General features: G+C 42.5%; 1 pseudogene; it reads left to right on the forward strand.

The window, feature by feature from the left end:
* Positions 1 to 14,338: 14,338 nt before the first annotated feature.
* On the forward strand, positions 14,339 to 60,084 carry LOC133365499 (coiled-coil domain-containing protein 85B-like; annotated as a pseudogene).
* The last annotated feature ends 12,005 nt before the right edge of the window (positions 60,085 to 72,089 follow it).

Raw genomic sequence — 72,089 nt, forward strand, 5'->3', positions numbered from 1 at the left:
TGTGTGCAAGTAAATCTCGTTTTATTAGAGTAATGGATACATCAAAGGCATTGCGCTTCATAGGAAACCCTACGCTAACTCACTAGAGTCCCTAACTATACTCTAGACATGCTCTGCAGCGTGTGAAGGAAGTTGACTCAACGACCCCCCACTGGGAGCGGCAGGCTTATATAGGAAATGTTTTCGAACGTAATCTCTGACTCCTTCGTAATTCCTGTCTTTGCCCTGTCCGTTTCTCACGGCGACGGGAACGAGGAGACAGGGGACGCGCATCCAACAGCTCATCTGAAGACACCTGCTCCCGAGCAACGGGCTCGAGGTCAGGGGGCGGTGCCACACTGGAATCCTCCTGGGAACTGCTTGATAAAGGAGGAGCTGGCACTGACTCTGAAGCTTCCCCCCACAAGTCCTCTGCATCAACTGGGGGTGGTACGCTCGGCTCCTCGGAAAGGGCATTACTCGTGGGAACTGGCTGGAGAGCAGGCTGCCCCCCTCCCGCACGATTCTGCTCAGACACAACAATCCCCAACTCTGCTTCTTCTGGCTGCGGAGGTGCCTGAAACTCATGCCTCCCCCCTTCCTGTCCCTTCTGAGTTGGCTGCAGCGCAACAGGAGCTAGGCCCTTCCAAAGATGCCAGCTTTTATCATTCCCACTTCTAGAATGTCACTCTATCCTTGCCAAGCTGGGGTCCTCTGGGGAGGAACAGCTAGATATAATTTTAATAAATAAATAAATAAATAAATAATGCCCAGATAAGAGAGATTTTGTCTTTCCTGATGAATCTTTTGTACTTCCTATTCCATCTGTTTTGGGATTAAATTAGAATTTCAGTGGCAATTCCATTTTTAAGCTTCATTGCTGCTAGGTCTATGTATATGTGAGTGAAGAACTGGGAGCCTGTCTTTGGCACATAAATGATTACTATTTCTGGCATTGCATCTGTCCATCAGAAAGGTATATTGCCTCTAAACATGAAGGTTCCTTTTAGCCATCATTGACCTGTTCTCTATAACCGTGACTGCCCAGTGCCCACTTTTAAAAGCCATTTACACTAGTGACCATCAGCACATTTTTTTGGCAACTAAATCCATGTATTAATTATATGTTGCATGATAAAACACTCTCTATTTACCCTGAAGTTTCATTTTTATCAGGTGACCAAAGAGAACTATTACAATAATTATTGTACAGAAATAGAAGAGGACAACAAAAAGGGTAGAACAAGAGCCGTGTTCCAAAAGATTAGAGAAATGAAAGGAAAATTTAAACCAAGAGTAGAGATATTGAATAATCAACAGGGAAACACACTGACTGACCGAGATGAAATAAAAGGAAGATGGAAGCAATACACTGAAGAACTTTATAAAAGAGATGCCAGGATGACAGATTCATTCATGGATGAACTGTATGATGAACAACCAGACATTTTAGAATGTGAGGTGAAAGCTGCTCTTAAAATACTTGGAAGAAACAAATCACCAGGAATAGATGGCATGCCAATAGAGTTGCTACAAGCTACTCAGACTGAATCTGTCCAAATTTTGACAAAAATCTGTCAAGAAATATGGAAAACTAAACAACGGCCCACAGACTGGAAGCGTTCTATATACATCCCAATTCCAAAGAAAGGGGATCCCAGGGAATGCAGTAATTATCGAACTATTGCCTTTATATCCCATGCAAGTAAAGTAATACTCAAGATTCTACAACATAGGCTCTTACCATATATGGAGCGAGAAATGCCAGATGTCCAAGCTGGATTTAGAAAGGGAAGAGGTACCAGAGATTATATCGCAAACATATGTTGGACAATGGAACAGAGCAAGGAATTTCAGAAGGAAATCACCCTGTGCTTTATAGATTACAGCAAAGCCTTTGACTGTGTAGATCATGAAAAACTATGGAATGCTTTAAAAGAAATGGGGGTGCCACAGCATCTGATTGTCCTGATGCACAACCTATACTCTAGACAAGAGGCTACTGTAAGAACAGAATATGGAGAAACTGATTGGTTCCCCATCGGAAAGGGTGTGAGCCGGGATGTATTTTATCACCCTGTTTATTTAATCTGTACACAGAACATATCATACGGAAAGCAGGATTGGACCAAGATGAAGGAGGTGTGAAAATTGGAGGGAGAAATATCAATAATTTAAGATATGCAGACGATACCATACTCTTAGCAGAAACCAGTAATGATTTGAAATGAATGCTGATGAAAGTTAAAGAGGAAAGCACAAAAGCAGGACTACAGCTGAACGTCAAAAAGACTAAAGTAATGACAACAAAAGATTTATGTAATTTTATAGTTGACAATGAGGACATTGAACCTGTCAAGGATTATCAATACCTTGGCACAGTCATTAACCAAAATGGAGACCATAGCTAGGACTGGGGAGGGCAGCTATGAGAGAACTAGAAAAGGTCCTTAAATCCAAAGTGCGGGTTGCTTTTTTCAGTGACGGGGAAAAAATGTGTAATTGTTAATGTAAATACTTATGTAAATGATCACTGTTCCACAAGAGTTTTTCGGTGATGGAAAAAGAAAGCATAATTTTTAGCGTGTTTATGTGAATGATCACAGTGTTCCACATGTTTTCTTTTTCCTATTTACATATCAGTGAGGCAGATAATCACCTTTGAGTCTGTCACTTGCCTCGGGCTAACTGATGTGCTGCTTAATGAATCCTCTCCCTTTTGCTGTTTGCTATTCTTGAATTACTTTGTCAACAACACTGCAGCAGCATTACCACCACCACTAGTACCACCTTGTTCTCTCTCTCTCTCTCTCTCTCTCTCTCTCTCTCTCTCTCTCTCTCTCTCACACACACACACACACACACACACACACACACACACACACACACAGAGGTGCCAGTCCAAAAAGATAGCAGACTGTCGAATTCAGTCAGAATCTGGTACTAAGTCTGATTTAGCAGATATTCTCCCCCATTCCTAGTGGCAAGAGAATAGAATGAAGGGGGGGAGGTATAGGAGAAGATAAATAGGATTTATTGGGCAAAGGGCTGTGGTGCCCAGAATTTGACTCAGAATTTGAATCTAACTTTTTGAACATCTTTTAAATTGAGAACTTGAAAATGAAAATCCCTCTCTAGTGTGAGAAAGTTAGTCCCTTTATCTTTGATTTTCAAACTATGAACAGCTTATTAGAAAACATTAAGACAGGACGAGGATACTTCTAAGAACTATCATTACATTTCTATCTCACCCTTTCTCCCAGAAGGAACCCAGGGTGGCAAACAAGGGAGAAAACATGAAAAACATCTTAAAACAAAACATTTTAAAAACATCTTAAAAATAAAACATCTTAAAAACATCTTTTTTAAAAAAAAAAAAACCTTTGAAAACATCTTAAAAAGCAATTCCAACACAGACACAGAGATAAGGTCTGTACTTAAACGGCTTGTTGAAAAAGAAGGGTCTGCAGTAGGTGCTGAAAAAATAACAGAGATGGCGCCTGTCTAATATTTAAGGGGAGGGAATTCAAAAGGGTAGGTGTCACAACACTAAAGGTCAGCTTCCGATGTTGTGCAGAATGGACCTCCTGATAAGATGGTATCTGCAGGAAGCCCTCACCTGAAGAATGCAGTGATTGACTGGGTATATAAGGGGTAAGACGGTCTTTCAGGAATCCTGGTCCCAAGCTGTATAGGGCTTTGTACACCAAAACCAGAACCTTGAACTTGGCTCAGAAGCTAATGGGCAGCCAGTGCAATTCTTTCAACGGTGGGGTAGCATGTAGGTGATATCCCGCCAAAGTGAGCAGTCTCGCAGCTGCATTTTGCACCAGCTGCAGCTTCTGGATCAACCTCAAAGACAGACCCACATAGAGCACAGTATAGTAATCCAGCCTGGAGGTTACCAGTGCATGGACAACAGTGGTCAGGCTATCCTGGTCCAGAAATGGACACAGCTGCAGGGGCGTCACTAGGGCGGTGCGGCAGGTGCGGGCCGCACCGGGTGACACCACCAGACGGGGGTGACACCCAGAGCCGCTGCCCCCCCAGGCACCGCCTAGGCACCAATGAGAGTCTTCGAGTGGTGCGCCGGCTGCCTTCCTCGGCTGTTAGAAGGTGGAAGTGGTGGCAGACAACGAGGCGGCAGCGTGCTCCTGGGCCTTGTCGTTCAGCCGCGCGCTCCTAGAGGCTGCGCTCGCACGATCGCTCAGAGTCTGAGAGAGAAGATGCTGCGGGCTGCACCGGGTGACACCAACCCTAGTGACGCCACTGCACAGCTGTCTTACCAGCCAAAGCTGGTAATAGACTCTTCTAGCCACTAAGGTCATCTGGGCCTCTAGTGACAAAAGTGGAGCTGGGAGTACCCCAGACTACAAACTTGCTCTTAGAGAAGGGAGTGTGACCTCATCCAATTGATGAATAATCTGGACCTGGGAAACACCTACCCCACAGTGCCTCCTTCTTGCTAGGATTCAGAGTCAGTTTATTGGCCTCAGGTAGGGGATTACTGAGTGCAAAAAATATATTACATAATGTAACCCCTTCATAATCATTAGAATAATAGAATCAGCGTTGGAAGGGGCCTATAAGGCCATCAAGTCCAATCCCCTGCTCAATGCAGGAATCCAAATCAAAGCATTCCCGACAAATGGCTGTCCAGCTGCCTCTTGAATGCCTCCAGTGTCGGACAGCCCACTACCTCTCTAGGTAATTGGTTCCATTGTCGTATGGCTCTAACAGTTAGGAAGTTTTTTCTGATGTCCAGTCGAAATGTGGCTTCCTGCAACTTGAGCCCATTATTCCGTGTCCTGCACTCTGGGACGATCGAGAAGAGATCCCGGCCCTCCTCTATGTGACAGCCTTTCATGTACTTGAAGAGTACTAACATATCTCCCCTCAGTCTTCTCAAGGCTAAACAGGCCCAATTCTTTCAGTCTCTCCTCATGAGGCTTTTTTTCCGGTCCCTTGATCATCCTGCTGCCCTTCTCTGAACCTGTTCCAGTTTGTCTGCATCCTTAAAGTGCAGTGTCCAGAACTGGATGCATTACATCATTTTCAATTCACCAGGTCATATACATAGCTGCTAAACAGAACAGTGCCCTGCAGGAGGTTAGCCCCCTGCTGGATTTTGAAAACTTAATACTTATAATGTGAGTAAAAGTTTAATATCATTATGATTAGTAATTGTGTACTCCCCGTGTGCACCCCCCCTTTTCATGACACACATGAAATTGCCTAAATCAAAAAACCCAGAATAAAACCTCCACAATGCATCCCTATTAAGTTCCGTTTGAAACCTTGTTGCAACTGAGGACTGTAAAATTAAATCAATATGATAAATCAGAACATAAAGTAGCACAAGTACTAGGGACAACAATTTACCAAGTATCTGAGTGGCAAATACTGGATGTGTGTGCTGGGAGAGAAACAGATTTTTTTTAAAAAAAATCAAAGGTAGATGTACACTGGATGGGTCACTTTACATATTATGTCTGGGATTCCATAGGGTTCATCAGGTCATGCAAGGGCTTTCTGCTAGCCCAGTGGGATTTCACTTTTTTCTTTCAACAGCTAATCTCCAGGCTACATTTGTTTTCAAAACTCCTCTCAATTTCATACATGGACATATATGAGGAAGGGTGTTGCTGTTTGAAGAGGGAGTGAGAGAGAAAGACTAAAGCCTTGTGGACTCACAGGTATTTGGATCCTGACCTTCATTTTTATGTCTACATTAAATATGTGTTAAATGCATACCTAAAAATGACAACTCTTACCATTCAGGTACACTCATTGGGGATCCTTATCAAAGTGTAGGCTTGGTGGCGCACCTGGACTTTCTGCTCTGTCGTGTGTAAAAGAGCTCCAAGTATGTGAACTTACCTGGTTTATACCATGAAGGAAAGATAGGAAAGCAAAGGGTACAAACATATAGCTAAAGAAGGCTGTAAGGGACTCAGTACTGGGAAGCATCATTGTTGAAGCAACTGGGTCAAAGTGAATGTCTAACTACCAGTAAAATAAAAGTGTATGGGAGACAGTAGAGAAGAATGCTGAAGTCCAAGTACACAATAAAATAATGTGCTGAATAAAAGATGAGTGGGAGGACTAGGCACCAAAAAACCAGCAGCTGTGGAAGAGATTTGAAGGGGCAATAAACTGGGTACTTCAAAGCTTCAGTAGATAGAAGAAAGCACTGAGAAGAAACAGAAAGGGGTGGCTTTTAAAGTTCTGAATATGCAAATGCCAAAAATAAGGAAGACATGTTAGACTGGAGAAAATTTTCTTCCTTTTTCAGTGGTTACTTGTTGGTAATTTGAAGCTCAATGTCACATTGCCTTGAAACTCCTGAACAGATGGTTTACATGCAGGACAGTTTTAAGGGGCAATAGTAGTAGCTTTTTGTAGCTGCTGCTGTTGTTTTTACATTGCTAGTTTTGTAAAGGCTGTCATTTGCTCAGTGATATGAGTAGTTCTGTCTCACAGTTCTTTCTTACTTCCCATTTTAGGAATTTTCCCCTCCCTCCAATTCATTCTAATGTGATGAGTGGTGTTTCCCCCTTTAATTTCATAAACTTGACAGCTTGTACTTTACTTTCCAAAGTGAACATGCACCTTGGCTTTCAGAAACTCTTAGTGTTGAATATGATGTTCACTGTATCCTCTCTTGTCTTCTCCAGCAGCAAAAACTCTTTAAAGAGTTCCACTGAGTTAGTGAGGTGTGATGACCTTCCCTTCCTGGAACCTTGTTGGCTATTTTCCTTCAACCTCTGCTTTTCCAAATGTTTTCCCATATGAGTCTGAAAATAATTTCAAAGGGCTTCACTCAACACTCGTGTGAAGCAGATCAAAATGGAGTTTCCTAGGATATCTCTATATACTCTTTAACATAATGACAGTATGTATTAGCCATCACATTTCTTTAGAGATTTCCCCTAAACTCAATGCATTTGTGAATGTTTCTGCTTCTATCTGCATAGCCTACTCTAGGCACTGTCTTGCTTGTGCTATAGGGGGACAGAATGAAAGGAGAGGATTCCATATACAAATTGACAGAACAGCAGTGTTTTCTTTAGGGTGCTTTCACACCGCACTTTATTCCGTTATTCTGACGATTTATTTCCAGTTAATTTGCGCATTAAATTTGAGCTTTCACATGACATAACGGGTAGCTCCGGAATTCTGGTGGAATGTAGTGGAAGTTTCGCGCTAATTTCCGCAATAAATGATACCAGAAAAATTCCGATAGCAGGCTGGGAACCCGGAAGATTGCGGGAGTTTTGCGCTAGCTGCCGCTGCTCACGTGACAGCCATCCCAGCATGCAGTGCATTGCCGCCCTTACCAACAGCTGTCCCAACATGCAGCCTTCACGCACTGCTGCCACCGCCACGCCTCCCAGCCGATCCCAGCTGTTCCTGAGAGCAGCCTGTGCTGCTCGTGCTCAACCAGAGCCTCTGCTGCTGCGCTACCGTGCCTCTCAGCTGATCACGATTGCGATCGCGCCTCTTTCAAGCCCCCCTCATGCAGAAGGAACAAGCAGAGCTTTTGAATAGAAAAGGAGGGAAAAGAAGCAGTCTTCTAACGGCTGCGGTAGGTGAGAGTGCTGTGTGAAAGACCATTGGGCGAAATGCCGCTAAATTGGTTCTGCAGTGTGAAAGGGATTTTTGAAATCCAGAATGAAGCGCTAGATTTTTAATCTGTTAAACTAGCGCTATTAGCCCCATGTGTGAAAGCACTGCAGAGCTTGGAAAAGTTACTTTTTTGAACTACAACTCCCATCAGCCCAATCCAGTGGCCATGCTATCTGGGGCTGATGGGAGTTGTAGTTCAAAAAAGTAACTTTTCCAAGCTCTGGAAGCAGCCCCTGTGCTGCTGCTGCTTGTGCTCAACCAGAGCCTCTGCTGCTGCGCTGCCGCACCTCTCAGCTGATCGCGATCACGATCGCACCTCTTTCAACCCCCCCCACGTACTGAAAGAACAGGCCTCAAACCAAAGGTAGATGAAGACCTGCTCATCCGGTGTTGCGTGAGGCCGAATGAAGGGAGGGGGGGGAACTCTGATCTGTGTGTGAAAGACTGTTGCACAAAATGCCGGTATAACAGGTACTGCAGTATGAAAGGGATTTTTGAAATCTGGAACAAAGCGCTAACTTTTTAATCCGTTAAACTAGCACTATTAGCTCCATGTGTGAAAGCAGCCTTAATCTGGTGTTTGAACTTCCAGATCTTAATGTAAGAGGCTGAAAGATCACATTTTATATTACATTTTATATTACTAACCGTTCCTACTTCATAATCTGGCTTTTCTCAAAAATGGAGGGTAAAGATTACAGTTGATGCTCATTTACTTCTTTTAAATTGAACTAGAATATCCTTTCTTTCCTGATTCATGAACATCCTGACATACACTTACTTAATTCTTATTCTTGCCCTAAATTTTGCCCAGGAGAACAGTTGGAAGGGAACTATGTATTTCAATCTTAGAAGGTAAGCAGGTTTGATGCTTCCCAGAACCTGGATGGGAGACTGTGGGAAGCCCATTAAGCTTTTTTGAACCGCTTTGTCCATCATTTCTTGGACAAGGGAAAAGATGACTACAGAGGAAAATAGTAAGGGTATATAAAACAGGGAAATATATGGAGAGTGTGTGTAAACAGAAATAACTTTCTTTTTCTCATAAAACATCCGGTGTAATTGATTGGCAAGAGATTCAGCTGAAACAAATGGATTTTTTTTCCAAAATAAAAAAATACATAATTCATTTAAGGAATTCTTTGCACTGGGTGTGGTGACAGGCATTTACTCATAAAGCTATAAAAGATTAGACCAGCTTTCTCTAACTTGGTGCCTTCCAGATGTTTTGGGCTACAAATCCCATCAGCCCCAGCTAGCACAGCCAAGACAAATGAATTAGACTAAAGAATTCAGGATACTATTGGATTAGACTATTGGATGGCTGGTGCCCTTTGTGACTGGTAGAGCAGAAGGCAGGGAGTCCAAACAGTAGGTAGAGTCAGAGCCAATGATAGGCAGAGCCAACTAATTATAGTTTTGTCCCTATCCTCCTCCCTGCTGAGCTCTACATGAAAACAGTTGAAACTAAGAATAAGGAAGTTGACAGGTAGGCACTGCCATCCCCTGGACTGGTGGGAAGTAAGAAGGTGGGTGGACTGAGAACAGATGGAAGTTGGTGAGGTAGTGCTCCATTCACCCTGATGGATCAGCCTCCACTGGGATTAAACAAATGAATGGAGGGTACTCAATAGATGGCTGTTAGCCATGATTGCTAAAATGGAACCTTCGTGTTAAAGGCAGTATGCCTCTGATTACCCGATGCTTGGGCCTTGCTAGACAAATCCTAGAAGCACTACATAAACAAGCAAAGCCTGTCTGAGGAGAGGCAAATATGGGGCAGCAAAAATGAGTGTGTGCCTCATAGGCAATTATGCCTGTCTTGTAACACCGTCACCTCTCTCCAAAAAGTATAGTCTCTCTCCTGTAGTTGTCCAAACTTCAGTCTTCATGCATATTCCACCTGGCAAACTATATCATTTTCAGATCAGAGTCTCTAATTAGTAGCAGAGGATTTTAAAACACACACCCCACAATAATCTTTTAAGGACCAAAGGCTGTAATTGTGCCATGGGAACAGTGAAGGATCAGCCTACAGAACGTTTGAAAATTCTTGTCTTTGGGATTTCCATGGTGATACAATCTAATACATTTTGGAGAAAGGAAGACTGTTTTGCTGAGATATCCACTTTATCTCTTGATTTTATAATATTCATGAATCTTAACCAGTTTCTCAAACAACCCTGAAAACTGAGGACTGTTCATACTTGGCTTCCTTTCATGAGAGAACTAAGGTTGCACTCAGCAAATGGCTTCTGCTGTTCTTGAACTAAAACAGGCTTGCAACCCAGTTCGAAAAACACGTTCCACATACTTTTTCAAACAAAAGTGTACATCTACACTGCAAATTTATATTGCTTTTAAAAACCAGTTTAGCTGTCATAGACTCCCCCAAAGAACAATAGCCTGGTTACTAGTTAGATGCCCAGTGCTTCCCTCACAATCCCTAGGAATGACTGTAAAACCTATGTAATCTATAGTGTACATATTTATGTATATTATGTACTTTTATTTTGTTATGTATAATGAAATAAATGAGTAGGGTTGATATTCTGGAAGTGTCTCTTTTTGTTTATTTATATGTCAGATACACATTTATCAGAAAGCTGATGAATACACCAGTTTCTCCAGTGTGCATCCCAAAAGCAAGAAGTTGCAACACTATCCATGTGTTACGTGGTCCATGTTTTTCCTGACTTGAAGGTTAATCCATATGGAGGGAAGCCCACTTTTGTCTTTCTGTGCAAGTAAATAAATATCTACAAGCTGGAATAATAATAAACGAGATGTTTTCCAGACTCAGAGGCAAATATTCAAATACAAATCCCATTGACTTCAATCGGATGAAGAAGGCTTACATTCAAATTAGCAGGTTTAAATGGTTTGGAGATTACCCTGTCTGTGCATCTAGCCCACCGCTGAAGTCATTGTTTCTGTGTTTTTTTTTCAGGATCCTCTGAATACCAGGTACCAGGGGACATAGAAATTGGGTAGGCTGTTGTACCTTCACGGCCTGCTTGTGGACTTCTTGGGGACATCTAGCCAGTAGCCACTATTGGAAAGAGAATTCTAGAGGAGATGGACCCTTGTGTGATTCAGCAAGGATCTTCTTGCATTCTTAAGTTGTTAACATGTGGTCTAAAATTTTTAATAATCAAAGGATAATGCCTATTAATGATATTTTGTCCACCCAGAATCTGCTGCTTATCACCCAAGGTAAAACCTTGATTCAGCTCTAAATCCGATCTGGCATTTGAGATTTTCACGTTGATTGTAGTCTCTGACACCTTCTTTCTACCAATATTCAAATTCAGTCCTATTCTGAAATCAATCCTAACTGCAGTTTTGTTTTTATGACTTCATTTCATCTACACTGGATTAGTGTGATTTTGTCCCAACAGGACTACTGGAATCTTCCATTACAGAGTTTCCAATTAGTGTAGAAAAAAGCTGCCAGACTTTGCGTCTTCACTCTATCCCATGTGATAAAATAGGGAGACTGAAAGAGAGCAAAGCAGTATATTTAACTGCAACAGACTAATCTGTCAGCACAATCTCATTTTAGTATTATGATTTTGAGTCATTAATTGCAGGCTAAAGCAGAGTTACTCGTGCTCCTTGTTGTTTTATCAGGCTTCTACTACCACGCTCTTCTTTTCCAGTATCTTACAGATTGCCACATAGTGATTCACATTTTTGAAGTCTAGTGATTATATCTGTCATTCAGCTGCTTAAAGGAATATGGTCTCTCATATTCCCTGCCTGGTTGATCTCAGATTGTCATTATAGATATAGAGAAAGTGCTGTGAGGAAGTAAGTGTTGGGATAAGCAAGCTTGCGTGCTTTTAACAGGGAGATGTCCCTTCTAGCCAGAATTTGGGAACACCTGTATGCTTGTTTACTGTGATGTAACTTCCTATTGATAGATGTTATTTTCCCTTTTTATCATCCTCTTCTTTGTTAAGAGATGTTGTTCTCTTATTAGCATAATTCTCCATTAAGCCACAGGAGAGAGAAGCTTCCACAGGTTCTCTCCCAGACGATCCCAATCATGGACTAAATCTACTACCTACTTCTATCTTTTCTCTCCAAGCTAGAGCCTATCGTTCCTGAACATATGAAAGGTTGTGAGTAAACATTCTTAATACTTTTTACCAAAGAAGACCATCTCTGTTGTTTTTATTCAGCTAGTCTGTATGAGGGGAAGGAGGGCTGGTTAATTCTCATTCCCCTTTGCAAAATATATATTCTGCTAAGAAATAGAACTACTAAGCTGTTTCTATTTCATTTTAAACCAAACAGGTTATGGGCCCAGATAAGCAGAGAATTAAATCAGATTTTTCAGGATTTTATTTTATTTTTTAAGCGTGTTTGCTCCCCCCAATATCAGACACTAGCTTAAATAAACTTTTTGCTGCTGTTTTTCTGAGTTGTTTTTGCAACCAAGCTCTTCTCAGACCAGCGATAAAGAATGTATTTGCAAGACAATAGAGTTTTTACCAGAAAAATGCAAAAGCTAAGTGGTCTTAATTTTCAGCAACGGAAAGTTAGAATAAAAATTGCACAAGAAGCAAATGAAGGTTATTCCTGTATTGAAAACCCAAAGCCAGAGGGAAATGGCCAAGGGATAAGAGATTGGGAAAAGAAAAATGCCATTGTAAAAGCTATTATTTTTGATTCCCTGGGAGATGAGCAGCTGATTCAACTAAGGGAATGTAGTACAGCTAAAGAAATGCTGGATGGCTTTCAAGCCTCATTTGGTTTTACAAGTTTCAAATCTCAAACAGTATGGATCAGAGAAATGGTGAAACTGAGAATGGAATGAAAGAAAGATTGTGAAAAGCATGTAACTTCTTTGGTTACCATACTTGACAAATTGATGTTAACTGGACATGAATTTAATGACCAACAGAAGTTGGGTTTCCTTATGGGCACATTGGGGCAGAAATTTGAACCATTTGTTTCTCTTTTAACATGAAATTAACTTTGAACAGGCAATTGCTAGAAAGGAATGTATTGAGTAGAAATGCCCTTCTAAGTCACCCACAGCAAGTGGCTCAAATTACCTGGCCAGTGGCAAGGATAGGGTGAAAGCCCTGCCCAAGAGCCAATCACAATGCTGTTTTACCTGTGGTGGGAGAGGCCACCATGCTAAGCAATGCCCCACACCCAAGAGCTCCTCAACCAATGGTAGTTCTCCAAGTTTCAAACAGAGAGAACAAAGACAGCATGTTTTACCTGATCATTTATTTATTTTATTTTATTTATTTATTAAATTTTTACCCTGCCTTATGGCCCAAAGGCCCTCAAGGCGGCTTACAAAAAAAACACGAACATAATACATCGATAAAACATAATGCATCAATAAAATAATACAGTTCTCAAAATTAAATAACAATTCTCAAAATTAGATAACAAATAACATTTGCAGTAACTAACTATAAGGTGATTCCAGCATCATAACGTAACAAAAGACCTCAGAAAGCAGGACCCAAAGGGAGCAATTTCCTTTTAATACATAAAGGTCTGATGGCAAATAACTATAAGCCAAAATCAAGCAACTGAATAATTGACAGTGGCTGCACAAACCATAGTACTTTTACTGATGCTTTCCTTGATGACATAGACAGAAATACTCAAGGAGAAATCAAAACTACAAATGGCCAACACATGGAAATTCATGGAGCTGGTACTGTTGTTCTAGAATGCAAATTACCTGATAAAACTATAGAAAACATAGCAGACAATGTTTTGTTTGTTCCTGAATTAAGTTGCAGTATGCTGAGTATATTTGCTTTACGCAAAAAAGGATTTGCAATACATTTCCAGAATGGAAAGTGTACAGTAACCAAAAATAATGTTTTGTTTGCACACACTTTTGAAAATAATGGTGTTTATGAACTTAGTACTTCAGCTGAACAAGCAAATGCAACCATTGTATTTAAGGATGAGACCAGCTTAGTTTTGTGGCAACGACATCATTTCCACCAAGGTGCTGGATCTTATACACAGTGACCTCTGTGGACCATTTAACATACCCTCACTTGGGAAGAACAGATATGTTATAATTTTTGTGGATGATTTTTCAAGATATTGTGTCACCTTCCTACTAAAGGAGAAGAGTGAAAGGCATGAGATGCTGAAGAAATACGTTTTGATGGTCAGTTTGAGAGAAAAGGCTATACAAACAGACAATGGTAGTGAGTTTATCTCACACCATACACAAAGCTTCCTCGATTATCAAGGCATTTTGCACAGGAGAACTGTCAGCCATACTCCTGAGCAGAATAGAATTTCTGAAAGGAAACTCAGATCTCTTCTGGAAATGACTAAATGTTTGTTGGCTGATGCTGATTTACCCAGCAGACTCTGGGGTGATGCGATTGTCACTGTGATGTAACTCCAGAACAAATTGCCAACCAAGGGCACCACGCATACACCATTACAGTTATGGCATGGTAGAATTCAAAACCTGGGACATATTTGAGTTTTTGGGAGTATCACTTTTGTTTACCTAGCAAAACAAAAGAGGCAGAAACTAGATGCCAGGACAGAACAGACTGTGTTGTTTGGCGATGCTCCTCACAGCAAAGGCTACAGAGTCATGAAAACTGGCAAAGTCAGCATAAGACACATTGTCTACTTTGATGAGCAATGCAGAGCTGACAAAAGAGGGACTGTGCTAGATTTCTCAGAAGAGCAAGGATACCATGTCCAGTCTCTCATAGATATGCCAGTGACCACATATGGGACACCAGTAACACTACAGACATTTGCACAACCTGACCCAAGCCTTGAGCAGAAGGAAGAGGCAGAGACTGCAGAAAATGAGTCAGAGGCTGAAAGTGGTACAGACGCAGATGACGATGTTGAGATGACTGGGCTGGAAGATACTGCAGAACCATACCAGATGCCAGAACAGGCTGCCAGGTGCTCATCGCGAACCAACAAAGGTGTACCATCTCTACGCCTGTCCTATCTCGCAAAGGTGGCACTACCCAGTGAACCGTCAACTTGGGAGGAGATTAAGCAGCTGCCAGCAGCTGAGGCCACTCAGTGGAGAAAAGCTGCTCAGGAGACAGATGCCCTGCACATGAATAAGATGTGGACCCGGACAGAGCTTCCACCAGGCAAGAAAGCCATAGGATGCAGATGGGTGTTCAAGGTGAAGCAAGATGCAAGAGGAGAAATTGAATGCTACAAAGCAAGACTACAGTACGGCCCCACTTTTCGTCACCCCACTTTTTGGTGTTCTGCTAATATGAGGCGATCAGCTGTAGTGCAGGGAGCTCCAGCTGACAGCAATCAGCTGTAGCGCGAGCTCCCCGCGCTACAGCTGATCACATGCTACAGCTGATGAGTGGCGGGTGGAGCTTCCCGTGCTACAGCTGATTGCTGTCAGCTGGAGCATGGCGTCTGGAGCTCCCCATGCTACAGCTGATTGCTGTCAGCTGGAGCTCAGCGGCTGGAATACAGTACGGCCCCACTTTTTGGCAGTTTTTGCTTCTCGGCAGGGGCCTGGAACGTAACCTGCCATATGAGTTGAGCCTTACTGTAGATGCTAAAGGTTTCCTTTACCCGACAGGAGCTGAGAAAGGTCCGGTTCGGAATAAACCTCCCCCCTGGGATAAAAACCAAAGAAATGATGAAATTTTAAAAGGGGTAGGCCTAGAAGTAGGCATTGTGAGAGCAGGGGCACAGGATATAAATTCAGAAGAGCAAAATTACCACAGGCCTAACCACAAGTGCCAAAGACACTTGAAGAGAGACACTGCTTACAAGTGCCTGTACGCTAATGCTAGGAGCCTCCGAACCAAGATGGGAGAACTGGAGTGCTTGGTCTTAGAGAAGAGCATTGATATAGTGAGCATAACCGAGACCTGGTGGAATGGAGAAAACCAGTGGGATACGGTTATCCCTGGATATAAACTATATCGGAAGGACAGGGAAGGATGTATTGGTGGCGGAGTCACTCTATACGTGAAAGAAGGCATTGAATCCAGCAAGCTCGAAACCCCAAAAGAGGCAGACTCCTCCACAGAATCGTTGTGGGTGGTGATACCGTGCCCCAGGAGGGACTTAATACTGGGAACGATCTATCGTCCCCCTGATCAAAATGCTCAGGGAGACCTTGAGATGAGATATGAAATTGAGGAAGCATCCAAACTAGGAAATGTGGTAGTAATGGGTGACTTCAACTACCCGGACATAGACTGGCTGCATATGTGTTCCAGTCATGACAAAGAAGCAAAGTTTCTAGATATTCTAAATGACTATTCCCTAGATCAGTTGGTCATGGAACCGACCAGAGGGACGGCAACCCTGGACTTAATCCTCAGTGGGGACCGGGACCTGGTGCGAGATGTAAGTGTTGTTGAACCTATTGGGAGCAGTGACCACAGTGCTATTAAATTAAACATACATGTAACTGGCCAATTGCCAAGAAAATCCAACACGGTCACATTTGACTTCAAAAGAGGAAACTTCACAAAAATGAGGGGATTGGTAAAAAGAAAGCTGAAAAACAAAGTCCAGAGGGTCACATCACTCAAAAATGCTTGGAAGTTGTTTAAAAACACTATATTAGAAGCTCAACTGGAGTGCATACCGCAGATCAGAAAAGGTACCGCCAGGGCCAAGAAGATGCCAGCATGGTTAACAAGCAAAGTCAAGGAAGCTCTTAGAGGCAAAAAGTCTTCCTTCAGAAAATGGAAGTCTTGTCCGAATGAAGAAAATAAAAAAGAACACAAACTCTGGCAAAAGAAATGCAAGAAGACAATAAGGGATGCTAAAAAAGAATTTGAGGAGCACATTGCTAAGAACATAAAAACCAAAAACAAAAAATTCTATAAATACATTCAAAGCAGGAGACCATCTAGGGAGACAATTGGACCCTTGGATGATAAGGGAGTCAAAGGTGTACTAAAGAACGATAAGGAGATTGCAGAGAAGCTAAATGAATTCTTTGCATCTGTCTTCACAGTGGAAGATATAGGGCAGATCCCTGAACCTGAACTAACATTTGCAGGAAGGGATTCTGAGGAACTAAGACAAATAGTGGTAACGAGAGAGGAAGTTCTAAGCTTAATGGACAATATAAAAACTGACAAATCACCGGGCCCGGATGGCATCCACCCGAGAGTTCTCAAAGAACTCAAAGGTGAAATTGCTGATCTGCTAACTAAAATATGTAACTTGTCCCTCGGGTCCTCCTCCGTGCCTGAGGACTGGAAAGTGGCAAATGTAACGCCAATCTTCAAAAAGGGATCCAGAGGGGATCCCGGAAATTACAGGCCAGTTAGCTTAACTTCTGTCCCTGGAAAACTGGTATAAAGTATTATTAAAGCTAGATTAACCAAGCACATAGAAGAACAAGCCTTGCTGAAGCAGAGCCAGCATGGCTTCTGCAAGGGAAAGTCCTGTCTCAGTAACCTATTAGAATTCTTTGAGAGTGTCAACAAGCATATAGATAGAGGTGATCCAGTGGACATAGTGTACTTAGACTTTCAAAAAGCGTTTGACAAGGTACCTCACCAAAGGCTTCTGAGGAAGCTTAGCAGTCATGGAATAAGAGGAGAGGTCCTCTTGTGGATAAGGAATTGGTTAAGAAGCAGAAAGCAGAGAGTAGGAATAAACGGACAGTTCTCCCAATGGAGGGCTGTAGAAAGTGGAGTCCCTCAAGGATCGGTATTGGGACCTGTACTTTTCAACTTGTTCATTAATGACCTAGAATTAGGAGTGAGCAGTGAAGTGGCCAAGTTTGCTGACGACACTAAATTGTTCAGGGTTGTTAAAACAAAAAGGGATTGCGAAGAGCTCCAAAAAGACCTCTCCAAACTGAGTGAATGGGCGGAAAAATGGCAAATGCAATTCAATATAAACAAGTGTAAAATTATGCATATTGGAGCAAAAAATCTTAATTTCACATATACGCTCATGGGGTCTGAACTGGCGGTGACCGACCAGAAGAGAGACCTCGGGGTTGTAGTGGACAGCACGATGAAAATGTCGACCCAGTGTGCGGCAGCTGTGAAAAAGGCAAATTCCATGCTAGCGATAATTAGGAAAGGTATTGAAAATAAAACAGCCGATACCATAATGCTGTTGTATAAATCTATGGTGCGGCCGCATTTGGAATACTGTGTACAGTTCTGGTCGCCTCATCTCAAAAAGGATATTCTAGAGTTGGAAAAGGTTCAGAAGAGGGCAACCAGAATGATCAAGGGGATGGAGCAACTCCCTTACGAGGAAAGGTTGCAGCATTTGGGGCTTTTTAGTTTAGAGAAAAGGCGGGTCAGAGGAGACATGATAGAAGTGTATAAAATTATGCATGGCATTGAGAAAGTGGATAGAGAAAAGTTCTTCTCCCTCTCTCATAATACTAGAACTCGTGGACATTCAAAGAAGCTGAATGTTGGAAGATTCAGGACAGACAAAAGGAAGTACTTCTTTACTCAGCGTATAGTTAAACTATGGAATTTGCTCCCACAAGATGCAGTAATGGCCACCAGCTTGGATGGCTTGAAAAGAAGATTAGACAAATTCATGGAGGACAGGGCTATCAATGGCTACTAGCCGTGATGGCTGTGCTCTGCCACCCTAGTCAGAGGCAGCATGCTTCTGAAAACCAGTTGCCAGAAGCCTCAGGAGGGGAGAGTGTTCTTGCACTCGGGTCCTGCTTGCGGGCTTCCCCCAGGCACCTGGTTGGCCACTGTGAGAACAGGATGCTGGACTAGATGGGCCACTGGCCTGATCCAGCAGGCTCTTCTTATGTTCTTATGTTCCTGCAGAAATACGGAGAAGATTATGGTGCAATGTTTGATCCTGTTGTTAAACATAGCACCATAAGAATGCTACTAAATGTGGCAGCCTCCAAACAGACGTACGTCAGACACCTCGATGTGAACACTGCTTTTCTGCATAGGGAAATAACAGAGGAGTTATATATGCAGCAACCCCAAGGCTTCATGGACCAGAAGCAAGCCCATCTTGTTTGTAAACTTAAAAAGGTCTTGTGTGGATCGAAACAAGCTGCAAGGGCCTGGAATGAGAAACTGGATAAAATGCTCAAGGAGCAAGGCTTCAAGCAAGGTGAGGTAGACCAATGCCTGTACACCAGAAGCAAAGATGGAAATTTGACTTTTTTCCTGACTTATGTTGATGATCTGATTCTAGCAATTCAGTGAGACCAGGACTACACAGAAATTGTACATCATTTAAACAAAGTTGTTGAAGTCAAATAATTGAGCACTGCAACATACTACCTAGGCATCAAAACTGAAAGGGTAGGAGATGGCTCCTATCTCCTCAACCAAAGGCAAAAGATTGTTGAATTTTTAGAGACTCTAGGACTCAATGATGCCTACCCTGTAGCAACACCCATGGTGACAGACTTTCTTAAAGACAATGATTTGGGTGAACCTTTACCAAATAACAACCAGTACAGAACAGCAATAGGGAAACTTCTGTACTTAGCAACCAACACCAGACCCGACACAGCAAGTGTCATAGGGATTTTAAGTAGGAAAACTGGCACACCCACACAAAAAGACTGGATTGCTGTCAAAAGAATGGCTAGGTGCTTGAAAGGGACAATGAACTTTAAGCTGAGATTGCCAGCTAAAAGCGATCCAAAACTTGTATGTTACACTGATGCAGACTCGGCTGGACACAGTTCAGACTCCAAATCCACTAGTGGTTTCTTGTTTACATAAGGAGATGGACCTATCTCCCGGGCCAGTCACAAGCAAGATATTTTCTTCCACAGAATCTGAATACATAGCTGCCAAGGAACCATGCAAAGAAGTCATTTGGCTTAACCGATTGCTAAAAGACTTTGGAATAAGAGCACAAAGGCCAATTCAGATGATGGAAGACAACCAGAGTTGTACTAGACTTTCTCAGACTGAGAGAATTACACCATGCACTAAGTACATACAAATTAAATACCACATAGTGCGTGAGCTGACAGAAAAAGGATAATTGAGATGGACTACTGTCCAAGTACAGAAATGCCAGCAGACATTTTGACAAAACCATTGCCAAGAGGCCGCTTCCACAACCGAGTCAAGATGGGGCTCTGGGGTTCTTACATGCCATCTTGAGGAAGACTGTTGGAATAAGCAAGCTTGCATGCTTTTAATAGGGAGATGTCCCTTCTAGCCAGAATTTGGGAACACCTCTGTGCTTGTTTACTATGATGTAACTTTCTATTGATAGGTGCTATTTTCCCTTTTTATCATCCTCTTCTTTGTTAAGAGATGTTGTTCTCTTATTAGCATAATTCTCCATTAAGCCACAGGAGAGAGAAGCTTCCACAGGTTCTCTCCCAGACGATCCCAATCATGGACTAAATCTACTACCTACTTCTATCTTTTCTCTCCAAGCTAGAGCCTATCGTTCCTGAACATATGAAAGGTTGTGAGTAAACATTCTTAATACTTATTACCAAAGAAGACCATCTCTGTTGTTTTTATTCAGCTAGTCTGCATCAGGGGAAGGAGGGCTGGTTAATTCTCATTCCCCTTTGCAAAATATATATTCTGCTAAGAAATAGAACTACTAAGCTGTTTCTCTTGCATTTTAAACCAAACATAACCAGAAGAGGGAGAATCCGGAAGAAAGGTTTAAGAGCAAGAGAGGGAAGAAATTGCTTGGGCTTTGATATATGCATATCGTCCAATAAGGATCCACATTCTAGGACAGAGGTTGTCAACCATTATGGGCTCATGGGTATATTTGCTAATCAGAGAAACTCATGCGAACCACACACACACTGCAGCCAAACACACCACAACCTATTTTATTGGCTTCAAATCAAGTGTAAGTTCAATGGAGGGAGGGACACATGATCCTGCAGACACCACGCTGGCAACCCCTGTTGTAGGGCAGACAGAGCTTGGAAAAGTTACTTTTTTGAACTACAACTCCCATCAGCCCAATCCAGTGGCCATGCTGGCAGGAGCTGATGGGAGTTGTAGTTCAAAAAAGTAACTTTTCCAAGCTCTGACTGGGGACAATGGAAATGTACTATTTTAATTTGTTTGTGTATAGGTTTGGTTTACTGTCACAAGTGACCAGGAAGTGGTTTACAGGTATGAATCAAAACAATAAGAACACAAATAATAAAATACAACTGAAAGATCAACAGTAAAACTGTTATACAGCACAAGGGAGATGAAGGCTGAGGAAAATAACTTGGGAAAATGTCTTTCCTCTCCAGTAAAATTCCGTCAGCGTCATGGCCATCCATGGTGGGGAACCTCAGGCCCAGGGGTCTAATGTGGCCCTATAGGCTTCTCTAGCCCGTCCTTGGGACTCTCCTAGGTCACCCCAGAGCTTGGAAAAGTTACTTTTTTGAACTACAACTCCCATCAGCCCCAGCCAGCATGGCGCTGGCTGGGGCTGATGGGAGTTGTAGTTCAAAAAAGTAACTTTTCCAAGCTCTGCCCCCACCCCCACTCCATCTGCAGCAGCCTGACTCTACATTCTCATGTGCTTTGCCTGGCTGGAATATGTCTTCGAATTGTGATATTGCAAGGATAGAGATGGAGAATGTGGGGGAGGCAGCAGGACCTGCACTTTAGAATTCCCTGCCTATTGACATCAGGCAGGAACCTTTGATGTATTCTTTTCAGTGCCTGCTTAAAACATTTTTGTTTAGGCAAGCTTTTCCAGACACACAGATGTTGATGGGTTTTAATCTCTTTTTTAGCTTATGGCTAATTTTAATTGTCTTTAAATGTTTTAATTATTTTTTTTAACTTTTTTTACTGATATTTTTAATATTTCTTATAAACCACTTAGAGGTTCTGTTACAATCAAGCAGTATATAAATTTTGTTAAATAAATATAAATTCACTAATAGGCAAAAACCCTTGCGGTTTAAGAACGTACCTATAGCCCACAGATATTTCTATCAAACTTTAAAAAGCAGGGAAATTGGGCAGCTATAGTGAATGCACCAGGGGAGCAAGAGACCTGACCTCCTCTCTGAGATATTGTACTGCCCTACAATTTTGTCAAAATGCAAACACAATTTGGGTTGGTCTTTCACAGCCCAATCCACTTGCTGTGTAGCTTGCAGGAATTTGGTAACGTGCCTCTGAGCATACGGTGAGTGGTGGTAGTACCTGTCATCTCCAAAGATGGAGAATGACATTTTTGTACATTTGTCGGTGTTCTTCTTACTTTGCTTTTTCCTGTGTTACTATTGTTTCTACAAAGAATCTAATCTAGAAAATTTTATTTCTCTCATTATTCATCCTAGAAACCTGTATCAAATTTATTTTTATTAATTTCAAAGCGTTTTTATTGGTCAGTGTCATATGATGGTGATTTGTGTTTCAAATTGGACGTTATGTTCTATTTCTATTTTGGATGCATTAACAGTTGAATCTGAAACTGCAGTTTGATGTAAAATCAGACTGATTACAATATGTTGCTACTTCAGGAATGACTCTAGCTGTTGAAAAAAACAAACTTAGCCTGCCCAAGATGCATGTTTTCAGGTTGCTATGTTTAAACCACTTCATTTAAGGCAAGGTGGGCACAGTCAATAAAAAACATAGAGCACACCTAGAATTTTGCTAGAATATATTTCTCCTCTCACTGTTTTATCTTGTGCAAACTGAGACACTCCTCATGTCCATTGGAAACTATTCTGCAGAACAATCAGTTCCATTATTCCACAATTGTTTTTGGACTTTTTTTAGTGTACATTTTGCAAAGTGTTGCTGTACTTCACATATTCACAGAAATAGCAGCAAAAGAAAATGATTTCCTATAGGAAATTTCACTAAAATTGCAAAGTGAATCAGACATATTTAAAGTGACCATCTGAACTATGTCAACTGTCTTAATAATGTTGCTTCCTCCCGGCTAAAACAAGATCAGCACAGCACATTATTATTATTTGGGCTGATTGCAGGTGTTGCCACCACTCACCACATGCTCAGAGGCACATGTTACCAAATTCTTGCAAGCTACACAGCAAGTGGATTGGACTGTGAAAGACCAACCCAAATGGTGTTTACATTTTGACCAATTTGTGGGGCAGTCCAATATCTCAGAGAGGTGGTCAGGTCTCCTGCTCCCCTGGTGCATTCACTATAGCTGCCTAATTTCCCTGCTTTTTAAAATTTGATAGAAATACCTGAGTGTCATGGCCCCGTCAGAGGACTCCTCCGATGAGGACGACTCGGGAGTAACAGCAGCAGGCCCAGGAGCAGCAGACCCAGAAGGAGCCACAGAGGAACCTCCTGAGAATCCAGCTCCTTCTCCCCCTCAGCTGCAGAGCACCTCAGATACAGCAGAGGCCCTGCAGCCAGACACAGACAGTGAACAGGATACTCCCCCCTCACCTGCAGAACGTAGACAGCAGAAAGTCAGGCAGAAGAGAGGCTGGCCTGTCCCCTTAAGGCCCAAATGCTGAGGGCTCACACCTGCTGTCAAACCTGCTCCTTATAAGGCACCCCTTGGCTTCAGCTGGTTGCTGACTGCAACGTCAGGCGTGACTTCGTGTATTCCTGGTTTCTTTGCAACGTCTCTTGGACTGACCCCTTGGCAATTGATCCCGGACCTCTACTGACCTCGCTTCTGGACTTCTGACTCGGCAAGTAAGCTTCGGACAGGCCTGGCCCTTATCAGATTCCCTCCTCATAGGCCTGGCAGATTTACGACCAGACTGCCGGCTAAGGAGTTTCTTTCCCTGCCAACGACCCAGGCATTTCCAGCCCCCACCGGCACTGCTGACGCAGTGGAGAGCTGACACTGTGGGCTATAGGTACATTCTTAAACCGCAAGGTTTTTTGCCTATTAGTGAATTTCTCTGCTTTTTAATCCTGGAGGTAAGAAATGGGATCCTTTGCAAGTTTGCTGAGAATGGATTGATCATTTGCATGCTTACTGAGTTCAGTGGGATTTACTCCTCTGCAATCAGGATAGGTGAAACTGACCACAGGGGATGGGGAGGGGAGGAGGAGGAGAGAGGGGAGGAGGGGGAGGGGAGCAGGAAGGTGGGGAAGGGGGAGGGGAGGAAGACAGGTTTGATCATTTGCATGTTTGAGTTCAGTGGGATTTACTCCTGTGCAATCATGCTTAGGATAGGCAAAACTGACCGGGGGGGGGAGGGAGAGATGGCTGGAGTGGGCAGGGAAGGAGGAAGAAGGAAGAGGAGAGGGGAAAGGCAGGTCTGATCATTTGCATGCTTATTGAATTCAATGGTATTTACTCCTATGTAATCATGGTTAGACTAGGTAAAACTGACCATGGGGGAGGGGAGGGGAGAGGAGAGGGGAGCAGAAGGAGGGGAGGGGAGAGGAGGGGATGGGAGGAGGAGGGGCAAAGAAAGGGGCAGGGGAGGGCAGGTTTGATCATTTGCATGCTCATTGAGTTCAATGGTATTTACTCCTGTGCAATCATGCTTAAGATAGGTGAAACTGACCATGGGGGTGGAGGGAGAGGGGGAAGGAGGAGATTAGAGGAGGAGGGGGGAGGAAAGGGGCAAGAGGGAGGGGATAGGAGAGAGGAGAAGGGAGGGTGGGTTTGATCAGTTGCATACTTTTTGAGTTCAGTGGGATTTATTTCTGTGCAATCATGTTTGAAAATAGAAATGGACTGCCTTCAAATTGATCCTGACCTATGGCGACCCTATGAATAGGGCTTTCATGGTAAACGGTATTCAGAAGTAGTTTTACCATTGCCTTCCTCTGAGGCTGAGAGGCAGTGACTTGCCCAAGGTCACCCAGTGAGCTTCATGTCTGTGTGGGAATTCGAACCCTGGTCTCCCAGGTCGTAGTCCAACACTGACCTGGAGGAGGGAGGGGAGGAGATTGGGTGGGTGGGCACTGGGCAGAGGGGAAGCCCCTTTCCTTTCTAAAATTAAAACATTTTGAACAGTATTATTCTTTTTCAGTGTTTCCCCCACCTTTTTATTCTACAGCAGGCACATGTAGCCTCCCACCCAAATTGAAACCAAAGCTGTCCCAGGCCACATCCACACCAGACCTTTCACTTTGGACAAACATGGCTTCTCTCAAAGAATCTTGGGAAGTGTAGTTAGTGAAGGGTGCTGAGAGTTGCTAGGAGATGCCCTGTTCCACTCACAGACTGTTAAACCACTCTGGCCACTGGAGCTCTCTCAGTGGAACTGGAGTCTCCTCTCAGCACCCTTCACAAACTACACTTCCCAGGATTCTTTGGGGGAAGCCATGACTGTCTCACGTGAAATCAAAGTCTGGTGTGGGTGTGGCCCCCTATTAGGCAAGCCCAGAAGCTGTGCGTCTGGCTTTTAGAACACTGACAGTTGGTTCTTACTGAGCATGCCCAACATTATCATTCAGTTCAATGCAAAATTTATTAAATTAATTAAAAATCACCCAGGCATTTTTTAAACTTTTAAACTGCAGAAGATAAAGGTCAGAGTTTGGGCAAGGTCAGTAAGAGGATTACAGGTACTCTTGAACATGGCTGATTTTTAATGAATTTCAACAGATTATGAGAACTCTGACAGAAAAAAGTCCAAAATGGTTCTGGGTTCCCCCCCCCTTTAGACTTTGAACTGTCGATTCTTTCTGACTGTTTTGTTTGTCGCCTTGAAAATTGAGAGGGTTATTAAGCAAGTGTTTCTGAGTTCAGGACTCTAAGTTTTATTTTGAAATGAGCTTATAGGAAGCATCAGAATGGCATGGGGGTATTTTCAATTTAACATTGCAGAATGTGAAAAATCCACGCTGGCTATAATATTCTCTCATGGCTGTATAATAAAAAACCTCTGACATTTACATGACTGGAATGTAGACTACTGTACAAAGGTAAGAGTCACATCCATTGTGCTGCCTGCTTTTGCCTCACAACCCACATACCACTAGCATGAAGACTGCAGAACGATGCCCATGAGCAAATGTGGCCCTTCCTATGCTGAAAAAGGTTCCCCACTTCCCCTCTGAGGGGAGGGAGTTCCATAACTCCAAAGAAGGCTGTGTTTTGACTCCTTACACTGTGATCAGCCCCCCCTCTCCACACACCATCAATCCCAGGGCTCTGACAAATGGTTAAGTCCACAGTCTAAAAAGCTCTTCATACATTAGAATTACCAGCCAGTACTGATCTCACAAAACTTATGTTATGGGCAATGGCCAGAGACACCAGTCAAAACTCTTGGAATCAGCATCTTGTACTGCAATTTCCAAACCATCTTCACAGGCAGCCCCTCAGAAAGTATGCAAAACTGTGGCAAGGCTATATTGATTTTAGAGCCCTGTCCTTAGATAGGGCCCATACATTTTGCTAAAGGGTTGTCATTTGCCATTATTTTGAAACAAAAGTAACATTTACTTCAGAAGTGATAGAGATTATGATTTTGCAAGTAGTCAGCCTTTCTGGGTTCAAAATTTCTTGAAGACCTAAGTTCTGTTCAGCTGAAGAACAGACTTGTACACAATCATTTGCCCATTCCATCTTTTTCTCTGTCAGGTAGTCCTTGATCTTTCTTTGCTCAGGAAACCTGAGTTGTGTTGTGTATCTTCTGCAGATTACAGAGGATTCTGAGAACAGTAGGATATTGTAGGGCAGGAGTGACTAACCCATGGTCCTTCAGATATTGTTGGACTCGTATCAGTCCCAACCAGCATGGCCAATGGTAAGGGATGATGGGAGTTGTAGTCCAGCTGAACATTTGGAGAGCCACAGGTTAGCCATTCTGCTACTGGGGCGAACACTCAGTTTGTGTGGCGTATTGGCCAAGACTCTTGGGTTTCATTCCTATCTCGCATGAGCGCATCTTAGAATGACACCAACATTCCTGTGTTTCTTTTGCCCATTCCAGGGTGTGATTGAAACAATGTTGAAAGCAAAAACAAACCTGGAACTGTGGCTTTTAGACATGGTAATGGAGACCAAATCAATGGCCAAGACTTTTTATTGGATGAGGCTTCTGTTTTGCTGTTCTGATGTGACTCTCTGTCATTTCTTTGCTCCCTTTGGTGAAACTGCTTTGAGGAAAGACTTTTTGAAATGATAAGTGTTGCTTAAGCAACAGGCATGAAACTCCAAACACCTGGCACAATTTCCCTGACGTGATTTGCAGTGCACCTCCAAGGACTGTGCAAACATCTGAAATTCATTCTTGGGATCTCAAAAGCCCTTTCCATCACTGAGGGGTTTTTTGGTTGAGATTCATGATATAGCAGCTGTGATTTATATTGGTGATTGTACAATGGGGCCCATTCATGTTTTAAATGGTGATCTCCGTCATGTATGAAATTAAAGAATGAAGACAAATATAGCATGAATCCACATATCACACATTTCTTATAATGGACATTTCACAGGGAGAACTGTAACACAGCAGCAATCCCAGGTTCAATCCCTGGGAAGCAGCTGTGGGAAAGACCACAGCTAGCAAGGATTGGTAGCTGGCAACAAGATGAAGTTTTAACTACTTAACATAATACAAAACAAAACACATTTGTTGCGAGTCCACGTTTCAAGGAGAGATGGTTTAGGACTGGACCATACACTGGAGTGCACAGTGGCAACTGATCACACTCTCCACTGTTAAATTTGGGAGTAATCACCCTATATGCTTCCATGCCCTTACTCCATGTTCTCAGTAGCTTCGGAGAAGGAAGTTAAGGCTCATTCACACTGGAGTTTAATGTGGATTTACAGCTGCTTGTCTCTCTTTCTGTCTTTGCAGCATCCACACAGCATCTGCTTCATCTAAGTAGCAGTCTGAAATTTCCCCCTGCTAAAATTGGATTTTCCCAATCCACAGATAATCCAGTAAGGGCATAAAATCCAATATAAAAACCCATGATACCCAACTGTGCATGCACTGAAGTGCATTTTGTGGACCGGCTTTTCTACATCACCACGCCCCCTACTTCCATTTTGTTTCCATCAGCCCAAAGGAAAAGATGCAGCTTTCCCTTTTCCACTGCACATCCTCTGTGTTTTAATTTTAGTTTTAAAAACAGCTCTTTTGCATAGAACTGCTTTTATGCAAAACAGCTGTATTAAAAATAAAAATAGAATTTACCCTTGCAGCTATAGGAGGCAGGAAAGGAAGGGGGGAAAAGAAGCAGCACCCTTTCATTGTGAGTCTTCCAAATTCTTGCCTGTCACAACTAAACAAATACCTGCAGGCATGACTACCAACACACACATACACACACTAATTGTTGTTGTTGCTGCTGCTCTTTTGTGCAAATCTATTATATTGGAAAACATGTGTTTCAAAAATAAAAAAGAGAAAAAGAGGTAAGGTCCCCCCAAACAAATCCCTGCCTGTATGCCCACAATAGATCTCAGGTTTCCAGAACTTATGGCGGGTGGGAAAGAACTAATTAAGGAGAGAGAATAACAACACACCCATCAAGGACCATCCGCTAGTGTGGACAGGAAACACTGAGAGAGACTGCAGAGGCATGAAATCACTCATGTGTAGTCAAAGGTGCACAGTAACCCATGTATGCATGAATGCCCTGGTGTGGGCACAGCCTAAGACTCACAATGCTCAGCCTGCATGATGAATACTTCCAAACTTTGTGACTGGTAGGAGTGTCCTTTTTCACAAGAAGGTCATTTTGGTGGAATTTACATAGCAAAAGTAAGTTGCTCCCTAGCCTTTTTCACAGGCAGTGAAAGGAACAAACAGGTCTGCCCAAAGTGCTTGCAGACCTGATCCATAGTAATCATACCGTAATGAAGAAGAGGCAGGTAAAACAGAATGCTCACAGTACACTTGATCTGCCTAAAACAAAATGGTAATTTCTAGTTTCCTGCTTGTGTGTTTGAAAAGACACCCTTTTATTTCTGCTGTGGTTCAAGCAAGCATTTGGAACATAATCTTCAACTAAGCCCCAAGTTATAGTTCAAGGTACTATACATGTATGTTGTTATCCCTTATTCAAATATCAAATCATATCATTGTGGGGGCTGTTTTATTACCCTCAAACATTATTTTTTATTTCTTCTAAAATATGAACAAGTGGTTTGCTATGAATAGTCATACACTCCAGATCATATACTTGTGAGGGTTCATTTCTGAGATGCAACGAAAATGGGCAACTCTCTTTGAAATCCGTGGATGTTGTTCAGTACACCCTCTATGTTTGAAAATTCCTCCATCTATGCTGCTAGGGAGCCCAGTAATGCTCCCACCTGGCTTTTCCCATGCATCCTTTCCTCCAAATTCAAGCCAGGCTTCCAATTCCTTCTGTTTTAATGTGTATGTTTTTCTTGCCTAATTACGTTTCAGAAGGGACTTCTTAAACCACCTGAGATGAGGTCATAGCCATAACAAAATGAATTGGGAATTATTATTTTTTAAAAAATCATAGCTAACAGATGCTTGAAAAACATTCCCTTTCAGTCATTTTCAAATATCTTATATGATCTCATGCATTTTATGTCTAGTCTACTTAGCTGTGTAAGCTTAAAATTGTGTTTCCTTCATGTGAGTCTTTGAAATACTAAATATAGTGTATTTCAAAGGGGAATACTGTGAAAGAGGAGATGCTGATAATCTGTGGAGGGCACACACGGCAGGATGCCTCTAGGGTGATGTTGAGGTTGAAGTGAAATTTGGCTCCCATCACAAATGCTATTTCAAGTGCAAAAAGAAGTTACACTTCTTTCATGGGACAATCAGACTCCACATCTTGCCATTTGGATCCTTTGCCTTGAAAAATATTCATTTGCCAGCAAATGTTTCCTGATGCATTGTTTGCTTCTTCTGCTCTATTGTCCCAGCTCGTGGATATTGTAATAAGAAGACTGTTTTGAAGTCAAGTGAAGAGAAACTCATATTTAGGATGTTGTTTAGCCAATATTTATTTATTTATTGCTATATTGCCATTGCATCTTTCTTCCAGGGAGCTCAAGGTGCATATATGGTTCTCCCTCTTCTCCATTTTATTTTCACAACAACATTGTGAGGTAGGTTGGCCTGAGAGACTGTGACTGGCCCAAGCTCACCCAGTGAGCTTCATGGAACTACACCACACTAGCTAAAGATGCTTCTTTAGCAGAAACTGGTGGCTAGAAGATGAGTGCCATAAGTTTAGAAATGCTTCAGAATTTTTCACCTAAATTTCTCCCCAGAATTTGGAATTTCAAATTATTTTGTTTCGAAGTGGAACCAGTTCATTAGAAAACCTCTATTTTCATTTTGAATGTTGATCAGATCAGTCTGCATGAGTAGTTTGATGCGGCTTTCCTTCTCTCCTAGCCCCCAGTTATATTACTGACACATGTTGGCATTAATTAAACACAGTTGTATCAAATTTCTTATAATGTGTTTTATTAATGCACGTGAACATCAGCAAAACACAGCAGTGGTACCAGCGCTATAGAATGGTCTCCTTACTAAAATACAAGAGGCCCCATCTATACTGGCATTCTGCTGGCTTTTGAAGATACACCAACTAACAGAGAAATTCCCCTTATGTCAGGGCTGGATTTACGTGCAAGCTAAACAAGCTACAGCTTAGGGCCTCACATTACAAGGGGCCTCGCTTAAGAAAGAGAGAAAGGAAGAAAGACATTTACAACATTGCCACCGGGAAACCATAAACATCATACAAAATGAAGATAATGTTTGGTACGTATTGAGTATCATTGTTGCGGCTCACTTGCCGACAACAGTAAACAGTAAACAATTCTATAGAACGTCGTACACATGCAGCCTTTTGGATTCTTGCAAAATCCCCACTCCGTGCCAGGGACTTACCAGGCTAAGGGGTGAGATTTGCGGCCACAGCCGAAGCAGGAGCCACCATCATGGGGGGGGGTGCACGCTCGGCATTGGTGTGCCTACGCAGCATGCAGTGGGATACATGGTGGCTGAAGGGGTACTTAAACCAGTGCCACCGGCTTCCCACCCTCCTTTGAATTTTGGTGGCATCAGTGGTGTGGCATGGCTCCTTTGGCACTGACTGGGCGCATGTGGAGCTTTTGTGGTGGTGGTGGCGGCGGCGGCACTGATCCTTCCCAGGACTGGGTCTGGCACGGCACTGATCCTTCCCAGAACCGGGTCTGGCGGCGGCGGTGACCCGATCCTCTGCAGAAGCGCAGGCTTGGCAGCTGTCTGGCCAGAATTTTTTGTTTTCTGTTCTTTGCTCTTGTATGGGCGGTTGGGAGGGCAGCGTGCGGGCCATCCCAGACTAGTCCATTCCGTATAGCTGCCGCCCCTGGCCTCAGTTTTGGCAGCCGCATGGTTGGCACCATTTGGGTGCTCGGTGTGGCAGAGGCGCGAAGGACGCATTTGTGGGCCAAGTCGGCCTTGTTTTCATGCCCCCCACAGGCGGTTGAGGGTGGGTGGGCGTGTAAGCAGCCTGTGTGTATATATAAATTAATATCTAATTTATATGTTATAACCTTATATTGTTTAATTGTGCTATGTGTTTGACAAACTCCTAAATAAAGAATGTGCACACATATAACTTGCATTTTAATACCTATATTACATTACTATCAAGTTCAGTTTAATTGTACAGCCCTATTTTGCATTTAAAAATTTTATTTGTTGAAGAGGGAAAGGCCTCACTCATGTTATAGCTTAGGGCCACAAGAAATTTAAATCCAGCCCTGCCTTATCTCTTGATTAGAATCTCCTGTTTTAATTACTGTGCTCTTTTAATATGATTGTTTTATTGCATATTTAATAATGGATGTTTGTTTTGATAGGGTTATTTCATTGTGTATTTTAATTATGGTGTGTATTCTATTTTAACAATGTTGTTAAAAGTAGTTGGTTTTTATGTTATGTAAACTTCTTAAAAGTCATCTTGGCATTAAGCAGTATATATATTAAAAAGAATTGTATTACAAATCTTGATACAATCAAATGTATAATCACATCAAGATTACCTTTTTATAATGTTTTATTGATAGATGCATGTACTTTTGTAATCAAGGGGTGGGGGAGATACAAATGAACTGAAGAAACTGAGAGCTGCGACAAACTTAGCGGACTCCAATGAATTCATTTTAGAAATTAACCTAGTTAAGCCAGCATTCAGAAGAAGTGGAATAAAGGGTAGATCGAACTCGTAGAATGGGGAATTGCTAATTCCTACATACATCTCCAAGGCTGTCTTCTCATGAGGTGCTTGGTTTTACCTTTACATCCCAAAGGCTTTAATACATATAAATAATAAATATTAAAAACAAATAAGGAACCTGTCCCTATGCAAGATCATTACTGAATAGGACCTCCCAGCTCCAGGAACCATGTATCCTTTTTTGGATGTCTCTCAAAAGATTTTAAAGATGTGTGTTCATTATTCTTGCTAGGTGACCCTGTACATGTGTACAAGAGTAACATACATCTGTTACATGCATACATGAACCCACCTATAAAAATAAAGTCAACCAGTATGCAGGGCCGGATTAAGCTGAGGAGGGCCCCTAGGCTGATTGGTGTTTGGGGGGCCCTTCTTCTCTTGGCCCCTCCGCTCCCCTTCCGCGATCCATGGAAACAGCCGCAGGAGGGATCGCAGGACAGGAGCTTCTGAGCCGCCTGCCGTCCCATCCCATCCCCCCCGCTTCACCTACCTTTCCGCTCTTTTTGCAGCTGCACGCACTGCATGCGCAGGTTTGCCATCAATCAAGATGGCAGCAGAGGCTTCAGCCCCTTAGGGAAACCTCGGCCGCCATCTTGATTGATGGCAAACCACAAAAAACAGCAGAGAAAAAGGTAAGTGAAGCGGGGGGATGGTGGGCGGTTCAGAAGCTCTATATTATAATTCTTTTTAGCTTATGCACGGGCCCCCAAGAGCTCTGGGCCCCTAGGCTTCAGCCTACTAAGCCTAATGGATAATCCGGCCCTGCCAGTATGCAGTGGAAATTCACAATCCTTAAACAAAGGATTTTATAAAGAGCACAGAAGAGTTTCATGTGAACCAGTTGGGGAAATGTAATGAACCTGGGAACTGTTTGGATACATTTCAGTGGGAGAAATATACTGGCTGTATTTTTGGATTCTTGTATACAAAATGGAAAGTTATGGGAATGGGGGAATATTTTATTTGTTATGGATTTCCTTGTGAACAATGTTTGTGCTATGCTCTTCTCTTAGTTGTAACCTAACCCGAATTAGATTCAATTTGCTTCTGCCAGGATTTGTTTTAGAACAAACAAAAGCTTTGAAACTCACTAGGAAGTTATCTGATGACTGTTTCATGTATACTATTCTGTCATTTTCTCTATATCTAGAAATCGGACAGCTTGAAATGTTTCTTTTTTATATATAAATATTTTTATTGATTTTCAAATTAAACATCTTCCATTACCAATACAACTATTGGAAATAGAGAGGCATAAATAAAATATAACATATAACTAACCCTTTCCCCCTTCAACATACCCCACCTACCCTTGCCCATCCTGGCACTTTCTAGATTTACAAACATTCTATCTCCATCTATTATTTGTGAATGTTAAAGGTTCTCAGCCAAAACGTTTACAGAACATACTGAGGAAGACAACAACCAAATGTCAATGGTGAATTAATAAAAGTTTTAAACTCCAAGTTATCATAACCATTTTTAGGCTTTCCAAATATGAGCTTAATATGAGGGTGGCTTTTTCCCTTGTTAATTTTGGTTAATGTATGCTACAAATGGGTACCACGTATCTAAAAATTTGTCTGTTTTGGTTGTACTTTGTGCTAACCGAAGTTTTGTTGTTAATTTTTCCATGAAAGCCATATACCAGACCTTTTCATACCAATGCTCCAAGGTGGCTCCACTTAGATCCTTCCAATAAGTTGCAATTGTAATCCTAGCGGCCATTAGTAAGTAGCCTATGAAATATTTATTTCTGAGATCTTTATTGACTCCTACAAAAAGATTCAGAACTGTGAGTTGTGGAGTCCTCTCTGGAACCAAGGCCGTGATGTGTTGTATTTCCTCAAAGACTTGGTTCCAGAAAGGACTCGCTCAAGCATATTCCCACCACATGTGATGATAAGTCCCCAGCGAGGCACACCCCCTCCAATACGTGGGAGTATGTGCCGCGTTAATTCTGGACAAGTGAACAGGTGTCAGGTACCACCTATGTGCCACTTTTAACATAACTTCCTGTATCTGAGGAGATGTGCTTACAAGTGGTTTGTTCCATAATATCTTCCACTCCTGTTCATCAATCTCGCCACCCCAATCTCCTTCCCGTGTCTTCTATAGTTCATTCATGCTGTCCCCACCTAACGATAGTAAAACTCCATATATTGGGGAAGTTATTCCCTTGTCCCTGTTTCTACCTGCCAAAAAGATATGTTCAAATGGGGAGAGAGCTGCAGTAGCTTGGGGTTTCAGGACGAGTTAGGAAATCTAGAATCTGCCTCCAGTGTAGCCACAGTATACCTTGACCACCTATAGCTGCATTGAAAGCTTGATGTGTGACCATAACTCTGTTGACATAAAAGAAGTCTGAAGAATCTTCGTTCCCTCCGTAATTGCCACGGTAAGTATCTATTTCTATTGAAGAAGTTTTGATGAAAAAGTAACGGTGCTAATGCTGATGGATTTAACAATAATTTCTTTTCCCAACGGTGCCAGCTCAGAATCAATGTCTTGGTGAATGGACTTTTCCCCACTCTTTCCATGTGGATTTCAACGTGTTCCAGAAGAAAGTCATTCCCAGAGGGATCCCCCGCTGGCATACATTCTCCAGTACCACCCATCTTTTGATTTTACAGTCTAACATTATGTAGATTAAATGATATAATTGGTTAGCATCAAAATAATATTTCAAATGTGGAATACCCCATTCCCCTTTTTTGGCGGGGTAGTATAACAAACACTTTCTGATTCTGGGTTTTTTTATTGTTGAATATAATTTTTTCTAATTCTTTCTGCCAAATCTTTAATTTTTGTCAGGGACATGTACTGGAAGAGCATGAAAGAGGAAGAAAATAAACTTATATTTTGCCATAACAGAAGTATGTGCCTTTGGGCTGCCACCCACCTCCTCTAACCCTCCCTCCCAACAATTCCCAACCTCCCTCAACAAACCCCATAGTGACCAAAAACATAAAAATATTAAGAACCATTCTAAACCCGAAACATCCAACCTGAGAAAGCTGACATTAGGTCTGTAACCCAGCCAGCGCATGTACCTCATGGCACGTGCTCTAAAATTAAACCTTGCACGCATCTTTGTGTGCAACTTATAAAGGGAAGACTCCTTGAGAGAAAGAAAATACACTATATAGATATGATCCCCAAAAAAAGAAAAATCTCTTTGCACTGTTTTTTGCAGTTCCTATTTAAAAAAACTTTTCTTTTTTTTAATCTGAAATACGTTAAGAGTAAACAAGCAAGAAAGGAAAAACTTTCATCACCACCTACTGTGGTTCTGAGTTGGCAACCTTTGTCCAGTGAACAGTCCGGGGAGGGTTAATATCTATGACAAATTGCCTATTACTCTGAACTGTCATTGTTTATAGTTTTATCGTTTTATCGTTGTATTGTATTATTATGATGTATTTTATTGTAACAGAGATGTACGTCACCTAGAGTGGCCATTGGCCAGATAGGCGACACATAAATTAAATTATTATTATTATTATTATCTATGTCCTGCTGTGAGAAGGAAAAGGTGTTCAATGCGGTACTTGGGGTGTTATTACCGTGTCGGATGGCAGTCGTGAGGAATCCTTTGCTGAGGTGTTGTGCTCCTCGGATGTGTTTTTAAGACGTTTGGTTTCCCATCTCTGATCTTTGCTTTGTCTGATATTTTCCACGTCCACATCCTCCTCACTCTCCATTGCTAAGTTCTCTGGCCATTCCAAACCACAGGGAGTGAGGAGGTGTAGAGAGTTTTTAAGTGATGTTGTGGTGAGTTGTTTGCCATTATGCATGACTATCAGTCTGAAAGGAAACCCCCATCGGTATTTTATACCAGCTTGTTGTAGTGACACTGTAATCGGACGAAACTCTTTTCGGCACTTCAGCATCTCAGGGCAGAGATTGTGTAGAGTCAGTACACTCTGTCCACTGTATGTTAATTCATCTTCCTCACTCACGCCATAAGCTCTTCCTTTTTAGTGTATCGGGCGAAACATACTATAATGGCCCTCAGAGGAGCTCCATCCTTAGGTTTAGGTGCCAACAGCCCATTCTAAGTCTGAGGGACTGAGTTTAAATTCAGGGATCGTAGTTGCAAGCCATGTCACAATGAAGGCAGCCATAGATGCTGAGTGCTCCTCAGAGCCTTCTTTATTGCCATGAAAATGTACGTTTGAGCGACAGGCCAGATTCCCCAATTCTTCAAGCTTAAGTTTAAGCAGAAGAATCTCTTCTGGGTTCACCAGCCCCAGATCTAAGGCTTCTGATGCTGAGGTTGCTATTTCCTCCAGCCTGTTGCTGAAAGTCTCCATTTTGTCTTCTAATGGTTTAAATTTTGCTTCCCAGCTGCGTTCCATTACTTCCTTGAAGGATTTAAATTGCGTGGCTAATTCTTCATGAAGGTTATATAGTCCCAGGTTCTTGAGTTGCAGCACAGGTGTTTTTTGCTTGACCAGGCACCATATTGTCAGCCACTGGTCTCTTTACTGCTGTTGGGCAGCCTGTACCTAATGGCTGAAAATAGCCTGTTAAACCCCCTTCTTTCGCTTTAGAAATGGTCGATAGCATACCCCAATGGGTCTGACATATAATAAGGAGATTTTAAAGGTTACCTTGTTTAATCTGGGAACATTATCTGGAGGAAGGCAGAGCAGGGAAACTAGGCAGCCATCTTGTAGCCCCACTGGCCACTCCCCCCAGCTTGGAATGTTTATTTCCTCCTATTTGCTCTTTAAAAATGTGCATAAAGAACTTTTTAACGAGCAGAAAAGGTGGATTTCCTAATTTGGATTGGCAAATTCTGTGTCAGACTCAAATCTCTGGAAATGGCTAAGGGTGTGAATGTCCTGCTTTTTGTATTTTCTCTCTCTCCTGCAAGTAGAGAAAGGTAATATTTGAGTAGCTCTAAGCAAGGAGCTATTGCCTCCTTTGCAGCATGCGCCCCAAAGTGTTAATCGGCTATGCTCATCCTCCTTCCCCTAGACCACTCTAGGGTGTATTTTGTGAGTTTACAGGGTTAAGTGGTCCAGGTCCTTAGCCTGGAAAACAGCACATCTTCCTCTGTTTCATCTGCGGCATTAGTGAAGTTTTTTCAGTGTCCTCATGCTGATCAGGCTAAACACAGACTGTCCCCATTGCATGGCTCTATTGACTTTGGAGTAAAAGAAGTGCTTTGAGTGTCAATAAAAATGGCATTCAGTTGGCAGCTTAGATGTCCCCAGAAATAAAAAGGAGCTGTTTTAAGGATGAGGTATCCTCTCTCCACTAAATGGTGCCTCACCTCTGAAGTGGAAAGCCTTAGTTAACACCCTGAGAGGGTGAATGACTGAATGAAAATGAGAGCTTGTGCTCTGTTCTGAAATCTTGCCCCAGTCTACTATCCACTTCGCAAGTGTGCTAGTCAGTGTTTGAACTGAAAAGTGGAAATGACAAAGCTGTCAAACCCCAAAGACATATTTAATAACAAAGTATGACCTAAAGAGAATGGAAAGAGTGCAGTTGTGCCCTCAGCAATTGCCTCATACCATGTCAATCTGAGAGACACCTTCAGTCTTAATTATGTTCCACTTTTCTGTCCTCTCATAAGGCTGCCTTTCCATTAGCTTTCACCCCACCCTTCATTAACCCTTCACCTTCTGAGAGGAAAAAAACCCAAGCTATTTGCTCTTCAGTTTCCCTGAAAACATCTTTTTCTATGCCTCAGAATAGTCTCATTAGCATTGTGTGTACCGGACATTAATATGGCAAGTACACAGAAGCCATTCCATTTGGGCTTGGTCCATTGAGAAGCTGAGAACAAAGCTTTTCCTTCAACGCTCTCATCATATATCACTCAAACCTTTTGGCAATCAGCTAGTTCCTTTCTTCCTCCAGAACAGAATCATGATTTGGTTTAAAGACAGAAAGGGGAGAAAAAAATACCTTAATCATACAATTTGAGGTGCATCTTGATATTAGGAATGCTATGGGCCAGTTCACACTCTGATCTGATGTAAAGAATCTACACAATAGAGTAAGCTTCAGAGGAAGCTAACATGGCACCCTCCAGATTTTTTGTACTCCATCTCCCATCAGGCTCCGGAAACATTAGCCAAGGATAATTGGAGTTGTAGTCCATGGCATCTGGCGAGAACTGCATTGACTACCCCTGCTTATGCAGCCATAAAAGTAGCTATATACTATAGCCAGCATGGATTTTCACATTCTGCCATATTGAATTGAAAATACCCTCCATGCCATTCTGCTGCTTCCCATAAGCTCATTTCAAAAAGAAAATCTTACAAAATGTATAGTCCTGAACTCAGAAACGCTTGCTTAACAACTCTCTAAGTTTTCATGGTGATACACAAAACACTCAGAATCCAGAGTTCAAAGTCTAAAACAAGAGTAAAATAATCCAGACCCCTGTTGGACTTTTTACTGTCAATGGTCTCATAATTCGTTGAAATTCATTAAAAATCAGCCATGTTCACAGAGTGCCTGTAATTCTATTACTGAACTTACCCAATACTCTGACTTTCATCTTCTGCAGTTTAAAAGTTTTAAAAAATGCATGGCTGTTTTTTAATTAATTTAAGAAAATTAACATTGGAGTCTATGATAACACAGGAATGTTCAGTAAGAACCAACTAGGTGTTCTAAAAGCCAAACTAGCTGTTTGGCTTGGCTAATCGGGGCCACACCCATGCCAGATATTTATTCTACTTTAAACAGTCATGACTTCCCTGAAAGAATCCTGGGAAGTGTTGTTTGTGAAGGGTGCTGAGAGTTGTTTGTAGACTCCTATTTCCCTGACAGAGCTCCAGTGGCAAGAGTGGTTTAACAGAGAATTCTAGGGATTGTAGCTCTGTGAGGGGAATTGGGTTTCTCCTAAAAGCTCTCAGCACCCTTCACAAACTACACTTCCCAGGATTCTTTGGGAGAAGCCACGACTTGATCAGAATGATCAAGGGGATGGAGCGACTCCCTTACGAGGAAAGGTTGCAGCATTTGGGGCTTTTTAGTTTAGAGAAAAGGCGGGTCAGAGGACATGATAGAAGTGTATAAAATTATGCATGGCATTGAGAAAGTGGATAGAGAAAAGTTCTTCTCCCTCTCTCATAATACTAGAACTCGTGGACACTCAAAGAAGCTGAATGTTGGAAGATTCAGGACAGACAAAAGGAAGTACTTCTTTACTCAGCGCATAGTTAAACTATGGAATTTGCTCCCACAAGATGCAGTAATGGCCACCAGCTTGGATGGCTTTAAAAGAAGATTAGACAAATTCATGGAGGACAGGGCTATCAATGGCTACTAGCCATGATGGCTGTGCTCTGCCACCCTAGTCAGAGGCAGCATGCTTCTGAAAACCAGTTGCCGGAAGCCTCAGGAGGGGAGAGTGTTCTTGCACTCGGGTCCTGCTTGCGGGCTTCCCCCAGGCACCTGGTTGGCCACTGTGAGAACAGGATGCTGGACTAGATGGGCCACTGGCCTGATCCAGCAGGCTCTTCTTATGTTCTTATGTTCTTATGTTTAAAATAGAATAAATGTCTAGCATGGATGTGGCCAGAGACAGCTTTGGTTTCAATTTGGATAGGAGACTATATGTGTCTGCTGTAGAATAAAAATGTGGGGAAAGTACCCTCCCCAAATAATAATACTGTTAACTTTGTGAACAAAGCCTTCTCAGTAGAGCCATTATCCCAGTCTGTGTCTGTATTGTAATCGTTTTTTAATATGTTTTTAATGCTTTTTTTTTTAAAGGTGTTTTAGAGTGTTTTTGTTTGATGCTCTGGGGTCCTACTGGAAGGAAGGGCAGGATATAAATGTATTTATTTAATTAATATATATATATTTCCTTTTGGAAAAAAGGGGCTTTCCCTCTGTTCAGGGCCACCCACCCGATCTCCTCCCCTCCCTCCCCCTCCCATTCCTCCCTCCCCCTCCCCCTTCTCTCCTCCTCCCCCTCCCTGCCCCTCCCCCAGGTCAGTTTCACCTATCATAAACATAACTGTACAGGAGTAAATCCAATTGAACTCAATAAGCATGCAAATGATCAAACCTGCCCTCCCCTCCTCTTCCCTCCTATCCCCTCCCTCCTGTCCCTCCCCTTTTCTTACTCCCCCCTTTCCCTCCCCGCCTTCCCCTCTCCCTTCCTCCTCCTTTCCACATGTTACCAAATTCTTCCAAGCTACACAGGAAGTGGATTGGACTGTAAAAGACCAACCCAAATTGTGTCTGCATTTTTACAAATTTGTAGAGCAGTACAATATCTTAGAGAGTAGGTCAGGTCTCCTGCTCCCCTGGTGCATTCACTATAGCTGCTCAATTTCCTGCTTTTTAAAGTTGAAAGCTATAGGTATGTTCTTAAATCTAGTTTTGTCTATTAGTGAATATAAACCATACTGACAAAGGAATACCATAGAGAGTCTTTAGGTTGCATGCCCTCTCATATATACAGCATGTTGTATGATTAGGTTCACATATTTGCATCTCTGCACTTTATGTCCTCTTCACGTGGCCATTCTGCCACCAAAAAATAGTGTGGACAAAGTATATGAAAATATACATCTGATCTCACTGCACATTCCTAAATGGAATGAGACTTGCCACTGTAGGGTGAGTGAGCCAGCCATTAGTTGTACATCAAAATCTTGATTTAACCTTTACTATAAATCATTTGGCTTCACATGTGTAAGGTCAAGCAGAATACTAGAGATGCTGGCATATTCTTGTTTTGGATTTTTGTCAGTGTGTCATTCTGCAACCTCATCCCTTGATTCTGTTTGGGTGCTGTAACATACAAGCCAGGATGTGTCATAGAAAAGCAGGATATCCCAGTCACGTGTTCACTTAAAATGGAAATCCAGCTATGCAGACTACTCAACCTACAGTGTTCTTAGTTAGCTATGTGAACCAATATACATATAGTCAGGCTGTAATCCTGAACACACTAGCTAGGGACTAAGCCGTGTTAAATACAGTAGGATTTTCTTCCATGTAAATAAGCACAGGATTGGATTGCACGGCATACATCTGTAGTAGAACCAACAAGTCCATAGTTTAAATGATTGCCAATAGGTTTAAGGATAAATAAAATATTTTCACACAATGCATAATTAACTTATCCCAAGATGTGGTGATAGCCCTTAGCAAAAATTTTTTTTAAAGGATTTGAAAAATTAATGGAAAAGAGCATGCCAGCTAATAACAATGGCCCTAATCCAGCTCTAGTCAAGGGCTGCTAATCACATATAACAACTGGCAGCCTAAATAGGGGCAATATCCATCCAGTTCCTTGAGACCTGGAGTATCACTATGCAGATGGGGAAGGCTACAGTTCTTGCTGGATAGCAGCATATACTGATTTTTAAAAAGGAAAAACCACCTCCATATTCAAAGACCATGATTACGAGACATTGGGGACAAACAATATGGAATCTCTACCGCCACTGTGCCCTGTTGTGAGCTACCTAGGAGAATCTAGGTGACTTGGCCCTTATTTGCGAAGGAGTTCTGTGTTTGATAGACCTTTCATCTGATTCAGCAAGATGGTTTGTATACTCTTAAACACATTTCAACTGTTTCTTTCAGGAATATTACTATGCAGTGAAATAAGCACGCCTGATTCCTAAATTAGAACCTTGATAGCTGCAAAAATAAACAACACATTAGATCATTTACTAACATTTATTTCAGTTCAAAGACCTCTGGACTGTATGTCAGTAAAAATAAACTTTAGGGGGTGGGGGACAAATGTGCAATCTATGCTGTATGTCAGTTCCCTCGTCTCTAAGAGTATGTTCCCTATAGTATGAATAGGCTAACTTTTGCATGAGTATTCCAATTTCCTAACACAAAACAGAAATACAATTAATACAATTAATACAATTAAAATACGTGTGTCTTTTTTCCTCCAAGATATCTTAGAAAGAGCAGCAACAAACGTTCTTTAACTATATTATCATTTTAAAACTCTGAAAGCCTTTGTTCTTGTGAAAGAAAACTGCTGTTTCATTTCCCTGAAGCCATTGATAATATGATGCAAGAACATCAGAAACGATCTAATCCAAGATAGGTACCATCCCCAAGGGAACTCGTTCTCTTTTGTTTTACATTTCCATTGGAAATCTGGAAGATTTTGCATGCAAATGTCTTATTTCATGGAACTGCTTCTCAAATTGAGAGATTCTATCTAGCAGTGCTTCAGAAAAGGCTTTTCAATGAAGTGAGTTGCACAGTCTTCTGTTTACAGAATATTGATGCATCATCTGATATGAGTGAAATAGCTAACTTCTGTTTCAGTAAAGCTGGGGGGAATTTCAACCAAGCCATTATCTAATCAAGAAAAAAAATATACCTTTAGCTGCATCTTGTTTTTAACATACCTGCTTGACAAGCAGAATTTGGCTGGTATATATCACTGTTCCCTACAGCTTTTCATTAAGTTGCAGAACTATTCATCATGGACAAAGGACTTGTAAATATATTGAAAATTCTCAAGCAGCTATTATCTTACTTTTCCTCTTACCAATTAGATCCCTACATGAATTAGGGCACTGTTAGCCAAACTTTGGATGGCTGAGTCACACTTTTGCTGAATTACAATTGGAGGAACACTTCAGTATTACAGTCTAACATATTTATTTTTTATTTAAGAATTAGTTAAGTAATTAAAAATAAGAATTAACTGCCCTCTTAGAGGAGCCCAACCGCTGTGTTTCTGCTTGAATCACTGTTCTGGGCATGCCTCCTCTGAGGGAATATAATTCTACTCTGTCTGCATCAACAGTCATTGAGTGATCCAATCTCAGGGCCAAACTAAAGAATGTTATTCACATGGTTGGCCTTGAGTGCAAGATTTTTCTTTCACAAATAGCCAGTGCTTGGGTGAGGGGTGTGAGCTGAACTGGGACCATGGCATGGGAGAGGACGGGCTTTAACTCTTCCCCCCCCGAATGAAGGGCTTGGACTGTGAATCACATAGAAATACAAAGGACAGACTCAGATATAAGTAGATATTCAGAGCCATATTCAATAAATGTATTTCTCATAGTACATTAGCATTTGTCTCGTGGTACTAGACCGAGGTACTACTTGTGGGGGACAAGAGAAGGTTGGGCGACATTGACCTGAAGTTCAACGGGGTGAGTCTACCCCTAAAGGACCAGGTCCGCAGCCTTGGGGTTGTGCTTGATTCCAGGCTGTCCATGGAGGCTCAGATTTCGGCAGTGAGCCGGGCAGCCTGGTACCAACTACACCTCATACGAAGGCTGCAACCCTACCTTCCTGTTCACCAGCTCCCACTAGTGGTACACGCCCTGGTCACCTCTCATTTGGACTACTGTAATGCGCTCTACGTGGGGTTACCCTTGAAAACGGTCCGGAAATTACAACTGATACAAAATGCGGCGGCTCGACTACTTACGAATAGTCGCCGCCGAGATCACATCACACCAGTGTTGTTCGACCTACACTGGCTGCCAGTTGTTTTCCGAGCCCAATTCAAGGTGTTGGTATTGACCTTAAATCCCTACACGGTTCCGGCCCAGTTTATCTCACGGAGCGCCTTCAACGCCACCAATTATGCTGCCCGACAAGATCGGCCACACAGGGCCTTCTCTCAATCCTGCCAACAAAAACAGCCAGATTGGTGGGTACAAGAGAGAGGGCATTCTCAGTGGCGGCTCCCACTCTTTGGAACTCCCTCCCACAAGATCTCCGGCACGCCTCTTCTTTAAATGTATTTCGGAAAGCCTTGAAGACCTGGCTCTTTCAGCAGGCCTTCGGGGTATCCGGGGAGGGTTAATTGTTATAACTGAAATGCCTCCTGCCCAGTTTTAATATTGTTGCTGCAGATGTGTTGTTTTTTATATTGTATTACTGTATTTTATCAAATGTATTTTAACAATTTTGTAAGTCGCCTAGAGTGGCCATTGGCCAGATAGGTGACGAAGAAATTAAATTTATTATTATTATTATTATTATTATTATTATTATTATTATTATTGTGTCCCAGCACACAGATTTGAGAATTACTGAAATTAGTGTTAAAAAAGAAAATAATTCAGTAAGGTCTCACCAAAAGCATAGTAGCTCTGCTATAACCTTTGGAATCTTGCTTCTTTCCAAATGGGATCCCAGTCTAATATATTCAGAATGTAATACTGACTACAAGTGTAATATGGACACTCTTAAAACATTCTTTTCAGCATGCATTGCTTGGACTTGAATGTGGTGAATTATATGCTAATGTGCGGTAGAAGTTGATGCGACAACCCTGAATTAATTGTGGATATTATGAACTTCCTTATACTAAAAGCACACGGTCAGGAGCGGCTCGATCTGTATGCAGCTTCCCCATGGAACTGCAGAGGGCAGCTTCTCAGAGAAGTCTGGGCTGACTCCACCCACCCAGAGTGGCCATTGACTCCTAAAGGACTGGTAGAAATGTAAGATAGTTTCCTGTTGCAGTTGAGCACTGCTCAAGCAACAAGTCCTTCTGAGCAATTCTGTACTCCTGCATCCTTGGTTCCTCTTTGGTCGTGCCTTCTGGCTTAACCATGACTTCTAATTTAAGAATATAAGAACAGCCCTGCTAGACCCATCCAAAGACCTATCTCATCTAGCATTCTGTTCTCACAGTAGCCAACCAGATGCCTATTGGAAGCCTGCATAGTTTGAACTCTGTTCTGACTTGCTCCTGACTCCTGGGTTGCTCCTGTCCCTCAGTTCCTCACTTGTATCCTGTTTCTGACTTGTTTTAAATACTTTGACTAAAAATGCCAGACAGTAAAATTAACTGTTCATGTGATCAGAATATGTGCTGTACCACTGAGCTATGGCCATTTGCTTTGGCTTGTTGGATAATCAGAAACTCCGCCAATGTACTTGTCAGGGAAATGCATTACCGACACCAGATCTCAATTGTTTTTAAGCTACATGGCCATTTCAGATGCATTCAATTATATAAAGGGGCCTGGTCCATATATTTGGAAAAATAAAAGGTGATTTGACAATACCTGCATGTACTACATGCCACAGAAACTGGTATGCTTTGAGCACATTGTCCAACTCAGTTCCACCAAGGCCTCCAGCAAGGACCTATTGAAGTCATGTCTATCACGTGAGTCCTCTTGCCAACAAGAACTGTGTACATGTATTTATTTCATGTTCCAAAGTATAGACACTTTATATGGGCAAGGGATGATGGGAGCTGTAGTCCAACATCTGGGGGGCCACCCCTAATATATAAGATAAGATGTGGATGTAGTATCTGTGGTTAGAGTTGTGGGTTTGATAGACTTGACATCACAGAAAGAGAAATCGCAAGTTTGCAGTGCAATTTGTTCCAGAGCACAACCTTTCGCCGTTTAAATATTTCTCTTGCTAACCTGAACTAAACCTGTTCTATGGTAACTTGCAGCTGTTGTTGCTCTTTGCTCCAGTCAAAGGGTTGTTTTCCTGTATGCCTATTCAGCCTTTTGTACAATCTTTCTTTTTCTTTAGAAAAAAACAGCTTTAGAAAAACAGCTGGTTCCTTTAGACTTTTCTTGAATGTCATATTCCACACCTTTATCATCTTCCTTTCCTCTGTATCACTTGAGTTTCTTTATGTTTTGCTTAATATATGGTAACCAAAACCAAACTCTGCCCCCAATCCAGAGAACGATGAACAGCACAGTAGATGGCTGTGTGCTTGCATTCCTACAGAATACTTTACGCTAGAATGCTGAACCCTCTCACACTCAGTTTTCAGGAATAGTTGGGAGCAGTAGAGTCAGTGTGTAAAGGAATTGGACTGTTCTGTATTATATAAAAATATAAATTTTGCATGCCTGTTTGGGAATTATGGGGTTAACTTGCTAAATGAGCAGAGCTTGGAAAAGTTACTTTTTTGAACTACAACTCCCATCAGCCCAATCCAGTGGCCACGCTGGCTGGGGCTGATGGGAGTTGTAGTTCAAAAAAGTAACTTTTCCAAGCTCTGTAAATGAGACCTGTCCTATGGCTCGTATGGAAGGTGATAGGTCTATGGAAGACATAGGCTCTGTCTGCAGTTGAGAGTTAAGGCCCAAAACGTCCTTGAACTTGTTGATTTGGGGGCATGTGAATCCAGTAGCCCCAGGCTAAATCTGAAAGTGTTTTGTTTTGGTATTCAGATAATGGAGGGTCTCACACAAAGGGAATACATACCATGCAGAAGCGCTTCAGAAATGCCATTCTAACATCACAAGACTATTGTAAGTTGATAGGGAATGTTTAGGTGGAGGGATAGTAGATTGCATCTTAACCTATGTATATTTTGACTGTACGATTTTGCTCCACTGGAGGGATATGCTGGTTTTCTGTAAGCCAAGTTCTGTACTACTTTGAGGTGTTCTTGAGGAGACACAAGGAAGTTTTAGGCAGAGTGGTGGAAGGCAGCCTTCTAGAAAAATTAATTCTTTCACCTGGCGGCAGTAAGAGTTGAACAGCAAGGGTGAGCAAGCAGAGGGGTACAGTAGCTTGGCTCGAACTCCTTTCGCCCTTAGCACCAGACATAGGAAAGTGGGGGTTGCTATGACACCAAAGATGAGGGGGCTCTGGGGAGCTCTCATAGCCCTGATCTCATATTAAATAGGTTGGAATGGGCAGGAGTCTGAACTGAAATCCCAGATGACCCCATCCCTGATACGTGCTATGAGGACCTAGCTACATATTACACTAATTACATTGCTTCCAAACATTATTTTATTATTTAATTAGGGATGTGGGAGATGGTTTTTATTGGGACCACTTTTCCATCCACCAGAGTGGTCTCAACAAAAACCACATCCTCACTGGATTTAGGTTTAGAATGACAGCTATCCCCACCCTCCAAGCCTAAATGCAGAGCTTGGAAAAGTTACTTTTTTGAACTATAACTCCCATCAGCCCAATCCAGTGGCCATGCTGGCTGAGGTTGATGGGAGTTGTAGTTCAAAAAAGTAACTTTTCCAAGCTCTGCCTAAATGCAATGTGTGAGTGTATTTTCATGAAGGTAACACTGGTGGAATGTGGTGCTGGAGGAGAGCTTTGTGCAAAAACTGTGCGAAAAAGACAAATAATTGGGGGTTAGAACCAGAGCTTGGAAAAGTTACTTTTTTTGAACTACAACTCCCATCAGCATACCCAGTGGCCATGCTGGATGGGGCTGATGGGAGTTGTAGTTCAAAAAAGTAACTTTTCCAAGCTCTGGTTAGAACAAATTAAACCAGAACTGTCACTAGAAGCTAAAATGATGAAACAGGTTATCATACTTTGGACACATCATGAGAAGACATGATTCACTAGAAAAGACAATAATGCTGGGGAAAACGGAAGGGCGTAGAAAAAGAGGAAGGGCAAAGAAGAGATGGATTGATTTCATAAAGGAAGCCACAGACCTGAACTTACAAGATCTGAACAGGGTGGTTCATGACAGATGCTCTTGGAGGTCGCTGATTCATAGGGTCGCCATAAGTCGTAATCAACTTGAAGGCACATAACAACAACAACAACACTGGCGAAGAGTTCAAACTTTCCCCTGTGCTGCAGTCCCAATAAAGTGGGTTCTGAATTACATAACAAAGGGGAAATAATGTGGTTGAAGAGAACACAATTAGCATCATGTGTAGCCACAGCCCTGATCTGCTGTTAAGGATATGCAGAAGACGGTGACCACCTACATCTTTCATTAAGATGAATGAGAACAAAAAAAGAAAACAAATCCCTCCTGTTAGTATACAGTTATAATCTTGTACCTTAAAAATTATTCATATTTTAACTTCTCTTCAAACAAAATGGTAAGTAGGTAAAAAAACCAGGACAAACAATTGAAATGTATAGCAATATATAAGATTCTTCTTCCCTTCACATTGTTTGTTGTCATTGTTCCTCTTTCTGCTTCTTCTGAGGGCAAGCTATTTCCCTTTGGGTTTTGTGGTACAGTCTAACAAGCAAAACAAAAGGACAAATGGACAAATTGCGTTGTCATAGCTATTCATTTCTCTATAGTGTAGGATTGCCAGGTGTCTTGTTTTTGCCAGGAGACTCTGGTTTTGGGGGGTCTTCTCTGGGTCTTCGGGTAACTCACCTTAATATCCGGACTCTTAGCTTTAATTTTTTTTAAAAAATTAAGTTTCTAGGCAGTTCAAAAGATGTAAACCAAAATGTCAGCCGCCACCACCCTGCAACTTCTGTTACTACTGGCTGCTCTAATCCCTGTCCTTTCAGATTTTTAGTCAATAAGTGAAGTCAGGGTTGTGATTGACAAGATTTGTTGGCAATAGCTAAATTCGCAGTTTCCTTTTCCTGCTTGTCTCACATCAGGAATTCAGTAAATATATAGCTTTCAGCAGCATGAAGAGTACTTTCTCTGTACATGATTGGGACTTGCTTCTGAATAAACATGCATAGGATTGCAGTACAACAGAAGATCACAGCAGGATCTTGGTTGGCATAAAAGTGTACATGCAGGTTTTTTTAATTACTTGCAAAAATGGCATATTATACATTTTATCTTTCAAATAATTTTTGAACAGAGGTTTTAAAAAGTGTACATGCAGAGGGCATGCCCACTTGCCGGCCCTCATCCCCGCTAGCTCCCTTGCTCACCCTCCCCCTGCCCACTCACCCTCCCTCTGCCTGCTTGCTCGCTCACCCTCTCCCCCCTCTCACTCATCTGCTGTCCCATCTGTCCCGCTCTCTCTCTTGCCATCCTGCCTGCTCGCTCTGTCCTGCCCCCACTTGCTTGCTCGCTCACCCCGCACTGTTCCACCCCCTGCCCCCTCCCGCTCATCCACCCACCATCCCACGCTCCGCTCACTTGCCAGCCCACTGTCCTACCCCCTGCCCGTTCACTTACTTGCTCGCCTGTCCGACCTCGCCTGCCCAACCTTCTCCTGATAGGTAGGTGGGCCATGCATGCATGTGGGCCGTGCATGCATGCATGCGTGCAGGTGCCAGGATCCAGGGCAGGCTGGTGCCCAAGGGCCGCAGTGTGGCTGGGGCTGGCCCTGTTTGGCAACACCAGTAATATCAGTACATTTTATGTTTTGGTTTCTTTTCCTGTAGTGTGCCATCCTCGGATATTCCTTTTTAATGGGTTTTTTTTTTAATCAATTACTCTTTTAAATGTTGTATTGTAAGAATTCTGGCTTATCCTTCAGACCTGCTTCAAATCATGCCAAGTCAGCATCCAGCTCTCAAATATAATGATCTACCATGGGTTGCTGTACTTTGTTATCACTTGCTTCTTTGCATTAAGTGGAAGTATTCTGATGCTTTTTAAGGATATTATCCATCCTTTCCTTCAACAATTGACCTTACTATTGCAATGTAGTGGGATTCATGGCTGCCATTCTCCACTTTCCCATTTTTGGTTCTTTAATCTGTTCCAATCCATGCACAGGTTGTATGCTGGGGTGTATTTAACAAGGGAACTTACTCCAGACGCAGAGCTGCCACTGCCCTGTGGTGCCAGCACCTATCTTTCAGCCTAATGCTTGGAGTCAGGGGTGTAGTCATCCAGGGTCTTGGGGGGACTTAGACACTTTACTTTTTGGGGAGCAGGGTCCCAGCAGAGTTCCTATGTCTTCAGCATCCTATGAGACAATCAACATGAAAGGGGAGTGTGCTAGCCACTGAGAAGGGTCTTCTAGCATGCTTCCTTGTCCTTTCCTGCTGATTGGAGCCAATCAGAGTGAAAGGAGGTGAGTCAGCCATTGAGAAGAATCTTCTCAGTAGCTAATACTCTCCCCTTTCCCATTTATTGGCTCCTAGAGTTATCTGTTGTGAGAGAAGCATTAACAAAGATCTCATTCTCAACCCAGCAGCAAAAAAGGGGTGTGTGTGACCGTGACAAACATGAAGGGACTCAGCACGTCTGAATTTGCCACTATACTATTGCTTGGAGCTATTATCTGTCTAGCTATCCTATTTTTCTCCAACAAACACAGGCTAGAATATGTGAGGTATCCTCAGAATGACAACGACTGGCCCAAGGCCACCCAAGAAGCTTGATGGCCAAGTCAGAATTCAAGCCTACGTCTTACCAGTCCATGTGCAGCACTGTTTCCAGTACACTAAACTGGTTCTATCCTAGACTGCATTTGTGTAACCATCTTATATCTTTAAACTTTATACTCAAGCTATCTTTCAAAAACTCAGATGAATGTTTTGGATTCAGTATATGGCTTTATAATTTGAAGAGAGATCTTGAATGTTTAATGTTTAAAAACACTGTGAAAATGAAAGCAATTGACAATTTGATCCTTGAGTAGGCTTGATCTTACTTGCAGTATATTTTAAAATAATATTTCAGGTTGATGTTTAATACAGAAACTTAGTACAGAGTCTGAAATTTAAAGGAAACACCAGTGTGACTCTAAATATTTCCAACCCCCTTTTCTGGTGCATGTGTGATGGACAAAACCCACAAATATATCACCTATGTATATAAGAAAAGAATGTTTACTGATATTCATTTGTGATGAATTGCACTGCTCACTCATGGCTTCACTCTGCCAATAGTGTGGGCAGTTGCATTCATACCAACAGAAGTTTTGTACGTATTGACAGGCACTTGCTGCCTGTGTCTGGTCCTCTTGGCAGTAGTCACACTCACAGCGTTGAAATGCAACGTTGAACACCAAAAGGCACAAGAGCGCTTTTCAAACATTTGCCTGTGTCCACAGTCCATGCCAAGTTCAAAGAAAATGGAGTTAGACTATTACTGGATAATTTTAAAGATAGTTTTAAAGATTTTAATAACTTTTAAGATGTGTTTAAACATACTATCTTACTCTAAACGCAATTTCTCATTATAGGAATTCATGACATCACAAACCAGGAGAAGGGGGGTAAGGGGCTAGTTTCAGGAACACATAAGAAAACCACAGTGTCTAGCTGCACTTGGAAAACATCCACATTGTGGCTAGCATTAGTACAAAGCAGACAGGTACCTTTTCTCTCATAGACTCACTCCAACCTTCACGCTCTTCTTTAAACTTTTCTAGAACATGAGTATTATACAGTTACCACAGAAAGGCATCTGTTTATACAATCGATGCCTGCATTTTATCAAGACTAGGCCATGCACCTGATGTCCCCTCACCTGAGTTGATTGTATGGGGCACACCAGCTCTTTGAACCAGCTCATAGTTGTTCCCTAAACAAGGGGTACCCAACATAGTGCCCTCCAGCAGTTGTAGGACTACAGCTTCCATCACTGCCAGCCAGCATGGCTGATGATCAGGCATGATGGGAGATGTAGTCCAACAGCTGGAGGGTATCACATTGGCTACCCCTGCCCTAAAAGTTCAGTCTTGAAATCAGTATATAAATAAATTCACTGCAGACTTTCCCAATCTGATGACCTCCAGATGTTTCAGACTCCAACCCCCATCAGCCCAGGCAGCATGATCAATGGTCAGAGGTGATGGGTGTTGTAATTCAAAACATCTAGAGTAGCATCCCGTTGGGAAAGGCTGATCTATTGCAACAGTGACTTTTAGAGCTCTGGTTCTTAGGGTTTGTATGTTGTACTCTGGAGGCTGCCAACACACTCGTTTAGATATCTAGATACCAGCTTTCTGTCCTTGTGTTCGGGATATGTGCCCTGAAGGGTTTGATTAAGCATCTCTCCATCATAACAAATAACATAGATTTCTATGCATTTAATGACCGCTCGGTCATGGCGTGGTGGTGGGAATCTGATACTGGAAAGGGTAAGGCAGCAGGAGGAGTTGGTTTTTATTTCAGACATAAATTGTATATTAATCATGGCTGGAAGGAGTGATGGGTGTGGGAAAATATCTTGGGGAGAACAAAAGGGAAAGATGATTTCAATTTGAAGTGTATTTATTAAATCATAATTCAAAACAGGATTTGGGTGGGAATCTGCAGCTGGAAGTTATAGGGAGAAGATCACTTTAAAATTATTCTGAACATATGAATCAGAGAGCAGTCTAAGTAAGGCAATGAGTCGGGAATTGCATTCTATCGAGAGAAGGAGAAGAATGTTTGTTTCCATATATTTCAATTAAACATATTTTACCAAAGAAACATACAGGACACATTTTGAGAAAGCAGAGTACCTGAATTTTTATGGGGCAAAATCCCTTATGGCGACTGTGCTTATTTTGGTAAAACATGAGATGCCGGTACCCATATCTTGATGAAAGTGCTATGGGTGTCAACACAAAATGGTTCCCATGGGCACTGAAAAAAAGTGCCAGTACTCCATAACAGACAGTACCATCACAGAAAAAGCCCTGCCCAAACCTGTACAACACAACCTGTAATGAGACTGTAAATACTTCTTATGATTATAATTGTATTAGTCAAAAACTCCCATCAAATCTGACAGACAGGAAAAGGAAGGAACCCCATCCTTTCCAACCCACCCCTCTATGTAGGCCAGTGCCTCAGGTAGGCTCTGCTCCAAATGAATTCTGTAGGAATCAGTTCCCATCTGTGTAGTCCTGCCCTGCTCCTTTTTCTAGTTTATTTACTTTATTTAGTTATTAAATTTCTATCATGCCCTTCCTCCCAAAGGAGCCCATGCCAGCCTATGCAGATAAGAACATAAGAACATAAGAAGAGCCTGCTGGATCAGGCCAGTGGCCCATCTAGTCCAGCATCCTGTTCTCACAGTGGCCAACCAGGTGCCTGGGGGATGAAGATGTAAATTTGTTTCTTTGCTATGCCACTGCAGGGTGTGTGTGCATGCGTGCATGCGTGCGTGCGTGTGTGTGTGTGTGTGAGAGAGAGAGAGATGTTTCTCCATATATAAACTTTCCGCCTTATATAAAGCTACATGTTTGGAAGAAGATCCTTCTCAAGCTGATGTTTTCAAAATGTTCAGCATGTTAATATTACCCGGATGTTCTATATGTAAGTTTTCTCCCCTGTCTCATTTGTATCTTTTGTTAATAAAACATTCACACCATACATTTATTTATTTATTTATTGCATTTGAATACCGCCCCATAGCCAAAGCTCTATAATGCACTATTATCCCACTTGAACTCCTCCAAAGCATCCTGAGAACTGTAGGATACCAAGAGTTGTTAGGAGACCCTATTCCCCTCACAGAGCTACAATTCCCAAAATTATCAGGGAACAGGAATTGATAAACTACTCTGAAAATTGTAGCTCTGTGAGGGGAATAGGGGTCTTCTAACAACTCTCAGCATCCTTTCACTATAGTTCCCAGGATTTCTGGGGATAAGCCATGACTATTTAAAGTGGTATAACAGAGCTTTAAATGTAAAGTGTGGATGCGGTCATAAAGTGTCAACAAGGAATGCTACCTTTCCCTTGAACTTAATTTTTAAGGTTTTAGACATTTTGGAGTTAAACGTACAGTTCAAATGAAGAGATTTCCCTTTAGGCTCATACACATAAACAGGGTCTCCGTTTCTGTTCCTCACATCTGATGAAAAAATAAACCCTTTATACTTTGTACTTTATACTTTATACTTTGTGTGCCGATGGGCATTCTGGGGAAAAACACAAATTTTGTTCTGAAATCAAACATGCCTATTTCAGTCAGGGGCAATTCTCTGTTCTGCTGGCGGAAAAATACATAACATGGCATAAGGAATTGTTTGCACTGGTGTTCTTATTAATGTATATTTAATGCATTCTGACCTGCAGTAGTATTATACAGCCACAAGAGTGGCTGTATACTCTAGCCAGCGTGGATTTTTCACATTCCGCAATGTTAAATTGAAAATACCCCCATGCCATTCTGATGCTTCCCATAAGCTCATTTCAAAACAAAACCTGACAAAATGTATAGTCCTGAACTCAGAAATGCTTCCTTAACAACCGTCTCAATATTCATGGCGATACACAAAACAGTCAGAGAGAATCGAGAGTTCAAAGTCTTTTGGACTTTTTTCTCTGAGAGTTCTCATAATCTTTTGAAATTCATTAAAAATCAGCCATGTTCACAGAGTACCTGTAATCCTAAAACTGACCTTGTCCCATACTCTGACCTTCATCTTCTGCAGTTTAAAAGTTAAAAAAATGCCTGGCTGATATTTAATTAATTTAAGAAATTTTGGCTAGCAGCCTATGATAACGCAGGGCATGCTCAGTAAGAACCAACTGTCAGAGTTCTAAAAGCCAGTCTCCCAGCTGCTTGCTTGCCTAATCAGGGGGCCACACCCACAACAGACTTTGGTTTCACTTGAGACAGTCATGGCTTCCCTCAGAGAATTCTGGGAAGTGTAGTTTATGAAGGGTGCTGAGAGGAGACTCCTATTCCACTGAGAGAGCTCTAGTGGCCAGACTGGTTTAACAGTCAGCCACTCTGTTTGAAGGTCTGTGAAGGGAACAGGGCGTCTCCTAGCAACTCTCAGCACCCTTCACTAACTACACTTCCCAGGATTCTTTGAGAAAAGCCATGACTGTCCAAAGTGAAATAAAGGCCTGGTGTGGATGTGGCCAGGGACAGCTTTGGTTTAAATTTGGGTGGGAGGCTACATGTGCCTGCTGTAATATAAAGAGGTGAGGAAAATGCTGAAAAGCAATGATACTGTTCACAATGTTTTCCTTTTGGAAAGGAAAGGGTTTTCTCCTCTGCCCAGTGCCCACCCACCCAATCTCCTCCCCTCCCCCTCCCCTCCCCCTTCCTTTGCCCTCCTCCAACATGCTCCTTCCCCTCCCCCCTCCCCCATGGTCAGTTTTTCCTATCCTAACCATGATTGCATAGGAATAAATCCCATTCAACTCAATAAGCATGCAAATGATGAGACCGGTTTTCCAGCTCCTTCCCTCTTCCTTCTTCCTCCTCCCCTGCCCACTCCAGCCCTCCCTCTCTCCCCTCCTGGTCAGTTTTATCTATCCTAACCATGATTGCACAGGAGTAAATCACACTGAATTCAAGAAGCATGACAATGATCAAACCTGTCCTTCTCCTCCCTCCCCGTCCTGCCTGCTCCCATCCCAGTCCTCCACTCTATGTTTCCTCCCCTCGCTCCTCCCCCCTTCCCCATCCCCTGTGGTCAGTTTCACTTATCCTAAGCATAATTGCAGGGGAGTAAATCCCACTGAACTCAATAAGTATGCAAATGATCAATCCATTCTCAGCAAACTTGCACAGGTTCCCATTTCTTACCTCCCAGAATAAAAAGCAGGGAAATTCACTAATAGGCAAAAAAACCTTGTGGTTTAAGAATGTACCTATAGCCCACAGCTATTTCTATCAAACTTTAAAAAGCGAGAAGCAGGGAAATTGGGCAGCTATAGTGAACGCAACAGGGGAGCAGGAGACCTGACCACCTCTCTGAGATATTGGACTGCCCCACAAATTGGTCAAAATGCAAACACAATTTGGGTTGGTCTTTCACAGTCCAATCCACTTGCTGTGTAGCTTGCAATAATTTGGTAACATGTGCCTCTAAGCATATGGTGAGTGGTGGCAAAACCTGCAATCAGCCCAAAGAATAGAAAGACGTGCTGTGCTGATCTTGTTTTAGCAGGAAGGAAGCAACATTATTAAGACAGTTGATATAGTTCAGATAGTCACTTTAAATATGTCTGATATACTTTGCAATTTTAGTGAAGTTTCCTGTAGGAAATCATTTCCTTTTTGTTCTATTTCTGTGAATATGTGAAGTACAGCAACACTTTGTAAAATTTACACTAAAAAAACTCCAAACATAATTGTGGAATAATGGCACTGACTATTCTGCAGAGTAGTCTCCAGTTGACCTCAGGAGTGTCTCACTTTGCACAAGATAAAACAGTGGGAGGTGAAATATATTCTAGCAAACTTCTAGGTGTGCTCTATGTTTTTAATTGACCATGCCCACCTTGCCTTAAATAAAGTGGTTTAAACATAGCAGGCTGAAAACATGCATCCTCTTTTCCCCAACAGCTAGAGTCATTGCTGAAGTAGCAACATATTGTAATCAGTCTGATTTTACATCAAACTGCAGTTTCAGATTCAACTGTTAATACACCCAAAATAGAAACAGAACTTAAGCTCCAATTTGAAACACAAAAGGCTATCTTCACCATCAAATGGCATTGACCAATAAAAAGGCTTTGAAATTAATAAAAGTAAATTTGACACAGATTTCTAGGATGAATAATGAGAGAAATAAAATTTTGTAGTTTGGATTCCCTGTAGAAACATTAGTAACACAGGAAAGAAGCAAAGTAAGAAGAACACCAACAAACATAAACTGATATAATTCTCTATCTTTGGAGATGGCAGGTGTTGCCACCACTCACCATATGCTAAGAAGCACATGTTACCAAATTCTTCCAAGCTACACAGGAAGTGGATTGGACTGTGAAAGACCAACCCAAATTGTGTTTGCATTTTGACAAATTTATAGGGCAGTCCAATATCTCAGAGAGGAGGTCAGGTCTCCTGCTCCCCTGGTGCATTCACTATAGCTGCCCAATTTCCCTGCTTTTTAAAGTTTGATATACATGAAAGAAGGCATTGAATCCAGCAAGCTCGAAACCCCAAAAGAGGCAGACTCCTCCACAGAATCGTTGTGGGTGGTGATACCATGCCCCAGGAGGGATTTAATACTGGAACGATCTATCATCCCCCTGATCAAAATGCTCAGGGAGACCTGGAGATGAGATATGAAATTGAGGAAGCATCCAAACTAGGAAATGTGGTAGTAATGGGTGACTTCAACTACCCGGACATAGACTGGCCGCATATGTGTTCCAGTCATGACAAAGAAGCAAAATTTCTAGATATTCTAAATGACTATGCCCTAGACCAGTTGGTCATGGAACCGACCAGAGGGACGGCAACCCTGGACTTAATCCTCAGTGGGGACCGGGATCTGGAGTGAGATGTAAGTGTTGTCGAACTGATTGGGAGCAGTGACCATAGTGCTATTAAATTAAACATACATGTAAATGGCCAATTGCCAAGAAAATCCAACATGGTCACATTTGACTTCAAAAGAGGAAACTTCACAAAAATGAGGGGATTGGTAAAAGGAAAGCTGAAAAACAAAGTCCAGAGGGTCACATCACTCAAAAATGCTTGGAAGTTGTTTAAAAACACTATATTAGAAGCTCAACCGGAGTGCATACTGCAGATCAGAAAAGGTACCACCAGGGCCAAGAAGATGCCAGCATGGTTAACGAGCAAAGTCAAGGAAGCTCTTAGAGGCAAAAAGTCTTCCTTCAGAAAATGGAAGCCTTGTCCGAATGAGGAAAATAAAAAGGAACACAAACTCTGGCAAAATAAATGCAAGAAGACAATAAGGGATGCTAAAAAAGAATACGACTAGTGGGGATGTGTGAGAGGGCCTTCTCGGTGGCTGCCCCTAGGCTTTGGAATTCCCTTCCTAGGGAGGTAAGAATGACCCCCTCTTTGCAGCCCTTCCGCCGACAAGCAAAGATCTTTCTATTCCAACAAGCCTTTGGAATTGAAGGCTAAGGATAGGGTGTGAAGGGTGCTGCATTGCTAATGTCTATTATATCATTTTTAAACTAGTTTGAACTATTTTAGCTATATGTGTGTGTGGTTTTAATATTGGAAATAGTTTAATCTTATTTTAATGTAGACTTTGTATGTTTTTAATTATATGTATTTTTTATCTGGAAGCCGCCATGAGTTCCAGTTTTGGAAAAATGGCGGGATATAAATAAAGATAATAATAATAATAACAACAACAACAACAACAACAACAACAATAATAATAATAATAATAATAATTTGAGGAGCACATTGCTAAGAACATAAAAACCAACAACAAAAAATTCTATAAATACATTCAAAGCAGGAGACCATCTAGGGAGACGATTGGACCCTTGGATGATAAGGGAGTCAAAGGTGTACTAAAGAACGATAAGGAGATTGCAGAGAAGCTAAATGAATTCTTTGCATCTGTCTTCACAGTGGAAGATATAGGGCAGATCCCTGAACCTGAACTAACATTTGCAGGAAGGGATTCTGAGGAACTGAGACAAATAGTGGTAACGAGAGAGGAAGTTCTAAGCTTAATGGACAATATAAAAACTGACAAATCACAGGGCCCGGATGGCATCCACCCGAGAGTTCTCAAAGAACTCAAAGGTGAAATTGCTGATCTGCTAACTAAAATATGTAACTTGTCCCTCAGGTCCTCCTCCGTGCCTGAGGACTGGAAAGTGGCAAATGTAACGCCAATCTTCAAAAAGGGATCCAGAGGGGATCCCGGAAATTACAGGCCAGTTAGCTTAACTTCTGTCCCTGGAAAACTGGTAGAAAGTATTATTAAAGCTAGATTAACTAAGCACATAGAAGAACAAGCCTTGCTGAAGCAGAGCCAGCATGGCTTCTGCAAGGGAAAGTCCTGTCTCAGTAACCTATTAGAATTCTTTGAGAGTGTCAACAAGCATATAGATAGAGGTGATCCAGTGGACATAGTGTAAGACTTTCAAAAAGCTTTTGACACGGTACCTCACCAAAGACTTCTGTGGAAGCTTAGCAGTCATGGAATAAGAGGAGAGGTCCTCTTGTGGATAAGGAATTGGTTAAGAAGCAGAAAGCAGAGAGTAGGAATAAACGGACAGTTCTCCCAATGGAGGGCTGTAGAAAGTGGAGTCCCTCAAGGATCGGTATTGGGACCTGTACTTTTCAACTTGTTCATTAATTACCTAGAGCGAGCAGTGAAGTGGCCAAGTTTGCTGACGATACTAAATTGTTCAGAGTTGTTAAAACAAAAAGGGATTGCGAAGAGCTCCAAAAAGACCTCTCCAAACTGAGTGAATGGGTGGAAAAATAGCAAATGCAATTCAATATAAACAAGTGTAAAATTATGCATATTGGAGCAAAAAATCTTAATTTCACATATACGCTCATGGGGTCTGAGCTGGCGGTGACCGACCAGAAGAGAGACCTCGGGGTTGTAGTGGACAGCACAATGAAAATGTCAACTCAATGTGCGGCAGCTGTGAAAAAAGCAAATTCCATGCTAGTGATAATTAGGAAAGGTATTGAGAATAAAACAGCTGATATCATAATGCCATTGTATAAATCTATGGTGCGACCGCATTTGGAATACTGCATACAGTTCTGGTTGCCTCATCTCAAAAAGGATATTATAGAGTTGGAAAAGGTTCAGAAGAGGGCAACCAGAATGATCAAGGGGATGGAGCGACTCCCTTATGAGGAAAGGTTGCAGCATTTGGGGCTTTTTAGTTTAAAGAAAAGGCGGGTCAGAGGAGACATGATAGAAGTGTATAAAATTATGCATGGCATTGAGAAAGTGGATAGAGAAAAGTTTTTCTCCCTCTCTCATAATACTAGAACTTGTGGGCATTCAAAGAAGCTGAATGTTGGAAGATTCAGGACAGACAAAAGGAAGTACTTCTTTACTCAGCACATAGTTAAACTATGGAATTTGCTCCCACAAGATGCAGTAATGGCCACCAGCTTGGACGGCTTTAAAAGAAGATTAGACAAATTCATGGAGGACAGGGCTATCAATGGCTACTAGCCATGATGGCTGTGCTCTGCCACCCTAGTCAGAGGCAGCATGCTTCTGAAAACCAGTTGCCACAAGCCTCAGGAGGGGAGAGTGTCCTTGCACTCGGGTCCTGCTTGCAGGCTTCCCCCAGGCACCTGGTTGGCCACTGTGAGAACAGGATGCTAGACTAGATGGGCCACTGGCCTGATCCAGCAGGCTCTTCTTATGTTCTTAAATATCTGTGGGCTATAGGTACATTCTTAAACTGCAAGGTTTTTTGCCTATTAGTGAATCAGCATGAGGCTGAGTTTGAAATTGGTGTAGTGAACACACCTACCGTATTTATTAGTTGATCACATTTGGTATCCTACCTAGTTTCCAATGAGTTTCAGTGTGACATACATGGATTATCTCACGTTATCCAATTGTCCAAGATCATCCAGTGAGTTTCATGACTGGGACTGGAACCTGGGTTTTCCTGGTATAAATCCAAGATTCCATGGAATACAACACACTGATACCTGATAGATGACGTCAACCGGCAGCTGCAGGAGCACCTCTGCGAGATCCGTGAGCTGAAGGCAGTCAACGGGTGGCAGCAGTCTGAGAACCGTGAGCTGCATGACCTGTGCTACTTCCTTGATGAGGACCGGCTCAAGGCCAAGCGCCTGGCATGCCACTGACAACTCTTCAGGCACCACATGGCGCAGGTGCTGCACGACGTGGTGGCCGCCTGCCTCTACAAGCTGGCCGGCCTGGAGGGCCTCCAGGACTGCCTGGCCAAGGACAACCTGGAGCTGAAGGAGCTCTGCCTGGCCCTCGAGGAGGAATGCACCTCCGCACGGCCCAACCCCAGCCCCGCCGGCGGCTCCTCGGAGCTTAGCCTGCCCTGTGGGCCCCGCAACCTGGGCAACAGCAGATCCAGCACCGGGAGCCCGGACCAGCTTCACCCCACCTGCACCCCCAGCAACTAAACCTGTGGGGAGGACGCCTCGCTTCCTTTGCCCCCGCACGGGAAGATGGGTGTGCCCTGCCTTACCCCGCAGACTCCCCATCCTTTGCTCCATGCTCCTGGCGTCAAAAAACCTGGACGGGGCACTATGTTTGCCTCTGTTCCTATTTCTCCTGCCTGGCTGAAGATGTCATGTCTGGGGAAACCCGTACCCATCTCAGCCCCAAAGCAGGGCAGCGGTGGATGTATGTGATTTATTCTGAATTTCTTTCCTGGACATTTTTTTCTTAATAATGTTATGTGTTATTTAGTTTAATTTTTGCAATTTGTAAATTGTATTGCTGTATTGCTTTCATTGACGTATTTTTATACTTCTGTCTATTTTTCTTTGTAAGCTGCCTTGAGGGCCTTTGGCCGAAAGGCGGGGTATAAATAAATTTATTATTACTATTATTATTATTATTATTACCTGCAAGAAACTAGATTGGCTTCAAGAAAAGTCTAAATTCCATTGCTACTTTTAATGAAAGAATAAAATGAGCAGAAAATGTCTCATGCAGCAAAAGAAACTTTCATCACAAATACCACATGTAAGTGGAGCTGGTTGTGTCTGCCTTGGTTGGTTTCCAATAAAGGTAATGTATGTATCTGGTTCTAGCAGCCCCACCCCCCCTCCCGGTTGCTTGCTCTTTGTTGAATTGTTTGCCTCTGCAAATGTACTATTCATATTAGGGATGTACCTAATATTGGGAATAAATGTTGCCGGACATTGAGAGACTGCCTTACAAGTAAATATTCATAGGAGTGCAATTCTTGGCTGCCCTGATTGCCTTGTCCTTGTACATTTTAAGACTGCAAGTGAGATGTTCTTGCCAGAGAGCGAGTCTTCCAAAGAGGTTAATAGAGAACTCTGTCCATACATCCTGAGGGGCAGCTCACTCAACTCAGCGTGTCCTGGCTTACGATAAATATTTTTGTTTCTATAGCACCATAGGCATACAGGGTCCTTTACAGAGTTTCAAAAGGGAAATAACACAGGTCGTTTATAATCTAAATTTTACCAGGGGAAACGGCATGAAAAAGAGTAATAAGGGATGAGTGTTGCCAAATGCAGTTACACCTTGTGATGCAGTCATGAGGATAGGGGACCTACAGGAATATTCTGTGATGCAGCCAGGTGTGCCTCTGAACTGCAAAAATCTCATGTGACCTAGTCAGATGATCTATGGAAACATTATGTTCCTAGCCTCTGGGTGTGGTCAAGAAAAAAGGGATCTAAAAAGGAGAACTTTTCTGTGAACTCTGCCTTTTCACCTTGGCTGCTGGGCTTGCCAGACTAAGCTAGACTGAAGTCTACTGCCAGGGTTAGAAGCTCTATGGGTGGGGCCAAAAGCAAAGAGTTAACAACTTGACAGAAAGGAACCCAGGGCAAGGAAGCCAGAATGTTAATCATCATGGTTGAGATCTATTCTTCAAGGCTAACAGTTCAGAACCCCTTTGATGTATGGCTTGAATATATTAGAGCAACAATATGCCTGAAGCACCTCCCCTCGTGCCGATCTCTGCAGCCAGATTTAATTAGGAATCAGGCCAGATAAAAAGAACAAATGACCCTGTATGATGCACATCGGATTGTTCTTTCTGATGCCAATAATTTAAGTAGAATTTTAATCAGCTCCACGTAGTGATTGGTTCTTAATATGCAGCAGCCTTGTGGTAACTTTCATCCCTCATATAGCCTTTTAATTATTCATCTGTATGCACAACAAATTCATAGATGCCTAAGCTACCCCACAAAAGTCTTTGGTCTGCTTGTGTAGGATATTTGCTGTCTTCCATCTATTCCAATGCTAGGTGGTATTAAGATGTTAAACACAAGTTTTATCCTTGTAAAGTATCTAGTCTTTTAAATAACCCAATAAGAGTACCATGGAATCTAGGTGTAAACTGTTTCCTCTTCGTTTTTTTACAAAAAGAGTAATTGGTCTCCTTTCTGTTTTAAACATGTCACAAAACCACCCACAATGAAAAAAGTCTGCCCTATCATTTTCATATTTGCAATATCTAATGTTTGTACAAATATCCCAGGTGAAACAGAGACTCATTATGGAATATAGCAGGGATAAATAAATGAAAAATCTGGTGATGATTCACAATGGAAATAATTTAGCCAATAGCTCTGCAATAAAATGGCACCCTTTTCTCAATTTCTAGAGATTTGTAGGCTGTACATTTCTCTGCTTGTACTCTTATTAGTAAATTGGTTTGTCTGGATACTTTGCTCTGTGTGTTTTAATAGTTTGCTCTGGTGGTGGTAGTAATCGTAGTAACTATTCTCACCTGCTCAGGTAAGAACTGCATGACCAGTGGGATGACTTTGCTGCTTTTCATTTGGTGTAATCATAACTTTTCGTGATCATTTCCCTTTGCATGCAGGAGAAAGCTATTAAAGAAGGCCAATTCACACAGCCTTGATTTTCATCCTGAAGTGATGGCTTTCTTAGCAATCTCCTTGCAGCAATATCTGTGGAAATCTCCATCAGTGTTTTAAACCCAAACACCTGTTGTACAAGTGTGCACACGACAAAAGCTCCAACAAAACTACTGTTGGATAGTAGCCAAGGAACAAATACCTATTTGAACCTAGTGGGAGAAAAGCTGCTTGGAGGATTGCTGTGAAGGGGGGAATAACAGGCTGGGAAAGGGTTATGTGCTCTCTCCTTCCCCACTGATTCTGCATTCTAAATTTCCTCCTCTCAATGTACCTTTGCATCAGGACATGGTGTGTAAAATGTGATTAGCCTCTCAGAAACTGGTCTTCACATCTTGCCTCAACCCCTAACTCAGTAGATAGCCTTAAGCATGCCACTGTCTCCCGGCCTCAGCCCCCCCCCCGATACCCCAAATCTACAATACAGGGATGATAATAGTGATCTCGGTAGAAGGGTAAGTGTTGGAACTACTGAGATAATGTCTGTGAAATGCTTTGACTCTCTCACTTTATAAATTATGCTATTTGTTCCATTTATGAACCCTTTCCTGTAAAACATCCCAAAGTGATTTAAGAAGGCAAACATCAACAATAAAAGCATTTTTAAAAACAAGCTGAAGTCCAAAACAGATACAGACTTAAGTATGCTTAGCATTATTATTAGAGGGTGCAGCAGTGGGAAAGTCTCCCCCTCCCGCACTCATATCTGGATCCTATACCTGACCTTGAATCGTAGAGTTGGAATAGGCCTACAAGGCCATCAAGTCCAATCCCCTGCTCAATACAGGAATCCAAATTAAAGCATACCCAGCTGCCTCTTGAATGCCTCCAGTGTTGGACAGCCCACCACATCCCTAGGTAATTGGTTCCATTATTGTACCGTTCAACAGTTTGGAAGTTTTTCCTGAAGTTCAGTCAAAATCTGGCTTCCTGCAACTTGAGCCCATTATTGTGTCCTGCACTCTGGGATGATCGTGAAGAGATCCTGGCCCTCCTGTGTGTGTCAATCTTTCAAGCACAGTAGGGCCCCGCTTTTCAGTGGCCTACTTTTCGGCGTTCCGCTAATACAGTAGCATTCAATTAGAGTAAGGCCCCACTCATATGGCGCTTGTTCCGCTTTTACGACATTTTTGGGGCATTGGGCACCATTTTATTAATGGAGTTCCACTTTTTGGCGGGTTTCGCTTTTCGGCAGGGATCTGGAACGTAACCTGCCATATGAGTGGGGCCTAGGGTTGCCAGGTCGGAACCATTCAAAAACCTGAGAAAATGGGGGCGGACCCTAGTGACATCACGGGGTGGGCCCTAGTGACATCACAGGGTGGGCCCTAGTGACATCATGGGGTGGGGCCTAGTGACATCATGGGGCGGGCCCTAGTGATGTCATTAAACATGATACATTGTATCAACCACAGTTGCATGGAGCATACCATTAAAAAAAAATTCTCTGGAGATTAAAATAGAAATCTTACCTAAAATAGGGTGTTCCTAGGTCCATCTGAAGTGACAAGGTCATTCTTTCTCACAAGCTTAGGGTGATGCAAAATGGAAATGGACTGCCTTCAAGTTGATCCCAGATAGGGTCTTCATGGTAAGCAGTATTCAGACAGAGGTGGTTTACTATTGCCTTCCTCTGAGTCTGAGAGGCAGTGACTGGCCCAAGGTCACCCAGTGAGCTTCATGGCTGTGTGGGGATTCAAACCCTGGTCTCCCAGGTCACAGTTCAACACGTTTAGGGAACATTTAATATAGCTTACTTGCTTCTGGCAAGAAGGGTTTACGTGCCCTCAGGCCAGGCCATTACTGGAAGAAAGGAGCTCAGTGTTGCAGAGATGTTAGATGGGAGCACAGATGGATGACCCTGAAGGCAGCAACTGTAAACATGCTTATTAAGGAACTAAGCCCCATAGAACTCAATAGGAGTTATTTCTGAGTAGATATGGTTGCAGCCATGTTAAATTAAACCAGAACTATCACTAGCTAGCCAGTACAGAGCAACAATCAAGTAGGTGAAATCTGGTTTTCCTGTTCAAAACCCATGCTTGCATAGAACTCTGTCCCAAGTTCACTAAGTTATTTAGTGGTACAGGTTGCGGAGGCAAGGTGCCTCTCATTTTTCCTGTCCTGCACCTGACTTTCATAACACTATCTGGCCACTGAGAAGGTGGGAAATGGACTGGATCCAAGTGTCCCCTTTTCCAAGCTTCCATCTGTTTACATGGCTACTTCTCTGGAACAGGCCCGGCTGAATGCTTCTTATTTGTACTCATCTGTTAGTAAAAAGTACCAATTTATACATGTTTGTGTTTTTTATCCATGACATAGAATCTTGTTGGTACAAAACTTTTAGTGCAGTTTCATACCTTTTTAAATGTTTTCTACTGAGGTTTTTAGTATTGTTATATTGGTTTTAAGATGCTGTGAAACACCTAGAGTACACATTTGGGAAGAAGTATAAAAGTATAGCTAATAACTGATTTAACAATAAATATTGCAACTGGAAATCTGATCATCAATAACTCTTTGCATGCTTCTGGGGGCAGCTTTTAGATCCAAGCCTGCAGGATCTAGAACCCAAGAGCTCCAAACTGGGCTAACGTGGTTTAAATGGAGCAAACAGGATTCTTTGATGTTTTTTGTTATCATCTGTCCCCCTCGATAACCACTTTGCTTTGGCAGGGGAAAGGCTCAGGATGCACCTCAGCAAAGATGTTGATGCTAGGCCCTTAAGAGATGCAGCCCTTTGCTGTGGGCTGCAGCCTGGCAATTCTGGCACCAGATGCTTATTCTCTAGACAAGCACGTAAACTTTTGTCTATAATTAAGTGACAAGTGGGACTATAACAAAATGTTGCAGTATATCCTCAATTCATAGCAGGAGTACTTCTGTTGAGGTATCCAACCATTCAGCCATGCCCTCTTCTGGGATGCTAGAAGCAGTAAGATACTCAAGTAGCCAATCACCTTCCTTTTGGAGGAAGGGTGGGATACAAATTTTATAAATAATAATAAATAATTTTCTAACTTCCTCTATGTACTTCTCAAGGGAGAAGAAAGGCAACCACCCTCATTTCATGACCAAGTGGGGAGTAAGGGGGGAAGGGTCTCAATGACTTTGTGGGCACCAGTGGTGGACCTCAAGGCACAGTTGTACCCACAGGCACCACAGTGGTGACCCTTGCCTTAGATCATGCACCCCAAATGTAACATTTGGAAGTGTGGGGAAATATTTATTTGCTCCTCTTTAATGGTGTGGCTAAAGCATGCCAAGGGGTAAGCAACCCCCTGGGCCAGGTGACATGCTCAGCAGAACCCAAGTGATAGTCCTGTAACACTTCGGACTGCAGGTAGGTTGGTGGGGGCTTTTAAAAAAATCTTACCTACATTTATACCCCATTTCCCAGCCTCCAAGAAAGAGGCATCTTAACAGTAAAAAAGATAACATACATAGAAAGCCAGAAATAAATAAAGAGAAGAGCTGCAAGGTCTAATTGGTTAGTCAGCTACATTTTTATCAATGAAAAGGGTGCCACAATTCATTGCAAAGTGCTTCTGATGCCACATGTACCATTTTAAAAGATGCCTAATCTCCTCCACCACCACCTTTTTATCTCGGGAGGGAACAGCCCTTCCCTCCTGCCCAGTTGTTTCTAGTATGCAACCTTTTAAAATATATATATATATATATATCAAGTGATTAATCAGGTGAGACTGAGAGCCCTAATAAAAAGGGATAAAACAGCCGCAGACAGCCAGTTCCACTAAAGACAGGTTGCAAACACCTTCCTGAAAGAGAAAGATCTCTTGACCAGAGTACCATGTAGGCGGAAGGGAGGTTTGACTCAGAATGCTCTCTCGCTTTCAAAACACAGTAAAATAAACACAGAAGAATCGCGGCACACAGAAAAGGCGCATGTTGGCGGAGGGGGTAACAGCGTTGAGAAGGCTGCCCCCCAGTTCCCACCTCCGGTCTCCAACCTCCCTTCCAGGGAGGGCTGGGAGGCACCCCCGGCCTGCCAGTGCAGCCAATGCTGAGCTAGACGGAGCAGGCGCCCGGCTGGGTCCAAGGGTGGTTCCGATGCTCCGGAAGGCACAGAAACACCCCGATGCGTGCGTGCTTCATGGCCTGTCTCCACAGGGCCTTCCGTCCCTCGCCCCGACGGCAGCAGCAGGTGCAGGCAGCCGAGGGAGAGCCTGGTCGTGGCGCCACGCGGCCCGAGCCTGCGCTGCCCTTGCGGCTCTGCCCACCTCGCCAGCCGCCCACGCCCGCGCTGCCCTTGCGGCTCTGCCCACCTCGCCAGCCGCCCGCACGCCAGGCACCGCCCGCGGAAGCGGCTTCCGTGGCAGCGCGCCCGCGGGAGCCCAGAGCAGGTCCGCCACACTGGCACTGGCACAGCCCCCCCGCCTGCAGCCTTCCACTCAATGCAACGGAAGTTGTGCCGCGCAAAGAAAGCCAGCTGCAGGCGGGGAAGGCAGAGGGGCGCCCCACCCCCTGCCTTTATTCCTACCCAATGGGGGAGGTGTCCCCAGCCACCTACCCAAGAGGACAGCAGGACTCACGGGCAGGGGGTGTCTCCACCTCCCCTCCGCGACCCTGGTCCGTCTGCGCACCGAAAACCAACATCTTCCCTCGTACCCCCGCCCGACACATGCAAAGGAGGCAGGAGCCCAACGGCACCTCCGCGCTGCAGGCCAGCCACACACACACCCCGAGCAGCCCTGCGGGGTTGCGCCCGGCCTCCCCCTTCGCACCTACCTTCTTTGACTCCCGGCAGCTTGGACTGGTCGATGGCATGCTGATTTCAGCCATGTTGGCCGCCCAGCTGGCTGGCTCCCTCCGGCTCTCTGTGCACCAGGACGAGGAGGAGGAAGGGGGTGAGCCCCCCACCCGGCCCCTCCTTTCCCTGCCTCCGAGGAGCTGGCGTGGCAAGAGTTACGATGGGGTCCCCCAGGCAGAGACGCTGCGGCCGCCATACTGAGCTCCATCGCGGCCACTCCTGCCCAGAACCTGCGCCTCACTGGGAAAAGGCAGGCCGGCGGGAAGACGCTGCTTCCTCCTCCTGTGCCTGCCAGGGAAAAGGCGGGTGGGTGGGAAGAGCCTTCAGCAGCATACGCATGCATGAATCACGCATGCGTGGCTGGGGGAGGCGCTTCAAAACTGGAGATCTACCTATTTAGTGTAAATATGGCCGGAGGCCGGAGACGGCCCCCTTTTGCCGGAGACTCCGGCAGAAAACCGGAGACCTGGCAACCCTAGTGGGGCCCTACTGTACTTGAAGAGTGCTATCATATTTCCCATCAATATTCTCTTCTCAAGGCTAAAAATGCCTAGTTCGTTCAGTCTCTCCTCATACGGCTTAGTTTCCAGTCCCCTGATCTTCCTCATTGCCCTCCTCTGAACCTGTTCCAGTTTGTCTGCATCCTTCTTAAAGTGTGGTGTCCAGACAGGATAGGGTTGCCAGGTCAGAAGCATCCCAAACCCTGAGATTTTGCGGGCAGGCCCAAGTGATGTCATGGGGCGGGTCGAAGTGACATCACGGGGCAAGTCCAAGTGATGTCACAGGGTGGGTCCAAGTGACATCATGGGGCAGGTCCAAGTGATGTCATTAAGCATGATACACTAAGCATCAACCACAGTTGCTTGGCGCATACAATTCATACAAAAACATTTATCTGATAGGAAATTAAGATTGCATCTATACATAAATTGTGCTTGAATCTTGGGAAGACAGAGGTTTTTTGGGTAGGTAGTTCCCATGTCTAGGAGATAGGCAGGTTACCTGTTCTGGATGGGGTTGGACTCCCTCTGAAGTAGCAGGTCCATAGCCTAGGGGGTACTCCTGGATTCATCTTTGTCACTAGAGAGCTAGGTATCCTCTGTGGCTAGGAGAGCCTTTTACCACCTTTATCTGGTTTGTCAGCTACGGCTGTTCCTGGACAGGGATAGCCTGACTTCTGTAGTTCATGTGTTGGTAACCTTGAGGCTGGATTGCTGCAATGGCTCTATGTGGGGCTGCCCTTGGCCCTGGTTTGGAAGCTCCAGCCACTTCACTTTTAGGTGCCTGCTGAAAACCTTTGTGTTTCACCAGGTTTATGCAGGCAATTAAGAACATGCTTTTTTGCAACAATTGACCTTTGTTTTTATTGTATTTTTAATGTTTTTTATTCTATGGTTGTTGTTTTAAACATGTTGTAAACCGCTTTGATGTTTTTAATGAAATAATGGTATACAAATATTTTTATAAATAAATAAAATATTGTAAGTCCTTATACAAATCTGTGGTGTGACCACACTCAGAATATTATGTACAGCTCCGATTGCCACATTCAAAAAGGATATTGTAGAGCTGGAAATGAGTGCAGAGGGGTAACCCAAATTATCATGAAGTTGGAGCAATACCCTTATGAGAAAGGCTTACAATGTATGGGATTTGATGTTGGTTTTTTAGTTTAGAAAAAAGGTGAGCAAGGGGAAACATGATAGATGTATAAAAGTATGCATAGTGTGGGAAAAGTGCATAGAGATGAGTTTTTAATCCCTCTGTCACACTAGCACCCGAGAGTCATCCAATAAAATGATGTTTTGGGGAAATCAGGCCAGGCAAAAGAAGTGCTGTATCACACAGGGAAATGTTAAACTGTGGAATTCACTGCCACATGATGTGGTGATTACCATCAATTCAAAAGGCTTTAAAAAGGGACTAGACAAATACATGGAGGAAAAGGCTATAAATGGCTACTAGTCATGATGGCTAAATGCTAGCTCCAGAATGAGAGACAGTATGGGAGAGGACTATTGTGTTCATGCCCTGCTTGTGGGCTTCCCATCAGCATCTAGTTGGCCACTGTATGAAACAGGATGCTGGACTAGGTGACCCTTTGGACTGATCCAGCAGTTTTTCTTACATGCTTAACTCCTCTTGCAATTAAACTTGAAGAATGTGCTTTCCTCAAAGTGGGCATTTGTAGGCTCTATGGTACCTCTATTTTTTCCAAATCAGTGGAACCACAGTCTATTCATCCCCTCAGCACATGTGGCTGCATGCTAGACAAAAGAATTTGCTGAGTGAAACCTTGGAATCTGAAATGAAACTGCCATCAACAACTCTGAAAAAAATTAAGCAGAAGCATCTGTTCTAAGTTCCAGACAAGTGTGGTTGACATTCTCAGAGCTGCTTGCAAGTCTTCCAGTCAAGGGGTTCTGGGCTGGCTTTTGGCTGGTATAATACGGAATGAAACAGGAATTAATGTCATGCATAATAACATTTACAATTTATACAGCGGCGGCGGCAGCAGCAGAAGCAGCAGCAACAACAACATTGGGCATGATACAGCAATTGTTAGGTACTTGTGAAGTGGATTTGCTCACATTCATTGCTTGTCCCTATGAACCTCTCTCCTCCTCATCTTCCTGTCACTATCAACATTTAAACTGAGAGCTTTTCAAAGTAGTGACTAAGATTCACTCTGGAATCCACCCTACCCCCCAAAATAGCATTTTTTACAGCTCAGTCTATCCAAAGTAATCCTGTATATTTCATTTTTTAAAAAATAATTTTTATTCAAATTTTCAGAAGACAAACAAAACAAAGTCAAACAACAAAAACATAATAATACAATAAAAAATCTTCTTGACTTCCGATTTGTCGCAGATCAGCTATAAGTATATAATATATATCAAACCTGTCCATTAATACATACAAGATCACTTTTCTCCATAGGCTATCTTAATTAATTGTAAAATCCCATTATCATCATTTCATTTTGATCTTTCAGCAAAAAGTCTAAGAGAGGCTTCCATTCCTTAAGAAATGTATCTATCGATTTTTCTCTAAGTAAGCATGTCAATTTATCCATCTCTACTAAGTCCATTAATTTCAATAACCATTCTTCCGTTGTTGGTGTTGATTCCATTTTCCACTTTTGTGCATATAATAATCTTGCTGCCGTAATCATATATAATATTATTCTTCCATATTTCTTTTCTATTTGTTTATCCATAAAACCCAATAAAAAAAATTCTAGCTTTAATTGAATATTTATCTTTAGAATTTTTTGCATCATCCTACCTATCTGTGCCCAAAATGATTTCGCCTGTTTACACAACCACCACATATGATAAAATGATCCTTCTTGGTGTTTACATTTCCAACAAACATTAGGAACATTGCTATACATTTTTGACAACTTTTCTGGAGTCATGTACCAACGATACATCATTTTATAAAAATGTTCTTTAAGATTATAACATAGTGTAAATTTCAATCCTTTTTTCCACATATTTTCCCATTGATCCATTTGTATGTTATAACCAAAATTTTTTGCCCATTTTACCATACACTCTTTTACTTGTTCTTCTTCCATTTCCATTTTTAACAAAAGTTTATACATTTTTGCAATTATACATTCATCATTTGTACACAGACATATTTCAAAATCAGATTTACTTATTTCAAAACCATACATTTTCTTATCCATTTTATATCTTTCCAACAATTGTAAATAGGCAAACCATTGAGAACTATATCCTTCCTTTATTAATTGTTCTCTCTGTTTCATTATATATTCTCCATGCACATTTTCTAATAGTTCTTGATAAGTTAACCATTTCTCTTTTCCGGCCATTTCTCTTCTATAGAACGCTTCTTGACTTGAGACACATAATGGTATTTTGGAACAAAACCTTGGTTTATATCTATTCCATATTTTCAACAAAGGACGTCTTATAAAATGATTATTAAAGTCCCCAAATTAATCCTGTATATTTCAATGAGTCTTCCTCCCAGGGAAGTATGCTTCAAATTGCAACCTTAGGCTTGTGTTTACAGAACTCTCACATTACACTGATAATCAATAGTTGTCATTATCATTTCTACACTTGCCATCAATATACATAGCATTTTATGTGGTTTTGTAAGCAAAAAAATAAATAAAATCTTCTTGTCCGAAGAAGCTTTATAATTTAAAGTTGATATTGGGTGAGAAACCAGGCAGAAAAGAGAAGCAAAGGATGAATGGGAGAAACTGTGCAGTTACATGCCTTTAGTCTTGGACACTTGCAGCTGAGGATTGGGATGTGATGTCACTTGAACAATGCTCCTATCCAGTGTGAAGAGGAAGAGAAGGCTGACCACAACCATACAGGGATGGGTGTAGGGAGAAAAGGGAGACAGACATGCCAAGCTTCTCCCCACTGGGAATTTTTGGGCCAAACTTTATGTGATGAGGGAGCCAATGTATTTTATTCATGTGTCTCCCCTATCCAATTACAAAGGGTTGTGTTTTGTTATGTTTTACAGGAAACAGAGCATGTGGGTGAGGAGAGCTCCTCCCTTGCATTGTTTCCATGCACTCTGTTGCCCCAGCACAGCTCTCATATCTGAAGTGAGCTGAGCTGGGTTGAGGGAGAAATAGCTTGAAGTAACAGATTGCAGTGAGGAAAGGTGGGAAAAGGTGCTTTTAGCTCCCATAACTTATGTCTTCCATGACATCTAGCAATAAATAAACCCCTTCACCATTTTTCCTTCCTTTCACATC

Source organism: Rhineura floridana, chromosome 10 (genome assembly GCF_030035675.1).
Source record: "Rhineura floridana isolate rRhiFlo1 chromosome 10, rRhiFlo1.hap2, whole genome shotgun sequence".
Lineage (NCBI taxonomy): Eukaryota > Metazoa > Chordata > Lepidosauria > Squamata > Rhineuridae > Rhineura > Rhineura floridana.